The following is a 65,901-nucleotide window of genomic DNA, read 5'->3' as shown; positions in this document are numbered from 1 at the left end:
GCGTGTGTGTTCATGTGTTTGCTGTAGTACAGATGCATGATGTTTGTCGTTGCATGCTGCTCAACATGCCTGCTTTAATGCAGCGGGGAGGGGGGTTGTTTGACACAAGAATAAGCACTCATCCACTCCTAAATATATAATATGTAGGTATTGTGTCTGCATGCACTGAGATAAATCAGGATTCAGTGGTAGCATTCAAGCCTGAGTATCTTTTGGCAGAAAAAAGGCACCTTAAAATTATTTATGAACATTTCATCTGTCATTACATCCTTTAAAATGACTATTTGCAAAGTGTACATTTTAAGAAAGCCAACAGCTGCAGCAATAGCTGTATTTTCATGAGAGCAATCATTATGTCAGACTAAGTGTTATATTTTTTGAACAGTGGATATCATTTTGAGTGAAACACTTCATATATCTTTTAGTGTATGCCAGTTTGTGTCAGTGCAATAGATGGAAATAGCTCATAGTCAAATGTTGGCTGGCTTGTTTCAGTTCTGTTCTCTCTCCCTGCAGGAACCATGAACCACAAAAGACACAAACAGGTACAAGGCAGAACTCGAGGGAGATGAATTTCTATTTTCCTCAGCCCAGGAAAGATTCATGCATTACTGTGTAAAATGTACATGAAACTTGATGAAATTTGACACTGCAGAAGCATTCCAACACTCCTATTACCGACTTTACTGCCTAAAAATAATCCGCTCCTCAATGTGATCACAACTCCTGAATTTATGTCTCCTCTATTACCCCTGCCTGTCGCAACAAGGCAACACAGAAAATAAGAATTCAATCAATTAGTATAATATGCTAAAGATGTCTCAAGTGATAACAGCCAGAGGTCGCTAAAAGGTGCAGGTGGCATGTCGGCTTCCTCTGTTGTGGGTGGGGGGGGAATCCTGACTTCATTTTGGGTCTTTCGAGGGAGAAAAACAAAAGTCATTACCCACAGCACATGCATCCTTACGGGAAAACCTTACATAACATTACCTCTGCCTCCAGCTGTATGTGTGGTGTACACAGAATCAACAACAAAAATTTAAACAATACACCACAGGTAGAAATAGCTGTTTGGTCAGAGGGAGGGCCAAAACTACAAGCAATTCATCCAAATTCGAAGTTTATTAAATTATTCTGACAAGGATTATGCAACATGTCTGGATAACTTACATACTCTCTGTGGCACACTCTTGATGACTTTCCTACTTGTTTAATGTATTCCAAGCATGCTGGCTGTCCTAGTGACAGGCACAGGGTCAAATCAAAGGCAAATACGAGGGTGTGTGAGGGAAGAGAGAAACAGAGAGAGAGGGAGAGAGAGAGCAATAAACAAAGTGACTGTTGTGTTTATTCATCATGCATCAGAGGAAACTGATGGGGACCTGCCAGTCCCTTTAGCTCTGCTAGCTTTTCATTGGACCATCTGGCATTTACACCATGGAGTCAGCTAAGCCACTTAAAACCCCTTTTTCTACCCCCACAACCCTCTTTTTTCCCTTCCTTCTTCTTCTCTGCTTTTTTCACAATGACGTTCCTCCAGATCTGGCTGGACACAGCAGGGAAGGGAAGGGATGGACATAAGGATGAAAGGATGTTACATAAAGGAGGAGGAGAATGAAGGATAGATTATGTAAGAAAGGCGAGAAAAGAGAAGATAAGTGGGGAAAGTGAGAGAGATTACCATTCCCCAGTTCCTGCTTATTGAGGGGTAGCTGTGTGGGTGATTATAAATCCACGCTGTTCTCAGTAACACCAGGATTACACACCCAGCCAGACCTAATATGTGCCTAACATCTGCCTCTGATGACACAAACACATGCACGCACACAAACACGCAGGCATGCAGTCATGCATGCACGTACAATACTCACACGACCGTGGTTACAAATGCAGTGTCTCAAGCAATTTCGTCACATGTATTATTCACAAATGATTTAATCTTATGAGTATAATCAGACACAAATTATGCATACACTACTAAAATGGCAACAGGGAGATGGGAAAATTGAATGTGAAGGGGTCGGGTGCATGTGTGACAATATGAATTCACATCAGAAAGCTGCCCTCAGCCGTCAGCGTGAGTAGTTGAAGCTGTGCACCAGTCCCGCAAAATGGCTATGTGTGAGACAGGGAAGTTAACTGCTCTACCTCATACTTCATGTCCTCTATTGGATTTTCTTGTGAGACGAAAGTGTCATTGGATAATGCCATAGCTCAACTGGTATTGAACTTTATCACATTTACATGACATTAAAAGACAGTAACTGTCTCAAACTTTGGGACATTTCTTTGGATGGAATTTTTTTTTTTTCTCACGGCCACTTTCTGCAGACTACACAAAGAGCACAGAAAAAGCCGAATCCCATTACCCGGGATATGTTTATTTTAACCTCCATGAGTCTTGTCTTGAGCTCTGTTACGCTGATTTTACAGGGGCCTTCAGTGTTACGCTGTTGGACTTTATTACAACGCTCTCCAGTTTGTTCTGATCTTGTGAAGAACTGCTGTCTTAAACAGAGGTGAGACAGAATGATGGATCAAAATTCTGCTGAGAAATTTGGCTGAATGATGGGCCTCAGCGCTCAGCTTGTTATCTGCTTTAGCTCTGAGGAATTGGTACGCTGTCACCCTCAAGATTGCTGAGATCTGGTTTTGGTAAGGAGGAGGTCTGCTCTATATTGTGCTTTGATCATCAGGGGTTTTTATGCTCGCCAGCAGAATAAGCATCTAGATTTGCTGAAGTTGCTAAAACTGTGAGATTTTTACAAGGTCCTTGTTAAACTATGCCTGTGGTAGTAACCTTTACAGTTGATCTGATGACTCCAATGTAAGAACAATCATAACGCACAACAATGTGTGACAAACACTTCTAAAAGGCAACTGGAGAGCAAAAACCTTTGCCAAAAACAATTCTTTCTGTTAAACCGGAAGGCACTATTACACTAACATTTTAAATAAAAATTATTTCTTGACACCACAGACATACTGCTGGAATTAATAGCTTGACCTTCTAAGATTTTGCACCAAATTTTATGAGCTGTCAAACAAACCAGTTATACAATGGATGTGTTTCTCAATAATTATTCAAAACGCACTCAACACAACAAAACTGTATGATAGCACTTTCTAATCACGTGCCCTCTAAAAAGGGTTTATACATTTCTAACATTCTAACAAAACATCTTTTCTGAGTGATTTTCATTGATAATAGGTCACAGGCTTCTCATTTTCAAATCAGCCATCTGCCAAATTTAAAAATATGCAATCCGCAAATATAAATGTATTAAAAGGAATATTACAACAATTGATCAAATCTGCGGTTATAAATGGCAACAAGTTGTTAATAAACAGATTTTGGTCCAGATGTTTTGCAGCTCTTTTTCAGAAATGGTCAAATGGTCCATTGGAGTGGTCTTCCTTATGAATTAAAGAGCTAGCTAAAAATACAAAGCAAGTGTATGATGATTAAACACTGGCCAACCTGAAAGTTGTTTGTTTTAATGGCTTATAACTGAGGATTAGTAACAGATTCATGCCTTACAGTGGTCCACAGCCATCCATCCTAGCTTTGAGCTAAATGCTAATGTCAGTCATTACGATTCATCCCCTGAGGACCATGAATGTCTGTACAAAATGTTGTGCCAATCCATCATGTACATTTTGAGATATTTCACAGGATAAGTGAAAATGTTGATCTGCTGGTAGAGGAAAAGATTTCATGGCAATCCATCCAATAGCTGTGAAGACATTTCATTAAAAAACTTCCACTTTGTGGTGGCACTAGAGGAAAGAACAGGGGTCACCAAAGTCAATAGGATTCATCCTCTGAAGACCATTAATGTCTGTACAAAATTTCAGAATAAACCATCCAATGGTTGTTGAGATATTTCAGTCTGAATCTGGACCAAAGTGTTTGATCGATTGACCAACAAACCGACAATGCCACTTATAAAGCCTTGCCACTGTGGATTTATATTATATGTGACATCTTGAAAGACCTTAAAAAGTGCTGCAGAAAACACACACACTCCAATTTTCTTCATTCCATCTAATACACACAATGAATTATTCATAACAAAGATTGACCCACATGGTTATCAGACTTTCCTCACACATCCACAAACCTTTAATAAACATATTCTAATAATCACTGCATTTCAGTTTTATTATAATGAACTAAAGTATTATTACATGCTGTATCCATACTGAATGCTACTTAAGACTGCGACCTCTTTCTCCTCCAAACCTGTTTGTCATCTCAATAAGTGGTGCTGCAAAAAGATTTGATGTTTTTGTTTGCATCCATGACTGCAATACAAACATGGTTACACTTGTTACAATATTTCCAAAGACACTAGTGTCACAAGGATTGCTTTCCCTTGTTTTCTTTACACCCTACTCTGCAGACATTTGTTTTGGTGGCACCATCTGGTGATTTCAACAAAACTCTCTGCGGGACAATAACTCTGAGAAAGTTAGCCAACAAAGATGCATCAATATTAATAAAGCCATGTTGTCCTGTAGAGTACAGCAGAAAGAACATGGCCATATGGAGCAGCTACGTTACTGGTTCTTGTAGAAGACAGTGTTGATACCCAGTTGTTGTGGCCAGTTTGTCAGAACACCATCCATCCACTTCCCCATTCCTGCTTTTATTCCCACAGCAATATGCTTCACTGCCATAAGTGAGTGCTTAAGATTATTGAAGGTTCTTTCAGAGCAGGCAAACACAGTAATCACATTGGCTATAGATTCTAAAGTCTGTGAAGCATGTCCACCATAGTCAGTACAGCATTATCAGCTGGGCTTTGCAGTTTTCAATTAGCAGATTTACGTTTTGTGTTTTGTACTGTCAATGTCATTGGTATTCTTGATGAGTGATATTGTTATGCATTCAGTCAGTCCCTGTCCCTGCTATTGAGTTTTTTTTTCTATAGTCAACATGTGCATGTGTGTGTTTGTGTGTGTGCCAATCTGGCTGACCTCACAGCCAGAACTGTCTGTCTCCTGGTCATCACATCACGCCTGTGGAACACTGGGCTGCTCTAATTTGTTCCTGCTGCTGTGCTTGAGGGCATCCGCTGCAGCCATACGCCCAGCGGATTAAGAGTTAAAACAAGTGAATGGCGCTGGCCTCAATGTGTCACCACTGCCACTGACAGTATTGATGACATATACATCCACTGGATCTGATGGTGAGTTCGACTGCACTGTTGCCACCAGTTACCCACATTAAGGATGAATGGGATTAGACTGCCACCTCCACTTGCTCTGATTGCACTGTGCACAAAGTGAGTCATAGTCCGGAGTCCAAAAATGGCACCCTGGTGGAGGGATGCACACACTGCTGAAGGATATTGGTTAGTGTATTGTGTCTTCAATTGAAAGACCCCCATAATATTTCTACAGCTGTTTTTATATTTTTTTTTATTTAAAGGTTCATGCATTAACACACATACTTCAGACAAAGACACACAGCGAATAAGATGGTTTTTGTTATGTTTCATTATTGTACTTTCAAACTGTTCCCTCGCTCATCTGTGACAAATGCTCCACATAAGTCACAGTGCGTTGATTGGACTTCCCGTGCCGACCCACCGCTGTGTGTAGGCTACACCTAGAGCAACTCCAAGCGTTGATGTGAGATGAAAGAGAGATTCTGAGAAGTCACGCTGGGAATGGCCAGGGGGAAACGAGGGGATTTTCTTTGTTTGCACGCACACCTCGGCATGGTAGTGGGAGATGGAGAGAGAAAGTCGAAGACAGTAAGAGGAGAGAGAAATGGAGAAACACTTAAAGCCAAGCCGGAGGTAAAAATGCTATTTGAGAAGCCGTGTCTCTCCGTCCTCACTCTGGATTTCTCCCCATCTTGCTGTGTGCCTGACTGAAGGCTTCTCTGTGATATTTACCACAATGCAGACTCGCCACGCACAGCGCCAGTTACGTCGTAGTTCAGCGCATGTCAAGGGCATCACAAATGGTTAGGGTAGACGATTTGTTCACCCGTTTGCTCAGAGAATAGCGAATTCAATCAGAAGGACTCCTGAGGCGGTACAATGGTTTGACATTTTAGAACGGGATAGCCTTTTTTTCAACGTGGGCGCATGCAGGCGGATGATTTAGAGATGCCAACCAGCAAGCCAGGGGCTCTTGAGGATGAAGACTTAAAACATGAGTGGTCTGGACCTTCTTTTATGAAATATTTTGTAACCGACAAATAATTTACATTTTCTTCACCAGGGAGGAGGTGTGACACCGTCACGTGTCCGATCAGCTTTTGGTGGCCCATGGATGGGTGACTTTGTGCGAAGATAAATAAAGCCAAGAGTCCATGTAACTTTACATATGCCACACGTGATCACCACACAATATTAAGTAACTCATATCGCCTCTAAGTAGCAGGCTAGACGTGCGCTCTTGTGGAGCTCGGAGAGGCACCGAGGTGCGCTCCATGTTTCATTTAGGACACACCGGTACCGGCGGTACCTGCGGGACATAAAGCACAGCTGGGACTTGAGAGCAGCATTGGGCTGTGGGCCAGTGATGCCGGACACATTTACGCTGATAAAGAACCGGACAGAGCCACGGCTGGGGCAGCTAGAGCGCCCACTGGCCACGGAGGGGAGCGCCCGCCCCGCCTGGGTCATAGGAATCTTGGCCAGCGTGTTGATCTTCACCACGGTGGTGGATGTGCTGGGGAATCTGCTGGTGATCATCTCGGTGTTCAGGAACCGCAAGCTAAGGAACTCGGGTAAGATATTTCGTCCCTTGCAATGATGTAGCGTCATTTTATATAAATACAAAGGTCGGTAAACCTGGTGATTAGTGAGCACAACCACCACTAATAATAAGTTTACTAGGGTATGAATTGGCATAATAATGTGTGTGAAATCTATTCTGTAGTGAATTCTGGGCAGAGTAAATTTGCTGGTTTGTTTCACCCTGCACTTCTTTCTCTAAGCTGCTTGTGCGCATTTCATGTTTTCACCCATACCTTTGAGCGCACTTTGCCCCAAAATACCACGGTCATCAATAAACCCAAAAACTATTCCAAGGTAATTCATTGCATTAGCTTTAACATAAAAAAGTAGACATTTAAGTGAACTCACACCACATAAATCTCTAGTTTCAGCTAAATGTTTAGGATTAGGGTGTCAACCTTCTTCTGTAAGCTTTCTTACAACCGTAATGCAAAGGGTAGAGCGTCTAGTTGACATTATCCAGAGCACCATTAGGCTTCATATCTTGCTGAAGAGCATAAGATTCAAGGCCACTAATAGACACAGTGATGGCTGGTACAGTGATGTAACCTTTACATTACAAGTTCGGTGACAAGTGTGTTGAAGACTCACAGCTGGCCAATTGTCTTCAGAGCCTTATACAATATAACACAATCCTGACAGCTTAAGTGATACCTTGCACTGTTAGAAAGGCTTGCTCTCTTGCCTCACTCTCTCACTGTGCTCTTCACTGGTGAAGTTCATAGTCTCACTCATACTCGCTGTATAAGAGCTGGTAAAAAACGCGCCGGTGAGTCTTTTGAAAAGCTGACTATACCTGTGTTGATGAACCTGTTCTGATGTGAATGTGTGAAATTACCCAGGATGCCTCATGCAGCTACAGTGAAGCATAATGCCAAATCATAAAGCATGGAAGTACTTTCACTGAACCCTCGCTCTAGGTAAAAAATGTACTCTTGGGGTTGTAATTCAACTCTTTTCGGATGAAAATTAACCCCTTTCAAGAATTTTACTGAATCATGCAGTCTTTTTTATCGGTTTACCACCTAATTTGCCCCTCTTCAATATAATCGACTGACACTTTTTGTTTACTGAAAATTGATGAAATAAATTATTCCTGAAAAAAGTATCTTACCATAATTAAAAATTACTTAAGAACAAACGTGAAACTAAAAACATGTCAAGATGGATATCTTATGCAGTAGTCTGCCACACTGTGCTGACGGGCTATTTTGTGCTTTATCAGGCAACAATTAGGGCAGGAAATATGCATTTATTTGCATATTCAGCCACTATTTTTCAGCCAGTAGGATGCAACCAGGAATCTTTCTTCCTTATTAGTCAATGGGCAAAATACACTGAGGATTAACCAAAACAACTACTTTCTTTTAATTTAAAGACATTATGAACCTCTCCTATTTTTTTATTTTATTTGAGCATATTCTTTTTCAGTCAGATGGACACAATCATCACTGGAGCATTTGAATGCAACCCTTCTTCAGTCTTCAGAGAAAGACTCCCACATTCTGCAAATCTCTAGCATGGATTTTTTTTTTAAGATATGGTTTAGGTAAGGTTCAGCTTATTCATCGCCTTGAACCAAGGTTATGTGTTTATTGAAGCTGTACGAAGAGGAACTCAAAAAGTTAAGTAGTAAGAAACATTTGTAAACTAGGAGCAATATGTCAAGTGTGTTTTCATTTGTGTGTAACTAATTATTATCTTATTAAACTTTATGCACAGTGACTTAAGAGAGCTGCATTCACAGGATTTAATGTAATCAAACAGCCCACGTCTTGAGTGAGTAAGACTGATTATGGCTTATTAAAAAGAGAGTTGGTTGTAACCAGAGAGCATGCTTAACATCTTTATTTCTGCTGCATTTCATTTTTACTCCTGCATTACTTGGGTAGATCCTTTTAAATATAAGACATGTGCTGTCTTGATAGTACACTTATCAAAAATACTACAGTGAGTGCATACAGATAATAAAAATCATCCTATTGGATATGATCACGTTACCCTCTGGCGAAACATGTTTATCTGTCCACAGAGACTGATTCAAGTACCCCTTGTGCTTTTAAGAGGAAGTGCTTGTGCCTTGGATGTTAGAGGAAAGAGTGATCATGTTGATTATTTTCTGAACTAGTACCATGAGACCATCAAAGAGCTCAACGGTACACTTTGCATTCCAGGACACATAGTACCTGTCAATCACATCCACAAATTCAAGAACAATTACCTGCACTCGGACATCTGACATATCTTCAGTTTAATCACCTTCCTACAATTTGCCCCAAAGAGACCACCTAATAAACCAGATAAGACTATATAATAATAAAAAATACATCTTAATTAAAAATTGCCTGCTTAATTTCTATTCAAGGTAATCTTGGATGTTGTGGGTTATTCTTTCTTTATCTATTTCTAGGTTTCCCATACCCACCTCTCCAGAAAGAGTTATATATTTGTTTTATTTTTTGCCACTCACATGGTGCATTTCTGCCTTAAAGCTGATCTCTCTCAACTCAAACAGCCCACTCAGCAGTTCAGAAACCACGCTGAACCCACTGTCGTGAACTCGAAGAACTGCTAGTGTAGATTGAAACAACCCACTTACTGGTGTAGATGGGAAAACACCTGACTTAACAGTATATAAACAGTCACAGCAGGAGCAGAGGGTAGCATTACCCGCTGCAATTGTCATAGCTTTGCATAAGTCCCTGCTGTGGCGGACTGAACAAAGTAAACTGACCGCTGAGTGTTGGAACACAATATTTCATCAGATGTCATGTTGGTGATTGATGACTAACTGTGCTTTATTCTCACCTACCCACAATAGTAACATACTCATACTGTAGTAAATATTATAGTACAGACTATTATTATTTTTACACTGAATTGACATCCAGATATCTGTTATTCACACTCATCAAAACCCTGAAGCATGTTGGTCATGTAACCAAGCTTTAAGATTGTATAGGGATCGCACATTACCTTTCTGCCCTCTCACTTTTTTTTTTTGTCTTTTCAAGATGTTTAATTTAAAGGGCTTTTACTCTCATCATTTGCCATTGTATATTGGCAAGCTTGTGCCGCAGTCACACTATCACACACACGCATTCACGAGCCATTAGAGTCATTTGTCCCCTGAAATTTTTATTTTGAAAAGAAAAGCTTTGACTCATACACAAGCACTCGAACACACAAAATGTGTGTGCCTGCATGCAAAAGCACATAAAGCATATTCAGGAAGAGACAGCACAGTAGGTTTACTCATCTTATTGTGATATTATGCTGTATGAATGTGTGTGTAAGTATGTGAATAGTGCTTTGTACAGTTGTGTGGGCCAGAGGTTTTTGTCCCCTGAGATTTGTCTTTGAAGGGGCTTAGGTAGTGCAAACCTTCAAAGAGAGTTATACAGGATCACACATTACAGATACTCTCTTCACAGAGACTTTATCATATCTCTCCCTCTCATTCCTTCTCCAGCTACTTTCCTCTAAAGCTCTACAAAAATAATGCTTCAAATATTCCTTAGTTAAGACTGAGACAGAGATTCACATCCAGCCGCTCTCAGTCTACCTCTCTCCATGGTGCTGAAACACTGAACTCCTAAGGCCTCGCTCAATCTGCGTTCTTGTGTGTACTTGTGAAATGTCATCAGTCGCAGCCCAAGAACTGTTCCAATTCAGAGTCTGCATCTAGCCGAGTACAGTTCAAATGAGCGGAAGCAATTTTGCTCTGCCCGTTTTATCGAGGATGCTTTAGAAGCTGACTTGTGTTGTTACTAGGCATAGACAGAATGGTCACAATATGTGGTCGCTTAACCAAAATAATGCCTATTTGAACATTTGCTTCAATGTTTTTGGAGAAGTGATGACCCGCCATCAATGTGAGATGAGCCGGTTATCTCGGCAGCTAGCAGGCTGGCTCCCTAGATGACCGGCATGTTAACATCCATGGTCATCCATGGTGAGAACAGTCTTATCTCGAAAAGCTGTTTGGTAATTTACCGGTTATGTTCCTCTGATGTCACTGTAGTGTTTTGAACATATGATATAATTCCTTTTGGAAGATAAACTTTGTTGATGCCAAATTATTTTGTCCATCCAGCCATCCATTAGCTATACCCACTTATTGTTAGAGGGTCACAAAGGGGGCTGGAGTCGATCTCAGCTAACAGTGGGCCAGAGGCGGGGGAACACTCTGGACAAGTCGCCAGTCAATCACAGGGCTGACACATAGAGATGGACGATCATTCACATTCACACCTACGGGCAATTTAGAGTCCCCCCAAATGTTTGTGTTGGACAATAACGTTGTACAACAGTGCTGCCTCTGTGTACTTTTGGGTCTTTATATGTACGGATCTCACCACATTTCACAAAAAATGTATAAATATATAGAAATGAAAACAAATAGAGGCAGTGTGGTAGATATACATTAGAGTGAAGATAACTACAACTCACAGTCAATCTGGTTGAAAGCTCCAAAAAGGCTTTTTTGGTTTTTGTTTCCCCCTAAAGCCTGTTAGTGATGCTTTGACTTGAGGTATTTTGTCACAGAACTGTCACACAGTTGTGTTGAAGTGTAGCCTAATCACTAAAGCCCAGCTGAGCTGGAATGTCAGCAAGGACACTGCTGCTCCAACTGCATATTGAGCGCGCTGCGGTCTCCCGTTCTGGGGAGTTTGGACTCCCAAGTTGAACTTAGGAAGTTTGAATCCCCTAGGATGCGAGTCGGAACTTGGCGTACTCTGTATCGAGAAAGGCATCCAGTCTCTATGGTGCTGAAAAATTTAAACTTAGTCTCTCCCCTGACCTTTCTGTTCCTCCTTATGGTCCTCCACGACATCTACTGCTACTACTAATACTACCGCTGCTCTGTTTGAGCAAGTTAGCTGTTTTCACATTGATAAAACATGAAAAAGTGATTAAAATATTCATACAGCAGAGAGAGAGAGTGAGCAAGTATGCACATGTGTATGTCTGATATGGTATAATTACACCAACTCTTGAAAGCCCAGGCGCTCCCGATGATAATTTGGTTTGTGACAGCTGGTCCTGACAGCTGAAAAGGCTGATTTTGACAAATGGGTTTAGATTTACTGTAGGTGTAGGTGTTTGATGTGTTAGCCCTCAGTGAATGAGCTGAAGTCAATACATTATCCTCAAACGTTTGCAAATGTGTGTGCATGTGGGACAGAGAGAGAGAACTTGTGTTGAGTTGCTAATGGACAACTTCAGCTTTTTAGTTTATTGGACAGTTGCTAAGTCTACATTTCACATCTTTATATTTTAGGTATCTGGCTGACACATTAATCCAGAGTGTCTCCCAATGAATAAATATGGAGGATTTCTGTGTCTTGCTCAGAGATGTTTTGACAGGACATACGGCTGTTGGCAGACTATTGCAGGGAATCTCTCTGAACACTAACACCATCCCTCCGCCCTGTCTATACTGAACATTTTTAGGAGATGTACAATAACCGTTGATTTAAGCAATGGGCTATTAATGGCTATGACGTGCAGTGATTTTAAGAGAATTAAGACAGCTCTCTTTTTACGAAGAGAGAAAAAGTCTGTTACACATTCACAAGTGATTTGTTTGATAAATGTCAGCTAGCTGAGATATATTAAGCCATTGTATAATTTCCCCAATATATTAGGTAATATTGCACTTTTTCAAAACATATGATATTACCAACTACTGAAAATCTTTTTTCCAGTTCGCTTTTACAAGAAAATACAATGTAAATTACGGTCCTCTTACAATTGTTTAATCTTACTTTGCATAAGCGAGTGCAGAAATAAAAGATTACTTTCACACTGAGAATATATTTCGAAGTGACACAAGCAGTTAAAAGTGAGACTTCTTTCACATAATTTGTAATTGCATCCTGTTGCCATTTTATGAGATTTCTTCCTCCAAAATAAATTGAGAAACAACTTAGCAAGAGATGAACATGCAGAACTGGGAATCACAAGCTAGCTACATGAGTGAGTAATGCTGTTGTTAAAAGTGACTTCTCTTCCAGTTCATTGTTTATTTCCTCCTCCTTGAGCAATAATCCATTTGCTGTTTCCAAGATCATCCTTAGATTTTCTTCTTGGTGAGTCTTAGACTGCTACATACAAGAATGATACAAGAAGCAAACCAGAAAATCCTCAAAACCACATCAAATATGCTGGAGAAAAATCAAAACAGATAAAACAAGGTGTGAGGCACAGGGTATATACAGTATATAGTAGGAAGTTAATTTTATATTTATGTTGCTATTTTTGATATGAAGCACTGAGTAGCACTGAGTAACACTGTTTCAAAAGGTGCTGATTTACTTACTTGCTACACAAGTGTATAACTCTTGTTATCCCTGCATCACTTACATCTCAAGCGTGTAGCCCCACAGACTGCAGAAACAAAGATTTTAGCTAGGTAAAAATCCCCTAACCCTGATCCAGCTTCTCTTCTCAACTCTTTAGAGAATGGATTTTAATTTTCTGCTCATCACTTTTAAAACATAGTTATGCCCTTCATTTCCACTATAACCCAATAGGTATCCTCGGATCCTTGGCTCCTTCTGGTTTCTACTATAATTGATGCTCCCGACCAAGGTTTTTTGCCATGGGGGCACTCGGGTGTTTGATTTTAATTCATTAAAATGATTTTAAATCATTAAAATCAAAACAGGAGATCAGCCAGCTAAACAGGTTGTCAGATCGATCAAATTCTCTTTCATCCTGAGCAGCTTTCTCAACTTTCTGATGCACAGTTAAAAAATGAAGGTCCTCTGACCAGCTGAAGGCAGGCTCATACCATCCACCCAACAACCCTATTGGAACCTTTTTATGTGCGTAACAGAGGAGATGGAGAAAAGGGAGGCAGAGAGAGGGAGAGATCACAGAGCAGGCAAAATGGAAATAGAGGAGTGTTAAACTGTCGCTCAAAAAGAAACGGGGAAGAGATTAGACACAGGGGCTCTGTGGTTGGTTTGATTTGAATCAGTCCATTTACTTGATATTGAATCATTTGCAATCACGCATTATAATTGCATTTGGCATCCCATTGTGAAAAATAGTAGCCACTCGGTCTAGTTTCATCGTGTCGTTTCATGTAGAATCCATAGGGGAGCTGAGCTGCCGCTGATCTATAATGCATGGGAGGAGAGTGTCTGCGGGGCTTTGGGGGATTTCCTGTATGTGTTGAGGCTTTGCCATATAATTCTTTCATCATCTGGTTTTAACTGGGGGTTTTTTGTCTTACTCAATGAGTATTTAGGCAGAAGTGAAGGTTGGACATAACTGCTGGGGATGTTTTCAGCAGCTTTAAGTGCTCTGGGAGTCTACTTTTGCCTGAGCTGTGACCAGGCAACTGCCCTGTATCTTTTGGGTAAAGCATGACTTCTGTAATTCCCTTGAACACAGACAGCTGGATAAAGGAAACAGGAGGAGCGCAGACCAGCTAGATGGAGAGAGAGAGAGAGAGAGAGAGAGAGAGAGAGAGAGAGAGAGAGAGAGAGAGAGATGCAAAAGAAAGGAATGGTTTGGAAACAGCTCAAAAACAAAAAAATGACAAGTAAACAGGCTGTAAAATAGAGAAAGACAGCCCAACATTTAGATAAGAGAGGAAAAGGACTGAAATCCCTCGCTATGAAAAGTAGGAGAGTGATGCTGTTTTATAAAGGGAAGAGGCATGCCAGCTGAGACAACGTAAGAACTACTGTCATGTGTCATCACAATCACCCAGTTGTTATCAGTACTTTAGTGCTGAGATGGGGGATGACTCAATATCACAAGTTTGCACATATGCACGCACACACACAGCAACTGACAGAACAATTTTCTTTAATCTCAATAACCAAGAATATGATAGATTGACCCATTTAATCTGCAAAGCAAGTGATCTGTAATTTAATTCCTTTATTCCTTATCGAATCCCGTAATGCCTGCTGTATCTCCCCATATCCATAATACATGCATTGTGATAATTTGAAATGCATTATGTAACAGTTTCTCAAAACCCTCAAGGCAGCAGTGGGTGAAGAGGTGGAAGAAGCAAGGGATTTGCTGCGAGAGAAGGAGGAGAAAGAGAATGAAAGGAGGAGAGAGGTGAAATAGAGAAGACGTGAGAAATTAAGGATGAGAAAATGAGAATAGGATAAGAGAGGGAGGTGTCGAAGTGATGTGCACAACTGTATACATGCAAACGACACTTCAAACAAGACAGATAAACAGAATGTTTGTTTCACGCAGACGTAGCGAGAGACAGTGAAGCGGGATGGAAGCCACTTCCTAATCTACTCCTGGATGCAACCCTACAGAGATGTAGAATGTAAATGTACATAAAGGTTTAGAGACCAAATGTGAAAGTATGATATATTATAATGGGATTACAATGTTTTTTTGGTAGAAACTTTATAGGGGACTGAAAACCCACAAAGCACAATTGATTTCATATCATAAAGCCAAAGAAATCATAGCGAAATGCACAACTTTATTTTTAGAAAAAGTTTTAATTTCCAGCCAACTGTATCGGCACAAGATTGAGAGCTACACTTTGATGTGTTATACCCTGGTGCTGCTTAAATCATTCAAATGTTGTGTTGTGTCAGTCGTATTTATAACACTGAGTGCTTTGCATCAAAGAAAATTAAAAGATGAAAAGTGTTTAGTTTTCTTTCAACTAGGTTTCTATTTGGTAAACCCAGAAGTCATGTTAAATACAGTACAGCAGTTTAGATACATCTCATTAGGGATGGGCATATAATTAGTCATTTCCAAACAGAAACCATGGATTAAAGAGATACTTGTAAAGGGAACATCTGTTTCTGATTTGTTTGAAATAAACCTGAATTGAATACTTAATCAAATCTTATTGATTTCAACTCATGCATAGTCTAGTCCAGGGCTATTCAATTACAAATTCCACTGGGTCAGATTTTAAAACCAGGAAATGTAGATGGGCCAGACATTTTCAGCAGCCTCTTTAAAACCTTTTTTGTTTTTGTTTTTGGTAATGACAAATTGTAAATAAATGCAAATGAATGTAATACAAAATAGCAGGCGTTTGGAGATGGTGGTAAAATAAACAAACACTTGCCAGTCCAAGCAGGGTTAAACTGACGGTTTTCATTTTCAAATGTATGTTTCAGGGTTGACAGAGACATATATTCAGTCGAGCACTTCCCTACTTGTGACTGTCAATAGCCAGATGTTTTGAAAACTTACTAAGTGTGGTCGGAATTCACCGGAGAAAACGTTGATTTGTGAAAGATATGATTGGCGGTGTCACTACATCTATAAACATCCTGCCTGATTGGTACCGCGCATGTGCAACTCTCAACAGAGATGAGAAGGAAGCGAGATGGCTCACTCGTTAACTACTTCCACACACTATACACTGTATGTAGTTTACTTATTTTGTCATATATCAGATTTATGTACGCTGGGCCACTCGGAGGTTGCTTCTGGGCTGGATGTGGCCTGCGGGCCGCCAATTGAATAGGCCTGGTCTAGTCTTTCAAACTCTAGTTGCAGATGCTCAAGGCTCCAGAGTCAAAATGGAAATTTTTCATACATAAATTCATTTTTTCCTCACTTTCTTCTATTGAATGTTTTTAAACTTTTTCTTTATACTTTTGATATTTTTGCTGGTGAATGGATTCAGAAGCCTGAGCGAATGAGACAATGACAATTTTTATTCCAATGAGTCCATTAAAAGAAGTTAAACTATAATGAAACTGATTTGGAAAGCAGCATCAGATCACATACAGGCTAAAGTCAAATCAGCAGAAGGGGTATTTGTGAGTAAACACAGACCAAAAACAATCAAACAAAGTCACTTTTCTCTTCTGGGGGACTACATGTCCTTTGGTTTCTGTTCATCTGTTTCACAACTCTCGATCTGAGCATGTTTGCACCTCTGGTATACCTTGGCAGCGGACAGACAGTTTGAGTATTCAAATGCTGTGCAAACACAGAATGCCGAAAGAAATGAAAGCCCTTCAAAGGTTGCAGTTGGTGTAAGTCTGTAAGTTATCATGTGAAAAGACAAGCCAAACATTTTACATAATGAAAGACATTGTGCCTAAAAGACTGTTCTTTGGTGGTTTCATAATCAATAATATCAATAGTCATTTCTCCCTTTGTGCAGTGTGTCTTTAATCTATACTTTTATTTTCCTAAGCTAAGACAGCTTTCTGATTTAATCATCTGCTTTGCTTTACAGTTCAGTCAGTCAGTCAGTGTGCACTTCAAAGGTCAATCTCCTAGGACTAACCAGACTTAATGTCTTCCTACTGTACTCAGTAGAAAAGCCAGTAAGCCACAGCATCGCTGTGTGTGTCCAACATGTAAATGTACCAAATCACAGATATACATTTAAACATATAATAACATATTACTAAGAATTTGCGGTGCAGAAGGGTAACCTCTTTTCCCCAGCACGTTTGAGAGTTTGTGTTATAGGTAATACATGACAAGCCTCAAATTTAAATAAATTTGTACTTTGCACCAACTTCTGTCATAGATTTTCTAACTAGACGCTGAACTACTGCAAATACCCTCTGAGGCAGACTGAGGTGTATCTGCTGTTAAACCTCACAGCATGGTAGGCTTGGCAGCGTGTGCCGCCAGACTGAGCAGAACGGCATTTTTAATGTGAAGGAATAGAGGGAAAAACAGACGAGGGCCGGTGTTGTGCATCCTAAATGTGGGGGGGATGCAGAGGCTTTGGCTTGCCTGAGGCAAAGCGTCCACAAAGTGCATTTTGAATGTGAATTGTCCTGACCTGAGTTCTTCTTCACACTCAAACAAAAGCTTACCAACAGATGACTACTCCATTGAATACATACATCATTTGTAGCCTCATGATGCATGCAAATAGTTTCTCATATGTTTTTCACTATACAACATATTCAGTAAGATTTCATCTGGTTTGAGAGGCAGCTTGAGCTGGATTAACATTAATGCCAATTTAAACAGTTGGCATTAGTATCTCTATTTCCCTTGTAGCGTTTGAAGATCTGACCAATAACTTGCTTCACTGATTTAGCAAACAGGCAGATGTTTTCTAGTCCTATACAAGTCCCTAGAGGAAACTAATAGTCAGTTAAACTTACTGAAACTCCCTGCAGTCACATGTCTGTGAAAAAACAACAGTAGCCTTGCAATATTCACATAATGCTCACTAGGGGATGATTTCATTATCTTTTGAATAATGTCAATATTACTTTCCCAAATTAATGGTGCTTCCAGACAGCAGTGGTTATTGCAAATAGCTCTACCCATAAGGTGGTTCAAGGATACAAATGTGATTAAAATCCATATATATTTGTTTGCCAGTTTTAGGACTTGTAACAGGTCTATAAGCATAGCTGCCTTCTCACATCATTCCAATGCGAAGTGCAAGTTGGCCCATTTAAAATTTAATTAGCTGTAAGTTGAAGCACTTGTTGTTTAATCAGATACACATTTCACCCTATCCTACCTCAGCTGAGGAAGTCTGGTGATTCTTCCAACAAATATCCACCTCCCAACACTGAAAGTGAGTTGCAGCTCACAAGTCTGCTGTTCTGTTTGAAAACACTTCATTTACGACAACAAGAAGTCAGCTGCTGCCCGGCACACACATACTATACCTGGCGCCTCTGCATGTTGGGGAGAAGGGGCAGTGTAATCACACCTGATAGAAAAACAAATGTGAACTGACAGGCCTGAGCATTATTTCTGTGCTGTGGTGATTCTTGTGCACTCACACCTGAGGTCAGGCTAGAAAACCAGTGCCATCACTAATGTGAAATGCATTAATGATACAAATTGAAAATCACTGACAATGGATTGGAAAAAGTGACATAAAAAACAATCATGGTGCTTATAAAGAATTTGATGCTTGAAGAAGTTGGAACAGCAAGGAAAATAAATGTGGATACGATCAGTAGATTAATTCATCAGTGATTATACTTTCAATTACACCTGGTGGAAAACATTACACCTTTCAGGCCATGAGCGCATTCATCAGAGCTGGTATATTTACATTGTGATTCAGTGGAGTGTTTTAAAGAAAAATGTAAACCTTTAATCTTTTCCACCTTGTTTCCATATATTAGTTAAACTGGTGACATGTTTATAATGTCCTCAGTCACAGCCAGCCTGAGGCATAACTGAACTGCGATTGCTTATGGTGCCACAGCAACCATTGGTCCACACAGGACATGAAAAAGAAAAAAAGGCATTTTTGCCAGCCACATTCTTCAAAAAATATATTCAGCTTCATTATTCCGCGCTCTGATTTATTCTTCTTGTTGTTGTCTTGTTGCACCTATTACAAATATAAAGTCTCTTTGGGTTCCTCTTTTAATTGTAATTTAAAGCAGCTATATACAAAATTTTTATATTAACAGTGGATCACGTGACTATGTGTATGTGAAACAAGTTGCTGGTAGTGACAAACCCACAGAGAATTATCATGTGGTTCTGTAGATTTCCTTAGCTCCACTGAGCTTTTATAGCGTTTTTTTTTTTTTTCCCAGCTCATTGTTTTGGTTTTCTGGCCCGCAACTTTACTGTTTTTTTGGACATCCCAGCGGATCACTTAGCAGCTAAAGAGCCAGATAGTTCCCTCATGAGTTGGTGGAGACCAAAAATGAAGCTGAAAGGAGAATATTTGACTTACTTTTGTCAGGTGACAGAAACACAACTGCAAATGAATGCTAATGTTGCTCCGTAACTGCTGAATGTGTAAATAGGCAACTGTTTGCTACCAAGTCCACTATATTAACTTAAAAGGTGACAATATGTCAGTTTGTGTTCACAGCTTGTTTTTATGCCCACATGTGGCTAAAAATTATTGCAGGTTTAAAGTTCAAAGTATTTAGTACTATTATCTTTTTTTTTTGTAACTGTTCTTGCACTTTTTTGCATTTATCCATTATGAGGAAGAATTTAACCAGGTTAATTTTCTTTCTTTCTGGGATTTTTAATATAGTTGATTGTTCCTTGGGGAAAAAACCCTCAACTGAGCTTAACTGTCTTGTACACTGGTCTGTCAGTTTTAGAAGACCAAATTACTTATTGGGTTAGTTTTCATTTAAGTAGTTTTTACGTAGCTGGCTTTGACCATACCAATGTTCCTGAGACATACTGTGTATGTTCAGGTGTGCAGTTCAGTGGCTAGTTTACTTTAATTATCTAGTGACACACAGTATTCTGACATCAATGAATGGCAGCAGAACAAGAGGCCAGGTTCTGTCTGTTCCCCTTTAACTGGAGAGCACTTCAAATTTTATGTTGTCTGAATCAAAGTGGCTTTCAGAGCCAGAAGGATGGAGCTGATGGTGCTGCAGCCCACGGTTGGATAGCAGCTAGCATAGCTGGTGAGTAGCCTGCCGTGCCAGCAGCAACATCATCACCTTAATCCAAGTTGATGAGCACTGAACTGCTGGAAACCAACAGGCAAAGCTGACTGGCAGTATTTGCGCTGCAGTTGCCCACCGTTGCCAACCAAAGCTACAGTAAATCACTCTGCTGCTGTGAGTATCACCATGGCCTGTTATTTTTCATTGGACAATGTTGCTGACACCAGCACAGAGAGGAAAGTGCCAACATGTGTGATGACAGTAGGTTTGAAACTTTCCTCAAAGATAAACTGAAAGAATAAACCAGTGCAACAAAAGGCAAGCAGAAACCTTTGCGTTCAGCCGGTAGACATGATAGGGAGCATGTTTTCATGGCACAACAGCCATGAATTATTATTAACTGTATCTTTGGGGTTTTCTTTTGTTCAAGATTGAGTACAGCAAATGCATTTGCCATATTTTTTAAAATTGTTTCTTTGTTCTAACACATAAAAAAGGACCTATGATAATGCTTGATTGGCAGGCAACCTCTTGCAGTCATGAGAGTAATTACAGTCCTCTACTCTGGCAATAGGGCATGTAGTTCGACGTTGTTGTGATATTGTCAAAAAAGGTCTCACAGAGGACATCTGAGTGGATGGTTGGATCCGCAAAGCGAACCCAGTAGTTTTAGTTACCTAAATTTAACCAAACCTTATTCATATAAGGTGGCAGATCAGAAAACACTCACATGGACTGTTTTGGAAAGGGCATATTTGTCATTTTGGAAGACGATGGCAAGTGATCTGTTGACTGTATATGTATATATTTTTAACAGACTAAGTACTTTTTCCCCTCTCCCCATTAACATTAAATATGAAGCAGTCCTTGTATCACCAGCTGCTCATTTCACCTGCCTGGTGTGCCCCAAAGACCTGCTTTAATCTCCGGCTCCTTAATATTATCTCAGTGCAGTCCTCCATCGCTGAGGTACAAGCAGTGTGAAGAAGTTAGAGGGAGCTAGAGATAAACTTAAGCTTTTCTGTCTGTGCATGTCAGCGTTCATGACTTATGTGTTGGATGAACTTTCCAATACCAAGACCTTGAAACTTCTGATGTTTCTTTAGTGATTGCTCTGATCGATACCACACTTTAACTTCAATGCAGCCTCTTTACTGCTGGATTTCCCAGATGTTTTCTGGTTATCCTGAGATCCTGAGGACTATCTCGCTTACTCTCTTAAATAGTGTTCACATTCAGTTCAACAATATGCGCTTGCGAGCAGGAGCAGTTCCCATCAGATTTGCTATGAAGCACACTCAGAAACACTGAAGAGTTATTATTCCATCTCTACATCAGAGTTAATTTCATCTCATTTGTGACACACCAATCTGTCATTTTACTGAGCAAAGATTGTATGCTGTATACAGTAAATTGCAAATGATACTTTTACCTGAAGCTTAAAGTGAAAATCCTCTTGTTTTAGTCATGAGAAGTTGTGTAACAGCTCTGACGCTGATACCACAACTTACAAAAACCATGACGCTTTTAAGTGCATTATATGATATCCTGCTTGCAGCCTAATTGTCTTAGCTATTTAGCAAAAAAATTCTTTCTTTCTAAAATAGTTCTATGTATTACTCTAGTTATACTTTGCTCATCTGTCTACACTGCCACAATTGTTTGGTTTCAGATTTACACACATACTGTATGGTGCTTATGTTAGGCCCTTAGCCTGTCAATCCTGCATTGTGTTTGTCCGACGTACCCCCACCGAATCAGAGACAACCTTCTTGATTACAGCTTTTTATTGATATTACTGTAAAACTAGTTTTCCTGGGAATTTGTGAAATTCTATTATTCTACTTCTAGTATTGCATCAACAAAAAAATCTAAATAAAAAGAGAATTAAAACAAGATCAAGTTAAATGGTTTGTGTGCTCGAAACCTGTTCACCATCATGGAGCGTGGCCATGACAGAAAAACATTTTGCAAGACAGTTCCTGAGGGTTTGAGGTTTCTGTGTGCAAAATAAAACCACCAGCTGTAAATCCTTCACTCATCCCTTCACCTGAAAAGCTTTTTATCACATCACAACATGGTATTGTAATTCCAATAATGTTGTCCATATGCTCACTCTCTCTTGCAGGACGAGGCATGTGCCAGTGTAGGTACCAGATGCTTGGCCTGGCAGATCTACTCGGGGTCCTGCCCACATGACATATGCATATTGTCATGGGGGCAGGGGCCAAACAGATAATTTATTTGTATATCAAGATATGTATAAAACTGTGTACAAACATTTAAGTGTTTTGTTATGAATAGACACTCATTCGAGATTCACTTGTACTGAATTAAAACGAGTGTCTCTTTACCGTAGTGTTACACATACTGTATAGCTGAACAAAGTTAAAATTATTAAACTTGATAAATCAACATTAAACTTTTTGCCACTGCTACTGCTGTTGTTCTTAAAACGGAGTCCCTGTTTAATGAGTGATGATATATATATATATATATATATATATATATATATATATATATATATATATATATATATATATATATATATATATATATATATGTATATATCATATATGATACATTTGATATATATAGATATTTCAGTCAGTGCTTCAGTTGAGAAGGAACTCTGGAACTCTGCACATATCTTGTCTAAAACCTTCTTTCTTTCTGTCTGACTGAACATAATTTAAGTTGTTCTTTATCATTATGGATGTGATTTACTCAGCCGTTAGGGCTGGTTTGCACGTTTGCCTGAAACTGAGGTTATACTGCATGGCTGTTCCTTAATTGGTTCTCAGTTAATTGCCACAGCATGAGGGTTGTGTTTGTTTTTGCGGTCAGTGTGCTGTGTTAGTCTTCAACCCTTGCAAGTATAATAGTAAAGTGATGTGACAGTACATCAAATGGCTTTTTTTCTGGAATGGAAATTGCATATAAATGTAAAAGAACTTCAATAAAAGGAAAAGCAGCAACTTCCCAAAAGCAACTGCTACAATAAAAGCAAAATGCTTTTATTATTCTTGTAATGTGCGTTAAGATTTGGGGATTTTTTTAGTGTTTATGTAAGCTATTTAGAATTATTTATGCTCCTACTGAGGAAACTGTTTATTACTGATTTCATCATGTTGCATTAGATATCTTGGAGCTAGCTGCTTAACACTTTGGTGAGTTTCTTAAGGTTAATGTCATTTATAAATGAAGCGTCATATCGGGTGTTGCACATTGTTTACACTGTAAACAATTGGTGACAGTGCCCTCTAAAGAGAGGCGACGGAGGCAGAGAGAGAGACCTGAGGGAGGCAGCTACTTTGCTTCTTCTTTGCAAAGCTGGTTTCAAAGCAGCCGCCAACCAACCGCTGAATCATATTTACTGAAATACACACTTTTCTCCAATGACTTTTTTTGACTCTGTAACTCTCGTTAAAGAGTAACTTAACACCAGCTTAAAATACTTGCTGACCTCCAATAATCCTGCAATAATGTAGCGGTGATAGCATGATGCATGCATGATGTTGGGGGTGATCGGAGGTGCAACAGATTTGAAACTTTCAACCAGAAGAGGTCAGTGAAACTGCTATTCAGCTTGGTGTTAAGTCACTCTTTAAAGTTGGAGGTAAGCATGTGAACTGAGACAGTCCTCACCAGAAAAATGACAGCATTAGCCATTTATTCAAATGCTTGACATGACCAGGTCACATAATGAATAAAAAGATGAACCAGGCTTAACTTTTGCTGGACTGCAACATGACATTATCCAGCAAGGCGCTCCGGTGGCCTACATGAAAAAAAGTGAAAAGTGAAAGTGCACATTCCAGGTATTTCTACCATTTACCTGCTGATCAAAAAAATATTGCAGCCATGATAACTTTCCAGAGTTGTAAAATCCTGTCTCAGAGTATTATACAGTAAACCTCTGTGCAGTGTTTTGGCATCTGTAAGACTTTAAACTCATGGATTTGTTACTCAAACTGGACTTCCTGGATCATATTTAATTGTTTTACCAGTACCTGAAACAACATGCCCCCACCAAAACAGCCCCTTGCATTGTTTTAGGCAGAGGTAAAGGCGGGTATAGTGTGACATTGTTATAGCACTGCAAAATCGCTTAAGCAGGAGGTCAAGAGTTGTGGGTGTATAAAGTGTCTGATTTTGACACAGATGACCATGCTTTGCATCCTGTACCCTACCAACAAGTCGAATAAAAGTAACAAAAATGGAAACATAGAGGTGGCAGATCAGAAAACGCTATTTGGTCCAAATATAATTTAAGATGACCCTGACTATAAGACAAATTCCTGAGGGACGGGGTTGGATGAATACTTTTTGAAGGTAAGAAACATGAAGAAAAATAAGGCATTTAGAATAAAACAACAAAGGCAGATATAATAAATGCAACAAATCCATGAACATTTAATTATTTTTATAATTAAATGGTTTAGGGTGCTTAAAATGCAGTACACACGTTTAGCCTATTGGTCTTTGTAATTCAAGTTTACCATCTCAAAGAGAATCTGCAGCATAAACCTTTTTTTAAATTGATCTATTGCCCATCCAAATGAGCATGTCCCTGTTTGACGTATTTGAGCTGGTTGGAGTCGAGCACTAACTTCCAGGTAAATTAGGACAGTCAAATTGAATAGACTTGTCACATCTCTTACTGGATAAATTGTTGCACATTTCTAATTAAATGTTACCTCGGGGATGTTTATACCAATTAATTCTACCAGGATGACCCTCTGCACTTAAGACAGAATTTACTGGTGGTCAAATAAATGGTGTGTCAAGCCAAATATGTTAGAATAGGATACTTGGTAAGCCATGAATAAAGTGTTTGCAAATAGGAATTGTCTAGCCATGTATTTAGAGATTCAGAATACATTTTTACTTTCACCTCTCATTTGATTATGTGGCAAATATTGGGATCCTTAAAACTTGTTCACCTAAGAAAAAAGTCACAGCTCGAGATGGTAGTGATGCCAGCTCAAAATCAACATGCTGTGTGTTTGCTGATGTCACGTTACATGATATCTGGCTATTGAAGTTACACCTTTTTATCTGTGGCTGTCATCTAATGGTGCCAACTTCTAACGTTTCCTGATGCAGCTTTAATGATGCATTTTTTTGTCTGGAAATAACAAAAATCAGACGCTTAAACCAGATTTGGATGTACTGCAGGCTATATTTGTCCACGCTCTTGCAGAAACTGTAAGCCTATGAGAGTGGAAAGTTTAACTTACTGTACAGTATTTGCCTGAGGCAGTAAGACAACATATATATTCTGAAATCTGACTCAAACAGACTCAAACTTTGCTGGTATTTCTCTTCTTCTGTGAATTCCTTTTAATACGGAGAGTCAAGAGAGAGATGCAGTGGACCTTTAAAGTTCTTCACATAGTAGTAGCCTGACATGCTTCCAATCCTTTTCAGACTGGCAACATAGCCTGATAGTGTTTCATCTGTGAGAAACTCTGAAATAACCTCTGAAACTTCTGAAAATAAGGCTAGAAGAAGCAACTGTTGTGAAAGCAGGATTATTAGGGAGCTAGGACGGAGGGTTATTGGGTCATATCGTTCAAAAAATTTTGAAAAATTTGAAGAGCAGCTAAGTGGATAGAAAAAATAAAGAACAGACAGTGGTAGAAGTGGTATAAGGGTTTGCCTTCCTTTCCCTTGTGGGGTCAACTGGGCCAGACTGACTGCATGTATGACCAGGCAGTCGGCAGGGCAATGACTGAGGAAGCTGCTGGCCTGCTGCGCAAAGGGCTGTGATAGTATAGTGGTGATGACAAGATCGTTTATTGCCTTGCCCAAAAAACTATGAGAAAATGTATTACTCTTTTCTCCATCTCATTCTGTCATCAGCTTATTCTCCCTTCTCTTCTTCACCTGCTAACAATCCCATCCCATGCCGACCTTCAACCTCCTTCTATTTTTCGCCATCTTCCTAATTTTCTATTTCCTGTTGACAGCTTTGTTCATTCATCTCTACAGACTGAGTGAGCCGTTTCCTTCGTTTTGTCTTTGTGTCATGTTCCTCCATTTAAGAGATTGAAGAAATAACCAGAGGTGACAGCTTCATTATAAAATAACAGGGCTGTTAATTGTCCAGATCATGTCTTGTTGGAATTGTATTATTTACCCTTCTTAAATGAGATTGGCTCCCCCCACTTTTGACGTATATACTTTCCACATGAAAGTGCAGCTTTCATCAAGCCTGAACATTTTTCCCTCCACATCACTCCTTTCTGGATTCAGTGCCCATTCCTGCCATCATTCCCTTACCATCCATTTTTTGCCCTCGTTCCGCCACTGAAAACAAATTTAAATGCAAACAAGGCAAATCTGCCTTGCATGTCCTCCCACAGGAAAGACATTAAAAAAAGCAAATGAGAGGAAAATCAATGCAATCTCTTCCCCTCAGGAATTACTTACAGACATGAAGGGAAAATGCACAAAATCATTTTTGGTTCTAACATTGTTTATTACAGTAATCATTCACACATTCCTTTGACAAAGAAGATTAATTTTCAGTCAACATTTCCATATGCAATTATGTACACATGAATAACCTTGTGAAGGGCTGAACAGACTTCAGTCTTAAAGCATCCAATCCACCCATTAGGCATAAAAAGGGGGGGAAAAATACTGCAGTGCAAAAAAAGACCGTTAACTATGCATGTTTGTTCCCTTCCTCTTTGATTGGTACAGCCAAATAGGTTGCTACTGCAAATTAAACTCAACACTTCAGACTGTGTATATGCTTTCATCTGGAAATTCAGAAAATTTAAGGTCGCTCAACAGTTGGCTGTCCAAATTACACCCCATTCCCAGGGGCTTCTGGGTAAATGAAGTTGTAGTATCATTTACATTGCTCTAAACCCTGAAACAAGATTACCACATTTAAGCTTAAACTCTCATCTACAGCATGAATAATTATGAAATGCGATCATCATTGTCATAATCCGTGGCTTTAGTGAACAGATGGTTCAAAAATTCTCACAGGTGTGTCAGCATGCCTCTATGCGTGCTCCCCACATGTGAAACACTTGTTCGCCGCTTTGTCGAATGCGCGCTGGTCTTTATCAGGCTGATGGTAGAGATAATGTGGCGGGCCAGCTACTGCTCTCTCTCGCACACACAGACCCAGATTTCCTGGTTCCATGCCAGAGCAGTGCACGTGCAACGGCTGCTTATCCAGTCCTCCTGCATCAACAGCATTGCGTGGTCAGAGTCATAAACAGCTACAGTATCTATCACAGAAAGGATTTTTCTTTTCATTTTTTGACAATTACAACCATCTGCTTTGTTTTTTCAGATGTACTGATGCATGTCCATGAGTTGTATGTTTGAGTAAAAAAACAATTCACTCTTCTACCTCTTCCTTTAACAGTCAGTTTACACCATCACAGCTCATAATTTTCACTCAACAGATTTAACATCATGGAAACTGCTTTCCTGCTCATTGCCTCTCAAACAAAATAAACTACACTCACATTCATGAATAAGTATAACTGCACTACTGTATTTCTCTGTTAAACAATGATTCAACATAAACAATGGAAAAAACACAAAATGTGGCCAAACTACCTGAAATCTGATTTAGTGCACAATTATGCCTGAGCAAGAGCCTCGTGACAGCTGTACAGCTATACAGGAGTTTATGTAATGCTTGTTTTTTCTCATATAGTGTGATGCCATGGTAGTGCAGTTGAACTTCATTTTATAGGTCAGATATTTCACAGTTTAGACATGGCGGTGATTGTCTTTTCAAAAAGAAAACATGGCTATGACAGCTGTGTGATAGTTGTCCAGATATTTTAAAACTTGAGTACATGCAGCTGAACTGTCACAGTTCCAAATGTGCTGCACTATTTGCTGTGTTGGAGGTGACTCAGTTCAACATGTAAATTGAAAATCTAATTACCATAATTATCAGAAAACCTTTATTTGCAGTAATTTCTGATTATGCAGAGAACCATTTTAAGGAAAAATGTTTCCAGGTTTTGAGTTATGAAGACAGGAGAATAACTTCTGAATTAATTAAAGGTCAATTCTAGAAAATGTTTAACAAAAATATATTTTTTTCTGTGCCTGCCTTCGCACATTAACTTTGATTGCACAATGGCCGATTCTTTCTTGTAGACTCAAACACTTGAAGACCAAATGTCACTGTCTAATTTCAGCTTAATGCCATAATGACCATTATTAAAATGATCTCATTCTCCTGGCAGGCTGCTTGCTCATTACACAAAATCATTCAAAATAGGCCTAAGTGCAGTGGTGGAATATAAAAAATTAAATGTAACACTTTATGATCCAAAACTTGAGCAGTAATTCTTAATGAAGTCTATTATCCATGCACTTGCTCAAACTGATGTTGTTTCTAAAGCACATGAAGGCAAAAAAGCATGAAAGCAAGTCAAATTCATGCTGCAAGAACAAGAAGATAAGTCAGACAACTACAAAAAATTATATGTTTTATATTATCATTAACATAAAATTAAAATAAAGATTAAGTATATGAGCAGTGGAGTTAATCTCACAAACATGAACATTTCTTCTCGCATGAAATGAGTAGTGAGCATTTTGAAAGAACTATTAAAATAGTGTTTTCTTGTGCATATGGAAGGTTAAGTTTGAATTTCAACTTGCACTGAGTCTCAAAAATCTTCCCTGTAAAGACTGCTGTAGCCTCAGGTGAGATTATAGCACAGGCAGTCTGATCTTTTTTTGCTCTCTGTCTGTTTATTGTATACCTTTTTGTGCATGTGTGCACAGGTTTGTGTGTACCTCCACCTCCATGCTTTATATGTGTCTTTCTTCGTTGCCTAATTTATTTATTGAAGAGGGACACGCGTGCCCACACACACAAAGCAGTTAGTAATTAACAGTAATCTATCCAGACTGAAAAGATCATTTCTGCTTTATCACATTTGAGGAACTCTGTAATGAAAAGACTCATATTAAGGTTTTTTGAAAATATACAGAACGTCATCCACCTTTTCATTGTACAGAATGTCTTTTCTCCCTGCTTTCTCCCCTGCTACACTTGAAAGAATGAACACTATTGGATTATGAAGTCTTATCAGACTATAATTAAAGATGCCGTGGTGCTTTTTATATGACCACACGCATATGTAATTGTCCACATTGAGACATTTTTCTTATTAACATAACATTTTTTTTGGTTGTGACTGAGGCATATAGGCTGTGACTTTCCAAAAAAATTGTCTCTCTTGATGTCATCCACTGTAAGACAGGCAGGCAGACACCCACACAGACAGACGCACACACGCTGAGCTGTAACTGGTAGTTGCGTTAAGTGATTACTACACTGATACTGTAATTTCCTGATGAATATCAGTTTATATCAGTCTTTGTGTCATGTGTTCATTGTACCAAAACTAAAACTGATATTTCATGCAAATATTTACTCTTAATATTACTTATCATAATAATTACTTATTATTATGTGTAGTTAGATAATTTCCTAGCTGTATTTACAGTACATCTTATTCAGTGTTTTTGAAGCAGGAATATGTTTTTTGATCGTTTTCCACCATATGTTTTGTAGGATGGCAATGTTGCTCTGTTGGTTAGTTAGTTGTGCCAACACTTTGGTCCAGACTAAAATATCTCAACAACTAGGGGATGGATTGCCCTGAAATTTGGTACACACATTCATGTCCCCCACAGGATGAATTATAATAACTCTGGTGATCCCTTAACGTTTTATCTAGTGCCGTCATCTGGTATAGATTTCAATTTGTCCAATACTTGGTGGTTTGTGACCAAATACCTGCAAAACTATTGACATTCCCATCAGCTATACTATGTGTTTAGTGCTTATTAGTATATGTTAGCATGCTAACACACTAAACTATAATGGTGAACCTGGTAAACATTATACCTGCTTAGCATCAGCATGTTAGTATTGTCATTGTGAGCATGTTAGCATGCTAATGTTATGCAGAATTTAGATCAAAGCCCAGTCTTTAATAACTGATCAACTAATGTGTATGTTACATAGACATATGCATGTTTTATTAATTATTTTAACCCAACTTATAAATATTAAATGTAAAAAATATCCTATAACCTTAGGGGTGTTTGCTATACGTACTGATATGGTCAAGGAATGTAGAGCCATAGTTATTTTCTGTTGTGTCAATAAATTGAACTGAATGGCGTTGTCATAAGGAATATAAAATGACAAAAATGTATGTTGCTAAAACAGTAACTTGTTGTTGTTGTAACGTTTGTTGTTTTTATATTGTATGAGTTTATTAGTGACATTATCTTTTTCAGAAGAATACCTTATCAGTTGATGTGGGCCTGAGTTCAATCATGACCAGTCAAATCCCATATCTTCCTTTCTATCAGGAGCAGAGCATTCTCTGCCATAGCACTCTGACACTTCAATGACGGAGGAGAGAAGTTCAATCTCCACATAAAGAGGGAAAGGGAGAGGGATGAATTACTGTCTCAACTTTGTGCATCATAGTGCCTAGTGACAGTTCTAGGTTGACAGCCACCACACCAAAGCCACATGTGCACATACTGTAGTTATAAAAATAAATGTGTATAAGCTGCTTGGTACAGCTATAAATATAGCCTTGGTGCACTTTTGACATAGTTCGAGCTACTTAGACTTAGACTTGGCAAGTATCTTGTATCCCACTGAGAGATGTCTCGTGAAAAACAGGAGGCCTCCCTCCTTTACTATCCACACCACCTAGGTCTGGGGTCCCTATAGCACTTCAGGTCCTTCCTGATGAAAACAGGAAAGACCAGTAGTTGTTGTTTGTGCATTGAGGGTGCGAATGCTGCCTTGAAAATGACCTCTGCAGGCATCTATAGCTGACACACAAGGTGAGCTACAGATATGAGACCTAGAAGGTGCAACACACCTGTCAATGCTCAGCCCTATTATATCTGGAACTACCTTCACAATAGCATCTATGTTGTTTCTAACAAACAAGCCTGAAATATGGCAGAATCCTACACCTGCAAGTACAGCACCCACTGGCTCATCACAAACCCGAAAATGGTTCAGTCAGAGACACGTGTATCAAAAGATTATTTGTGGCAAATGGTTATACAGTTAGATTTGGCAGAAGGGACTGGCTCTTTGAGGGAGCTCTCAAAGAATCTGAATTCTGCTGGGAGAACTAATCCCCCTTAGCAAGCATCCATCAATCAGTTAATAATACCAAAAGCTTAGAACATAAGGTGGAGGTTAGGGTGGAGGAGGGAGCTGTGGCATTGATGTGTTAGGAGAGTGAGGAAGTGTCAGGTTATAATTGCTGTTTTGTACACCTGTATGAATATGCTTGCATGTTACTAGTCAGCTGGTAGCCTAGGTAGCCGATGAATGAGCCAACTGCGACTACAGTGCTCTGCTGAATCTAAAGCAATGCTTCATTTTGTGAACCAGAGAGCACTGTTTGGATTAGGCTGGGAATCAGCTAGATGAAAAACGACCTGCATGCCCCAGTGTCGCAAAAGCTCAAGAGCGCTGTCCACAAGCTTGTCCCTCTACTCTGTCAAAACACAGCCACGCTGCCATTCCTGATAAAACTTTGTCTAGGGTGAGGCAGCCGGCTGTGGGTCAGAGAATAGAAACCTTTGGTATGTAATCTCAGCCCTGCCCCCTGCCAACAATCTCGCCAAGCTGGACATGCTGAGATAGGCTCCTAGTATATTGAAAATTGTCAGGTCCAGGTCAGGTATTTGCCCAATTAATACTATACTCAGTATAAAACAATGCAATATAAACTGCATTTTCTGATTACTTTAACTTACATTAGGTTATTGTCAGAGAAAGAATAACTGAATCAAGGAATGTGCAGCAATCCAATTTTAGTTGCCATATTGAAGCATGTGCATGCAGTTAGCTACAAAGGGAGGGAAACTCTGACATTGTAACATAATGTCAGCCTTAAAGAGCATGTAAACCGGAATATGAATGCAGTTATTTTATATGCAAAACATGTGAGCACTTTAAATGCAATACCATCAAAAGTGGATAAATGCTACTCCTGACTTCTATCAGAATAAGCCACCAGCGAACAGGAATGTACTTATCCTGATTGGCTGTGCACATGCAGCCAAATTCATTGTGCTGAGATGAGAAGATGATGGGGCAAACCTACTAGAACAGTATAATTATAGTATGGCCAGCATAATATAACGTGTGACTCAACTCACAATCAGACAACAAGTTACTGTAACTATATTTAAGAGCACTATATCTCTGTATCTTCCTCTCCAGGTAATGTGTTTGTGGTGAGTCTGGCATTTGCTGACCTCGTAGTAGCCTTCTACCCCTACCCCTTGGTTCTCTATGCTCTCTTCCATGACGGATGGGCACTGGGAAACACACAATGCATGGTAAGACCAAATCAGTTACAGCATGTTTCATTTTACTACCAACACAACACCAGTAAACCCACCCCCAACACAGTCTGACATTTCACTTTCTTTCTTTCTTTTCAGGTCAGCGGTTTCCTTATGGGGCTAAGTGTCATCGGTTCCATTTTCAACATCACTGGGATTGCAGTGAACAGATACTGCTACATCTGTCACTCATTCTCCTACAGTCGGCTGTACAGCTATCGCAACACTCTGCTGTTTGTTGCCTTAATTTGGGTGCTCACAATAGTGGCCATTATCCCCAATTTCTTCGTTGGTTCCCTGCGCTACGACCCGCGTGTCTACTCCTGCACCTTTGCCCAGAATGTAAGCAGTTCCTACACAGTGGCAGTAGTGGTGATTCACTTCTTGGTTCCCATTGCAGTGGTTACCTTCTGTTATCTACGCATCTGGGTACTTGTGATTCAGGTCAGTCTTCTGCTTCTCTACATGGTTATTTATGTCTTTACAGGCACACAGAAGGTATTAATAGGGGAAGCTTTTTGAACAGAATAATAACACCAACCAAATAAACCTGTAAACATGCCATCAGCTGTAAATGACAGACACCCCTTGGGCCAAACAATAACAAGATCCATCAGCCAGGGTTCATCCAAATTCGACCTGTAATGTAGAAATATTTTCTACATTACAGGTCGAATTTGGATGAACCCTGGATGAACCCTGAATTTGGATGAACTTGTCAATCCAAGTTTTGAAATTTTGACCCTTAATTATTGATCCTTGGACGAGTCAGTGTGATATTTTAAATGCCAGAATACACTGACAAAAGACATCATCCCATCATTGAAATCCTTTTTGCCATATGACATTTGAGTTGAGCATTTTGATCATTAATTACCAGTAAGTGTAGCTTTAAAACAATCTCTGAACACTGCAAGGATTTGGCAAAGCCAGTGCCTGTGATTTCAGCTGAGGTATCGAGTTTGACAGGCAGATAGATGGACGAGCTCCCTGGAGTGGTTGTATGTGTAGATGTCACTGTACGTGTGAGTTTTTGTGTGTCTTTATGTGTGTAAGATAGAGAGGCAGAGAGAAAAAGTAGCCTTCTGGCATCATTTACAGTCCAATTCCTATCTTATGTGTTTTCATTATGTCCAGGTGCGACGTAAAGTGAAAACAGAGGAGAGCCCTCGCCTCAGACCAAGTGACTTGCGGAATTTCATCACCATGTTTGTGGTCTTTGTGCTATTTGCGATCTGCTGGGCTCCACTTAACCTGATTGGTTTGGCGGTGGCCATAGATCCTTCCCGTGTGGCTCCTCGTATCCCAGAGTGGCTTTTTGTGGTCAGCTACTTCATGGCCTACTTCAACAGCTGTCTGAATGCCATCATCTATGGCTTACTCAACAGGAATTTCAGGAATGAGTACAAACGCATTGTCACCTCCGTGTGGGTGACTCGGCTTTTTGTGACAGAGACTTCGCGAGCTGCCACGGATGGCAGGAGCATGAGAAGCAAGCAATCGCCGCCTCCGCCGCTCAACAACAACGAGTCAGTCAGAGATCGCACAAACAAAGAATGAACTCTGGATCCTTGAGCCTGTGAAATGGTAATTCCTGTTTTTATGTGACATTCAGATGGTTGTGCAGCTAAAGACTATCAAGTAACAGATGAAACTGTAATGCATGGCTTGGTTTTCTATTGGCTGACATCAATCAGAACAGGGTGCAGGTGAACATGTTTACATCTATGGATGTGTTCTTTTTTATCATTTTGGGTAAAGTTGTGAATAATTATGTAATTAATATATAGCAATTAGTTCTTGAAAGTTTATCGTTTGAAGGATTAACTCAACAACTTTGCTAAAGTGCTAAATAAGGAAGAGTTTCCTCTGTGATTCTCAAACATTAAGCATTAGCGGAGCAAAAATTTTAGAGATGTTGTTACGTCCTGGGAGAACGGAGCTATGCATTGCAGTTTCATTTGGTTCTTACTTAAAAACAATCTGAATGGTACATGAATATTTCAGAAAAAAATGTAATATCCTTTAATGTCTGCTGCTGTAGACTCTTAGACATATTTCACAAAACTGGCTAACCACTGGTAAACACCTCTCTTTAGTAACTTCAAAAGCCTCAAATAGTACAACTCGCCTCAAATGAATACTAGATTAGTAAAGGAGATCATGTCAGTCAGTCTATAATGTATAACATCAGTCTGATGGGGTTTGACATGGTGACAGTAATGTGGTCAGAACTGCACACTATACCTAAATGTGGCAGTAGCATATACTTCAAGCTGCCTGGTCTGACCCTCTTGCACTGCAAAGAAGAAACAAAAACTTAGTAATATACATAATAAATGAATTCAGGAAATTAAGTCACTGATGGATGACACAAAGCAAATCATGATTAAAACTGGCACTAAACCAAACCAAGACGTGCCAGTTAACATTGCTGTTTTAGTTTTTGAAAGTCCCAAAACAAATGGTGCATGTGATGTAACAGGTGGAGGGCACCAACGTGTCTACTATTGCTGCTGTATCCATTGTTCTGCATATCACCTCAACTGCTGCGGTTTGACCATTATGTAACTTTATTGCAATACCAATTTACAAGATCACTACTATGTCACTGTAGGCTGCATGTAAAGGAACCTCTGATCTTGTCTTTTAAATTAAAAAAATATTTTCCTACAATGAGCAAACACAATGTGAGAAAAAATAACCAGCCTATTTGCTGGAAGGCTAAACGTTGATTTGATATTGCACCAATGAATTTATTCTTCAAAACTCTGTAGTCTCTCTCTCTCCCCCCCCCATTAATTTTGCATTAATTTTACATTCAACAGTTTAATGTAAAAAATCATAATATCATAGTCAATTGAATAATGTTGTCTCGTGGTTCAAACATGTAAATATAGCATATGTAGCTTTTATGGTTACATTTTCAAAAAACACAATATATAAAATACAATCTATAAACAATATATGAAAATATATTTCAACAATAACAGTTTGTAACCAAAACTATACAACTGTGGAGACAGGGCTACCCAGACAAGGAGGCAAAATCAATTTCATCATCACAATTTGAATTAGAGAACGGCAGTGGTGGAAAGTACATTTTGAGGTACTTGTACTTTACTTGAGTATTTAAATGTTCTGCTACTAATTCACAAGCTACTCAGCAGTATATAAAGTAGTTAAAATTACATTACCAGCTGCAACATTCACGTTATGTATATGCATCAGTAATCCAATAATATAATATACAATATTCTGAAATGGGCCATTCTGCATAATGAGTACTTTTACTTTTGGTACTTTAAGTATATTTTGATGTGTATACTTTTGTATTTTTACTTAAGTAAAAGATCTGAGTACTTCTTTTACAACTGGAGAACAATTACAGTGCAGAACAGTATGACAGTCAGACTTCACACGGGCAGAGCCCCACTCCATACACTGATGTCAACATATTTACAAAATCGCAACGTAATAAGTTGTTCAATTTCACCAAATAGCCAAGTGCAACGGCATAAATGATTCTTTATGCACACTAACACTTTGCTATGCAATTCAAAACATAGTGGTTGGTCACGATCCAAGACATCCAACATCAGTTGCATCTCAACATCATATCCAGTTAAAACTGATTTACTGTAATGATAAAGGACAAAAGGACTACCATACACAACAAGTGCAGGATGTTCTCCTGCTTTCTATGTCAGAAAACCTCCAGCCTCTAGAAAAAGGAAATGGATAAATACATTTACTGAATGTGCAGCAAGCAATATAGAATGAGCACAGGTTCCTCTGCCTCCTACATCATATGCAGTGTGTGGTAGTCTTATGCAGTGGCGATTCTTATTCTTCATTTTTAAAATACTTATGCAAAATTTTAGCTTTTCATTTCATAGTTACTTTATTTTCTAATAAAAAAAAGTGTTAGGAGTTGTACTGTCACTTTGTGTCATGTTTAATTTGACAGAAGAGTGACATTCATTGCCTCTTAACTGAAAAGTGCTTCAAAAGATGTAGATTGTTGAGAAGGTACAGCTCATATCTGTATTCCCATCTCAGGGTGCCTACCAAACATTTTGTTGTGTTACACAGTTGTCTGAAACATTTGCAGTTTATTAGCTGCCATATAAGGGAGTCTGAAGACATTTCAAAGGGATATTTTGTAAATTAGTGTCAGTGTGTGGTTTTTAAATGTGGTATATTGTTATTGGAGATGTATTCAAACTGTGTTTTTTTATATATCTGAAGCTCAATAACCCCACGCAATTAACAGTTTATTATCGGATAATGCTTAATCTCTCTTTCCATTCCATTTCCATCTTTCCATTAACTCTACTACAGTTGCAAAGTCTAAAACTAACCTCTTGTTTACATGGCATGTACATTGTATCATTACAAATACATTTGTTTTTCAGTGTGGAAATTGCACAAATCAAATATATAAGAATGGCAAAACAAGTTCCTCATAATAATTGGTCATAATAATGGTTTGGGTTTTTTTTTTCTGATTTAAATTCATATTGTGGCACATTTGTGTTCGTATACAGGGTTAAAATGTGCAAAGCCATAGATCAAAAATGGTAACAAATGCAAAGCTCAAAGTCGCACTATAAATATTTATAGGACAGGTCAGATGCAAGAGCATTGCAAGCAGAGGAGGGAAATTTGGAAGCAAACAATGATATTTGTGGTGCAGAGTGCAGGGTAGAAACCTGGGTATATTGTTGAAGAGATCAGATTTAGATAAATATAGGGAGTGACTATGCTGTCCTGACAACAGAGGTGAGAAGGTTATTCCACCATTGGGGAAGCAGGAGTGCTGTCCAGGTCGCTGCAGGGAAGGAAGAGCTGAACAGCAACAAAAACTAAAAAAGAGTGATGTTTACTATGGGCCAGAGAAAACTAAAGCTCAAACATCTGGAGAGCATTTTAGATGCACTGAGAGGAAAGCAGAGACTTCTATTTAAACCAAAGAAATGGGCACAGTGGAAGGGGGTTAGGTATACATATACTTTGTCAAGGTATTGCTAGGGGAATAAATCACCTTGGGTCCTTTTTTTTCATTCAAAAGTACTGCCTTACAGTTAATACAATAGTGTCAAATTTTAAATATTATGGCAAGTGGCATATTTTCTATTAAAAACTAATCCATTCAGCAAACCTAGTTTGCCTCCATACTGCTTCTTTTTTATGTATTCAGGACAGTCGTCTATAGAAAGTTTCTCTGCAGCGTTGTGCAGACGTTCACATGCAGGCCTCAGACAGGAGACTCAATTGCCGAAACAGAAGAACAAATATTGTCCTTTTCTCCTTTGTGTTTTCTTTCTATATACCCCACAGCAAAATTATGTAACTGTGTTCATTTATGTTCCTTATGCTCACTGCCTGTACCCTTACTTTGCGCCTTTTTCTCCATGCAACCAAATATGACACCTCGCTTGCCAGCTTGAAATGCTGTTTACTGTCACATGCAGCACAACCTCACAGCTTTAGTTTTTAAAACTAACCACTCTGGTGTAATTTCTCACTGGGCTTTAACACTGTCCAGTATGGTAATTATTTGGTTCTCCAAATCCTACAATGAATCTTGTTTTCAAAATTGGAAAGCTGGCAGTATTAAAATGCTTTTCCACAAAACACTATCTATTGTTTCACTGACAGAAAAATAAAAAATGATTTTATTTTCTAGCACATAAATACATGCCTGACTATGCAGTGAGCTTCCCATTTTCAAAAAGGAAATTCACCCTGGTGTTTGATTGCCATGCTGGTGTGTGTTTACACCAGGTGAGATGCTGCAGCAGTGTTAAGTTAGCTTCTCACAACAGAAGCTACAGGTGTACTGGTGCTATGTGTGATTATAGAGGTGAAACAACATTTTAAGTTCTGAGTCAAAAAACTGTGAACCTGTTTATTTTAAGTGTGAATTGAACAAGCAACTTATATATTAATGTTGTAAATACAATCCTGCCTTCAAAATAAACACACAAGAAAGTAAGCAGTGAAGGATATCACAATGTTTTTCATTGGAAGAGGAAAGCTAAGGTTTCTATGTGTTACAAATCCTTTTGAGTGCTGTACTCAATGTGGCAACACATTCAAATTTCTGCATTATGCTGTTGGAATCCCTCTCGCACCCTCCCCAACGTCCGTTTACAATATTCATGCAGGGTCGACATTTCCCTAAAAGAGACATCCCCTGATATTTCTTAGTTTCTGACTTTTTGTTTCTACCATGTGATCTCTGTTTTGGACAAAACGTAGCATGAATGAAGCAGCCACTTTGCATTTGAAAAGGTTTGTATTCAATAGCTACTATAAACACAGTTGCTTCATTTGGCTTATTTTAACGTATGCAGATTGTAATTACTGTAATTAGATCACAAGATATTCCCAAATCATAGAAACTTGATGAAGTCAGAATTTAATACAATTTTAAGTGAATTAGGGCGGCATTAAGACACTACGATGAAACAAGGTCACATACAGTAATATGCTAATTTAGACTGTTGCTCATCAAGGCTATAGTATGATTTGAAATACAACAGAGCTTCTTGATCAGTGTTTCTGTCTGCTATGCAGAAACCTGGCAACCTAAGCAGGTATAAGAGATCATTTAAATATTCTCCTCTGCACACCTGCCAACTGGCACAACTCAGACTAGAAAACTCTTGCCTCATATAGTTTAGGCTGAGGGATGTAGGCACATGATTTCCATGTGGCAACTCTGAAGCCTCACTGTTCCCTTTATTTTCATCTGGTCATACTCACTATACAGTGTGCAGTTAATAGATTATGTAACAACATGACAGCATCAGTTCACAGCTAAAGACAGAAAAGGAATGCAACACTGATCAGATTATGCGCAAGCTTCCTTCACTGAGGTGAAAATGAAAAGCCTTGGGAACATAATTGAATGCACTTACAGTGTACTGTCATAGGAAATGCGTTAACAATGTTAGTGAGTTTCAGGCAGTCGATTTCTTGTGTCTTGATAAATGTCGTCTATTCCAGAAACTGTGTGAATGTGCATGCTTGTCTGTTGTTATGTATGACTGATGATCATTGACAAGAATTAACTAACAGGTGCAGGCAGCGATGCCCAGAGGATGATCTGAGTAACATGAACCAAAGGGAAATCTGTGGAATGTAATGGAATTTGAAATTTTAACACTCAAACAGCTTGGTTGTGATACCGAGTCTCATCAAAATGAACTGTGTGTAAAAAGATATGCATTATGTGTACAGTTCTACTGAAACACGATGTTATGGAAAATAAAATGGATATATCATACTTGGTGATATTTGCTCATTAATGCATTTGTGAAATCACCAAACTCTAATAGATTAACCTCTGTTGCTCTCTTTTCCAACATTGTGTTTCATATTTCATACCTTAGTTAGTTAAAAGGTTTCTTAAAAGCCCTAATTCGCTAAGACCAACACATTTCTCATTATAGACTCTTTTTAAGAGTGTTTTGAACGTTTCCTTAAATTAGAATTAGGCTGAATTGGAGCTAGAGAGCTTTTGCAAGCTAGTGGTGCATGCTTTAAAAGTCCCTTATGCCATCAGAACCTGCCTTGCACTTGCAGAGCATTTCCAACTCTTCTTGGGTAGGAGAGATGAATAGACAGTTTGAAGGGAAAGCATATTGCTGCCCTTAGTTGCGGACAAGGTGAGGATGTGAATGGGGTACACAGCTTGTGGAGTTAAAGGGTATAAATTGGGTCACATTAGTCATGCTTGCTGAACCTGTGGAAAGATACATCTTTAATTCAGAATTTTGTACTCTTGTTTATGCATAAAACGTTAAACATTACTTTTTAATTAAGGTCTCAGGTCTCTTTTAATGGTAAAAAAAAAATGTCCAATTATCAGCCCATGATAGTGTTTTTAGCAGTTATGTACGTGCCTACAACACAAATTATTCAACTTAGCTTTTTGGTTTATTTAGTTGTACAATAAACATCATATCTTGTTCTTCCATCACTCCACAGAGTGTGTGTGAGAGGCAAGAACTGCCAGACAGAATAAGGCACTGGGAAAAGTAAATGCAGGTTAGATTTTAGCAGACAGCAGGACATGGACAAGTGGCTGGAGGTGATCCTGCAGGGAGGCAAAGATTATGATTAAGTAAGGGGGATGTGGTTAAGAGAAATTACTGCTTGCTCATGATGAATAATTGCAGGGGTTGATATCCAGACGATGGTCTTGACTCATCCCCATGTGCACACCACACCGCTGTAATGAGATTGTTAGAGGAAAAGGCAATCAGTCACTTCAAGAGAATAAATTCAACAAGTTACAAGGCTTTTTTTTGTGTGATAACAAATGTCACAATTTATTTCAAATTCTAAGTAGGGGTTTTGCAAGTGTACGTTCCACTCTAACCCTTAGCTATTATTATACAAAATGCCGCCACAGATGAGCAGGTCAGCTGATATCAAAGTGATTAATGCGGCTTCCAAGTGTAATAATTTTGTTCCACTATTCATTATTGCCATCCTACTTGTAAATATCAAACTGTAATTACACTTCACCTAAAAAAGCTGCCTTCTCCAGCTGCAATGGCCACTGCATGGAAGTGAATATCACAAGTTCAAAAGTTCAACAGTTTACACTCATATTTCTAGTCGATGCCTCTGTCTCCCAATAGCCAGGCAATTTTCTTATCAAGTCTTAACTGACTGGTTAGTGCTTGCCTTTAATAATTCAGATTGACATTTAATGTATAAAAGGGGACTCTAATTGTACCTAATGTACGGATTAACTAAAATAATCCATAAATTAGATTAATTTTTTTAATCCATTAATTTCAGCCAGAAACAAATATGATACAATTTTATTTTTCTTCAAAGCAGAGATTAGAGGGCACTCTGCTGTGAAATTGTATTATAGTCACAGATATTATGAGGTAGTTACTGATCTTTATTTAGAAAGTCTGAATTATTTTTAATTGAAGAAGCTTTCTAAGGAATTCATTTGTCTCAGAGACACCAGTTATACATACAGTAAGATGGAGAGAAAATTCTAAAATTTGAAAACATGTGCTCTAACCCACGTGCCCTTTTCACACATGGACCGCTTCACATTTAAAGGTTCAGTATGTAGGATTTAGTGGCATCTAATGGTGAAACTGCAGTTTGCAACCATTTCAATACCGCTCGCCTCACCCTCCCGTTACAAGTGTATAGGAGAAACTACGGTTGCAGCGAAACTCGCGAAAAACACAAAAGGCCCTATCAAGCCAGTGTTTGGTTTGTTCGTTCTGGACTACTGTAGAAACATGGCAGTGCAACATGGCGGCCTCCGTGGAAGGGGACCTGCTCCCCCTGTAGATAAAAACAGCTTTTTCTAAGGTAACGAAAACACAATTCTTATTTTCAGGCAATTTTACACTAATGAAAACATACTTGCCCTTAATATCCAGTTTTCCCCTTTTATTACTTTAAAGTGGCAATCTCAAAGATTTTCATTTAAATAAATGTCTGTTAAGTCACTATCTATTGCCAAATGAGTTAACACAATGGTGAGTGAGCCTATGGTGCACTGATGAAATTATATGAAAGTCCTTGCATTTGCAGTATTACGAACTGGGTTCGTAAGTTGACTTTTATTATGTAGTAGTCACATGAAATGCAATGTGTTTGTTAGTTAGCTTGACACTGACTGCTAGCGTTCATCAAAAATGCGTCTACAAAACAAGACAACGGTCATTTTCTACATTTTTTGACAGCGGATCAATTTGAAATATTGCATGGAGTAAAGGAACAAGAAGGAGCAGCCACAGATGGAGAGCTTCAGGCGACAGGCTGCACACCTCCAACTTCTCAGTGAGGTAACCAACTCCTGTCACTGAGCCCTGCTGTTCGCAGACTCATAAGTGTGCAGCACAAAATCAGATCATGGTTGCCCACAGAATGATGGAAAAGGCCAATTATTTGACTTTCTTGAGAGCAGTGGGTTGCAACAATGTTTAGCTGCACAGCAAGGCTTTATTAGGTCTGAGCTTTAAACAATGAAAAGTGAACTGCAAAGTTCAAATGCAGTTTAAGAGGTATGACCATCTCTTCACACCAGCAAAACATGACTATAATAATTGTAAACTCATTTCTTTTCGAGGAATGACTTTGTCTTTGAGAAAGCTGCCTTTCAGACAATCCTCTTCTGTTGACTTAATAAGTCTTAACAACCGGAGATAAAATATTTTCCAAGACTTGATTCACAAGGCCAACAGAAAAACATGTCCCAAACTATTGACTCTGAACTGGCTTATCCATATTACAACTTTTGTCCCGCTGCCAACAAGCTCCTCTTTTGCTGCTCAAGAGCAGCAATCATGGCCGCATCACAGTTCCACTTCAAACACTCTCAATTACTGTACTTTGCAGCTGGTAGAAGTACACTGACTAGCTGCTACAGGAGTCAGCTGTGTGCTCTTTGCTGAGGACCAAAAGGAGCCTGAAGGCTGGAGATAGCTGCTGAGACCTCTAGTGTGATGCCCTATGGTTGTCATGACAACAGACACTGACACAACGGTGAAGATTAGGTATTCCAGTTTTCATTTCTTTTCATGTCTCTTTTATCGCAGCATAATACTCAAAGTCAGTGGTCTCAGCTGCCATCCAGTACCATCCTTAAAACAATGTTACTGCTGGACTACTGTCTCTGTGAATTGATCTGAAATCTAGGTTGATTAAATTTTCACATTTTGGATTATCTGGTAATAAAGCCACATTTGCCTTGTTAATCACTGAAATATCTTTTTGATTTTATCATTACCTGCACTTCAATCACAGCAGACTTAATTACAGAGATGCTTAAAAAATGATAAAATGAAATTTATTGACATAGTGCACAATAGGAAGGCAGAAGAAAGAGAAGAAGATCTTCAGCCACCATGAAAAGGTGGCTGAAGATCTGGACAGCTGAGATGTGGAGCAGGACTTCTGATGAGCTCACTGGAAGGACCAACTGGAGAGACTGATTGTGATGAAGACTGGAGGTAAATGGGGTGGGGGAGGGTTGCATCAATCTGACACTGAAATGACAGCTGACAGCAGCAGAGAAAGGAACCGTTTTTAAGCTTTGATGGCAATGAGATGATTGGCTCACAGAGGTTGTGGCAAAATCTGATTGGTTTAACTGTACACACGCTAAGCTTAATTTATAGGTGTGTGCTTTCACATTGTCAGTCATACATTGAATAGTTTTAGATTTAACTGGTTTGATTAGTACTATGTCAGTTAATACTCTACCTCATTGACAAAGTGATAACTCATATCTATTAGGGACTCAAAATGAGAGGATCAATTTACAGAGAAGGCAGTTCATCTTCTAGCTGTTGAGACTGTTCTTTTTATTATTGTTCCCATACTAATGTGTCAATCTAAATACAATTTATATCAAGTTTAGATCAGAATACAGTAACTTGTATCCACCATTAAATGCTCATTCTTTTCATGTGCTTATGTTATAGCATGTATGGTGTCAGAGTGGTTTTTGCTGTTGGTGTCTGCATGTTTTCCCTGTGTCTGTGTGGGTTTCCACCAGGTGTACTCTCACAGTCCACTGACATGCAGGTCAGGTGAAATGGGAGCTCTAAATTGTAGGTGTGATTGTGTGTGTGAATGTGTTTGTTTGTGATAGACTGAAAACCATGCACACAATGGTTGAGAGGTGGGGCACACCCTTGCCCAGTCGTGATAGGCTTCATCCTTGTGTGGCCCTGAACAGGAAAAGGACAAGTGGTTTAGAAAATTGATTAATGGGTGTTGTGTATGAATACAAATTCAATTATTGTCCACATTTTATTTCAAAGGACAAATTACTGTCCAAATCACAACCATAAATATGCACTTCTACCTTTCACACAATACATAGAGTAAAATCATTGTTTAAATTTTCATAATGCACTACACGATCATAGTTAAAACTATAAATTAAACAAGTGACTCACTCCACCAAATTTTGTTCCCAAAATTAATTTCTTCTCACATACTGCTTTGTTTCTAAGATTACCAGCATCAGTGCTTCTACTTTACACTTTCTATCCACTGTAAGATGAAAATGTGTCTCTTCAAGAATCAATTCACAGCCCCTCTCCCCTTGAATCACCTCCTCGCCACCTCTCCACCCCGTTTTGATTTCCATATTCTAACATTTTTGTACTGTACATGATTCATTCTAAGGTCTCAGGAATATTTTGTTACATCAATCATCATCTAGCACTATGGCTCTGATGCAAGCACATTTTACTATTGTATTTGGATGTGAATTAATTTAATAGGTAAAAAGCCAAGATTGACTTGGTGTGTGGCTGTAAATACACACTTAATAGGGGTGCTTGAACAAAATTTGAGTGAACTGTACACACACAAACTCACTAACAGTGTAGCTTGATATTGTAGCATGATCAACCCTGATCCTGATGAACATTTTGGATCTTTAATTTGGATTGATTAATGAAAAGAATTCGACTTCTCTGAAACCAGGCCTGTGCAGAGCACTAATAAGCCTTCTCCAGCAACCTCCTCTGTCCCATGGCCTTTGCTGGACTCAGGTTACTAATGGAAGGTTGAATGACAATTTCTCAATTTACGGCGGCCTGCAAAAACTCACAAAGCATGAATAACCTACGCCAGTCTAGTATTCATCAAGTGAAAACCAGGACTTGTCAATCTAAGACTATAGGAATAAAGATCCTTGCTTGCCACTGTCTCACAATGCCAAGAATATTTTCAACTGATCTCTTGTTGTCTTAACCTTAATATTAATCAACTGAGCATGCCTAAGGTTAGTAGATGTTACACATTCACCTTTTATGATGTGCTGAATAGCTAATGAAACAGGAAATGTGAATATATATCTACACAACAATTAATTTATCATGGCTGAATGACAGAGAATGTGACAATGCCTGACTGAATCCCGAGGCCCAGCAGGCCTCATGTGTCCTGCAGAGGAACCAAAGGCAAAATTGGAAAAATGCAGATTTCCAACAATTTTGAAAGAAAGAAGCCTGCTAAAAGAAGGCTGTGTCATCTCTGAGATCCAACATGACAAGGTTAGAAAAGAAGAAAACCTGGGCCTTAAGCACCAGTCACGTGGTACAGAGAAAGAGAAATAGAGATAGAGAGATGGAGCAAAAGAGATTCAAAGGCTTAACTCTTAAAGAAAGAAACTCTATTAGCAAACTTAAATTGCTGATACCAGATTAAAGAAGTTGCTACATCCAGTTGCAGAACCAGAGTCCTAATGAGGACCACAACGAACTTTAAACTCAGTCAACATCTGGCAGATGCTCACACCACATTGCCATCACAACCGAACTTCATCAGCCCGCTTATCGAGGACGAGATCCGACTCAGGCCATAGTCGCCTTGTGGCACTGACAGCGTGGCCTGAAACATGGAACTCAAGGGAGTTTCATCCTGAACCAATTGCCACCGAGTGCCACAGAGAAATGGCACAGCTTCTCCTCTTCCCTCCAGGCCAGCGCTTGCCCTGCTCAGCCAAAACTTAGGTGAAACAACAGATACTTTTCTGTGACATTGGGGTTTGATGCTTCAGCTTAATAGGAACAATTAGAAAAAGATGAAAATTAGGATCTTCCATCAAAATAGGTTTGATAGCTAAATTACTTCAGGTGATTAATAATTCCTTATAATAATCTCCCTTGACTAACTTCTCAGTTGCTGAATGGTGCCATAGTTTATTTAATTGGTAATTATTAAAGTTGTCCACATAGTGGTTTCCTGTGTTTACACAAGTTAACACCGCTAACCAAAACAATCATTCACTGAATGCTTTGTGTGAAATGGTCATTCATTCACTTATTAATTATTCATAGCTGTGTTCATATCATTCACTCACGGTGGCATTTATTTATGTGTTTGTGTGTCTAGTAGTATAGTTGTTTGTGTAGTCTAGTAGTTATTGTCCTGTGTGTGTAGTTAGTAGTTAAATAAATATTTATAAAATGTTGGTTGTTGTGTGTTTGTGTGTATGTAATATTCTGGACACTGGCAACTTCAACTCGAGACTAAATTGATTATTAATTAAATTGATTATTAATTTATTAATTCATTAATGAATTCCTCCTTGTAAAAGGAGTGTTACCCCGTCTTAAAATTAACTTACTGAGTTAAACACTGTTATTTAATATGAACACTGATTTTATTCTGATAGCTGGAAGTGAGTATAAACCTGCTCCTTCATCTTACTCAATTGTTGCATAGACTTTAGTGGCTATATGTAACTGTATTACCATAATTCATAAAGATAAAATGTCAAATCCCCAACCGCAGCCTATATTAGCAAGCTACAGTATGTTATAACAAGTATGCCAGTATAAGTGAGTGATAATGTCTTCCCCAATATGTTAAATGCATATTAATGTATCTATCTGAGAAGTTATTAGGATGAAGTATGGATAGGTGTTTTGTTACCAGAGAACTCAATAAAGAGTTTGTGTGTTCTTTTAGGCCCAAATGATCAACTTGATCTTAAATAGAAAAAGGCAGCGAACACGTAATTGGTTGAGCAGACTTTAATTTAGACCCTGCCCTTTTGCCCTCTCTGCCCTTTTCAGATTGAACACCAAGATGAGGTTTCTACAACAGTAAGTCTGAAGGGCATTTAGTGTTTCCACGAGGCTCTTCAAATCTGATGCACATGACTTAGCTCTTTTCAGCAGCTTATGCTGGTCACATTGAAGTACATCATTTTGTCTGAGGATTTTTTAATTCATCATTATGTCAAAATGTCAATAAAGAGTCATCTTACTTCCACTACTACTTTTTGTGGTCTTTTGTACCTGAGATCCTCTCGAAATAACTTTTACCTTGTCTGAAACAAACTGGTTCTGAATCTTTTTTTGCCATCACTCTCTCCATCTTTCCCTTTCTCTCTTTCCCAGTATATTCTCACAAAAGACATAAAGAGAATAATTTATGTGTGAGCTCTGACCCAGCAGTCTGGCATAATTTAGCTAGTAAGTGATAACATTACTGCTGCAGCAGTGGTTAGTTTAATGGTCAATAAATTAACTGGCTGCAGAGGATCCACTATACAGTATACAAAAGCAGTGAGAGCCATAGAATGTAAAGAATATATATCATATAAACTGAAGATAATAATAAAAAAACATTAATAATGTGCAAAAATGTATGTTGATGTAAAATGTGTTTTTCCTAGACTTCCTAATTTCTGTTTCAGTGTGCCTCAAAATGATCTTTTTTGTAACCTGACAATCACATATGATTGTATCAAATACTAATATGTATTATCACATTTGATTATGAGTACTTCAATTAAAGTATCTCGTATTCTAATTGATCCCTTGTTTAATGTATATGAATTATATTTATTGGTTAGCACACAGCAGATAATTCATGCAATTAATTAGTGCCAGTGGGATGTATATAGATCCATGAGACAATCTTGATGTCTGCACAGCCAGCATTTGAAAATACTTTCTCTTCATACTGTTTGTATGATGACAGATTAACTGTGAGACTCTTGATGCATTTCAATTTCAAAACATGACTGACGTTCCCACAGTGTTCACATTTTATGAAACAGTTTGCAAATGGCATCAGTCTCAATTGCATTTCATGGTGCTTTACAGATAAATGTAGTTTGGTTAATAGGCAATTTCCTGAATGCATTTGAGTTGATGTTCACATGCTGAACACTCACTGTGCTGATTGGCAGGCAGTCCCAGCTCTCCTGATCCAAATCTGCTCAGTAGAGGCAGTCAGAAGGTGTCTCAGTTGCCTGACTGGAAGGATTAAAGACAACATCAAACAGTAATCTGAGATCTGTTCATTACAGTTGCTCTGATAAAATGGAAATATGGATGTGAGTTATGCAAGATGAACAGAGGGAGAGAGTGTCTGAAACTGTCAATGCAGTTTAATGGCACAGACACAATGAAAGTCGTTGAATTGCATTAAATCACCTGAATCATAAACTGTTCAGATCATCAAGTAAATAAACAACTTTATTAAACAATTATATTTCCTCCTCACAGTGTAGTTAAATTATCGATTATATGACAATCAAAACAATTTAATTCCACAGTTTTTATAGTCAGTTCAGCGCACATAGTGAAAAAATCCATTCTGGTCATGACTAAAGCTGTCAATTACTCACTGCTCATTACACTCTCTGCAATACTTTCCACAAATCATTAGCTTCATTACTTAGAATAAGTTTCATGTTACCTCACCTTATCTCTTAATATGGGGGTTACAACCCCCCATACACCCACACCTCCTAGTAATTTACACCTATGTCATTTACTTCATATTGTAAATATCGATATCAATTTGACCTTCATATTGTAAATGCATTATACACTGCAGCTAAAGGACACTGATTTGTTCAGATAACAGCAGTTGTATGAGTTACATGTCAGTCTGGCTTAACAGTGGTGATAGCACTTAATTACATTTCTCACTTTTTTTCTTGCTCTAGCTCAACCTTCTGCCTCTCTCCCTCTCTTGCCATTTAATTAAAGTTGTCCTTGACTGTGTGACTTAACATAAATCATTAAGAGTACTGCAAATTACATGCACAAATAAATGATTTTAGGTGTGTCACATCTGACTTTCCTGAAATTTGTCATTTTGAACATCAAATGTTTTCTTGGTTTACCATTTTATTTGAAAATTCACATGTTAACATGAAATGCTAACTACATTACGGTGTATAATATGTACCACTACAGGTATAATTTCATTGTCTTGACATGATTATACTGAAAGGATATGCCTTGTCTTTTACACTGAAATTAATTGATGATAGACAGGATTTAGTAATACAGAAGCAAAATTCCACTTCCATCCACCTCCTTCAGGTGGTTCATCAGCAGTCAGTTCAAATCCACTGAATGTATCGGTGTAATGCTGAATTTCAATGACTTCTCAGTCATCCGTATTGTACTCTACTCATGTTTTCAGACTCTCTAATGGTTGACCTTTGTTGAGTCCCCTTCCACTGGTTCATGGCCATTTTCACAGTATTTGCTGATGGTTGATGAGCACTTAGATTACAGGTCCACCGTAAATGGGCTTGTTGGACAAAGGTGAACCTAGTTTCTTGTTGATTATGTGGACAATGCCATTTCCTTGATGGTGGGTCGATTGCTAAGTGTTGCATCGGACAACGGGCTTGTCTCTGTACTTGTTTCGTTAGATCTTAGTGCTGCATTTGACACCATTGACCATCACATCCTATTACAGAGACTGGAACATTTAATTGGCATGAAAGGAACCGCACTAAACTGGTTTAAATCTTATCTATCACATCAATCTCAGTTTGTACATGTTAACTGTGAGTCCAACTTTAGTCCATATTATTAGGAAACACTCCATAAACTTTATTAATATTAATATTACCACTAGCATTACATTATTATTATTTAAAAATTATAAAATAATATCTCTCTCTCTCTCCCTCTAAACCCAACCCCGGATGGCCACCCACCCTGAGTCTGGTTCTGCCAGAGATTTCTGCTTCTTAAAGGAAGTTTTTCCTTGCCACTGTCGCCAAGTGCTTCCTTATGGTGGGATTTGTTGGGTCTCTGTAAATTATATTATAAAGTGTACGGTCTACACCTGTTCTATGGGAAAAGTGCAATGAGATAACGTCTGTTATGAATTGGCGCTATATAAATAAAATTTAATTGAATTGATCTCTAATATATATGTATTAATACCATGTGCTGATTGGTTGGATTGGGTCCTGAATAATCTAAGCCATGCTTTCTGATTGCTATATGGGGGACTGTAATTTCACTGAGGAGCTGGTGGCCATGTGATGGCGTTCCAGCTCAGTAATCACATTGACTTGAGTTTTCTCACTGCTTTTCTCTGGCAGAAAAGAGGTGGGTGCAGCTATAAGCAGTTGGCAAGTTAATAAATGAGGTGGGCCTCATTGGCATTTCTGTCAGAAAAGACTTAGGACAAGTTTGGTTGACTGGTTCAAAGAGAAGAGGGGGCATTGCTTAACTGGTTAGCCAGAGAACTGTTTTCTGATTCAGAAAAGAGGTCAGGCCAGCTGATTAGACACTCATGTAGGTATGTAGTAATGTAGTGCCTGGGCAGAGTCTGGACCTGGCCGTACTAAATCACAAGTGAACACCAGCCAATTACCAAAACAGATATACACATAACAGTGGACAATCAGTCTGATGAGAACACACTCTGCAGCCCAATGACCAAATGGATAAAAATGAAAATACAGAAAATCCTGGTTCACTTCCCTCAAGTCATTCAGTTTTCTCTCTTGAAGGTCTTTACAAAGCTGTGCACATGTAGATAGATACACTGATGTTGGATTAGAATCGCATATCCCACCTTTAATTGCTGTGCAAGAAATTTGTGTTCATAAGTGTCCTCATATAACTTGTAGATGTCTGGAAGCACTGTCAGCATTGTGTCCTCAGTTGGCTTTTCCTTATATGGCCATGTTTACACCGTAAACAGTCTGTGGTTTATTGTCTGGGGTTCTCCTGAATAGACTCATTCCCCTATGTTTCACTTCGCCTCACTAGGATTACTTCTCTCTGTAGAAGTGTGTTGTATCATCTTAGTCACTGGGGACAGATCATATGTTGTGCTTTGTACTCTTGCCATGATAATGCATTAAAGGATGCTTCTGCTAGACTTCACAAGCTCTTACTCTATTTAACAACTGGAAAGTACATCTAAGAGGTTCTCCAGTCAGGCTGCCATAACACGTGTGCATTAATTGGTCACACTTTATTTTATGGTACACTAACAAGACGTAATAAGCCGCACTTTGTATCAAATTAGACTGAAAATAGAAGTAATATGTTCTTTATTAGACAGTAGATGTAAAGTTGTATAACATTAATAGTGTTAAACAACATCCAGTTTATAATCCATTCATAAGAAAATATTTGGAGCATTATGGACAGTGCTGATGAAGGTTTAACTCATCTGGTAGGGCTATAGGGATACGTCAGATAAAAAAGGTTGGGAACTGTCTTTGCATGACTCTATTGGTGGCTTGTAATGGTTATGTAACAATTCAAGTAGTAATTTCTAAATGTGTGTGATGTCATGAAATCTCCTCTTAGTTTTACAGACAATTATTTTATTTTAAAAAAAGTGTTTGGGGGGTTCATGGGTGCCATGTGACCTGCAGCTCTGAAAACACACACAATACCCTATTTCAGGAGGCTTGTTTACCTTAACTTTACTTGGCATTTTTGTGTCCATCAAGTTAAGTAGTGCATAGCTCTACCCTACTGAGCTCTGAATTTGTACTAGGAATGTACCATAAGTTACATTAAAATGTAGTATTATTTTTTTAAGATGATAATGGGAGCATATTTACTCAACTGGGCGAAGGTAACCTGTGCGTGGGCTCCACATGTGCTCAAAGATTCAGTGTTGCCATGTGTAACAGCCTGAGCACAACACAGGCTCCATCCAGCAGTGGAGCCTTTTCCACGTGTTTTAACAAAAACCTTAACACCATTGATAAAATAAGGCTAGACTTAATTTCCAATATAGTGGCAAATACTAAGAGATGTTACATAACAGGAGACCCAGGCTTTTCCATCAATTCATTTGCTTATAATAGGGTTGTTAGAAAAAAACAAGCTAAAACCTCTAAAAATTAAATAAAATGGGAGGATAATTTGAGCTGCATGGACCCTTTCAGCAGGCGTGCTTCTTCTGTAGCAAAAGTAACTTTTGTTATTTCCTCTGTGTCTGGAAAATTATATCACCTTTGATCATGTTGTTCATGCATGTGTGTGTTAGTGTGTGTGCCTGTGTGTGCCTGTGCCTGTGTATGTGTAGCAAAGATGTATGCTCTTCATGTATTCTGCTCCCCTTAGTGCAATTAAACTCATCAGGCATTAAACATGCATCAACAGACATCAGACAACAGACGTTGTTGCTTTTAGCAAGTAACTGACTATCAGTTAAAGGTATTTGATAAATTATTTAGGCTTTTTTTAGCCTGGCTGGTTCTGTTTTTTTTTTTTTTTAATGAAGTAATATAATTCAGCTACCTTGATCTTGGGTTTATGTTCATATCTATGATACTAATTGATTTAATTGATTGCAGCTTGGAATTGAAGAAACACTTAAATCTTTAATTCCAGCACATTGCCATACTGTATATATAAACTGTATTGTATGTAATATAATTCTACATACCTCAAGAATTCTATTTACAACAATTACTTTACATACTGTAGATTAAGGTTCATTGCATATATCTAACTTGATATCTATCCTACCTCAGCAGTATAACAAAGTTGACAATACACTTTTGATCATCATAGCCAGAGATGGTGACTCTCTGGACAGTCCAGGACTACAAACAGAAACAGCAGCACTTCCATCAGACATTCAAAAGTGTTGAAGCAATATCCAAAGTAAGTATAAAAATGGTAATACATTCATTTATGTCAAAGAAGGATGTGATCGTGTAGGAAAGAAAAATACCTCCAGCCAGAAATAGCAGGGGGTCCATAAGGAGTGGATTCAGTGTGGAGTTGGGGAAGAGTGTGTCAAATAGGCATTAAAAGCACCAAGACCAGTATTTGCACCAGGGGACAGAGAAAAACTGTATATGAGAAAAAGAGAAAAAAACATTTTAATTGATACCAGTGCCCTCCTGTTCAAACAAACAGAAGTTTCATTTCAGACCATTCATCATCAAGGAATGAAAAAAGTGAGCAGTTTGATCTTTCTTCAGTAGCAGAGTAGACAGAACATGGAAAATATTCAAAGCTTTGATTACTTCTGTGCTTCTACACTTTGCAGGAAAAGTGAGAGTTGTCCCATTTTCTAAAATAAAGGCAAACACATAAAATCAGCACACAGATTCATTAAATCTTAAATACAAGCTCTAAATTTGACCAAATACTTTAGCAGATTGTTGTCTGGATAATGTATTGTACTGTGTGTACTGGTTGCACTAAGACAGGGGACAGACTTAATGGTGGTCATGACTATGATATAATACCTAATAGACATTGCAATTGATGGTGCTTATAGTACAGTCAGACTGAAAAACAACTTGCCCAGGGTTCTTTAGGAATTTCTCAATTAGTTTTCCTTATCATCCAACAAAAGTTTGCTTCCTAAGTGCAACTTAGAATAAGACTGATGCTCCACTTTTTCATTTGAATAGTTGTTCAGAAGCAGTTTGAGGCTATACAAAAGTCCCTTTTCACAACTTCTCCAAATTCCATCCACCACCCTGATTAAACATTGGCACTGGACAAAAATCTTGAGGTGTAGAATCGTCCAATATGGATGTAATTCCAAGGGATACTGGGCTGCTGTGTCATGACTGATGCTATTCCACCCTCTTCGCTTTCATCCTCTGCCTCCAGCTACAGTAGGTATGGATAATTACATGCATACTATACGATGGCTCTGAGAACTCAACATGATGCAATTTAAGAAAACACATGCAAATAGACAAAACAACTGAAGAAAATAGCTTCATAAATTTGACAACACATCTGCAGCATTTAGAAGAAAACACTACAAAGTGAGAAAACACAAGCAAATACAAGAAGATTTTCTGTATTTGCAGTGCATTTCTGTATTTGCTTGTGTTTTCACACTTTTCTGTGTTTTTTTTTTTCTAAATCCTGCACGTGTGCCGTTCCCCACCTGTCCAGGAGCCATCAAAATATAGCTTTCCTACCTCATCTACCATCTGAACATTCACCTGATCACCACAGCTGTTCCCCATTTGACCCCCAGTTGTGTCACGGCTCCATCACATCTCTATCATGATTCAAATGACCACTGGAAGCATTTCCAAAGCAGAACATCCCTTTTCAGTAGCCACATTTCCACTACTTGGGGTGTTTTGCTGACTTTTTTTGTGTTTAACAAGTATATTAAATATAATAATAATATAATATATTGAATACACATTTGCAGCTCATTTACATGTGGTAACAGACACTTTGTGACTGTACTCAGTTTACTTACTGTACTATCCCATATTAGCAGCAGGAATACTGTCTGTCTCCTCACTCTTTCTCTCTTTTTCTCCTTCTCTCCCTAGCACGCGTCCAGAGTTGATCATGCCAACCACACCTGGCTAGAATACGTTCTTTAGTATGCCAGTGCCCACCAGCTCCCACACCAGTTTCATCTCCTTGCAGCCACCTCAGCTACATAGGTTTTCAGCGCAGCCATGGGGAACATAACCTGGGGCTATTGTTCATATTCCAAGAGTCCTAGACCTGCTCTTTGCCCAGCAGGCATTGCACCGACCCCTAACCTTTACCTTCCAGATGCCAAGCCCACATGTAACAAGTTGGTGAGCTGCAACGGCACGTGCCAAGCTGAGCTCTGAGTGTTATGCTGGCCACTACTACCAGCCCTGAAACATATAAAGCACAAAAATAAATCTCTAAAACTTAACATTACTTTCTCCCAGTTTTCTACCGCTCGTGAACTAGGTCAGTGTTGACCTCATTCAGATCAGCAACTGACACAGTTTGGATAACATGGCTGTAACATAATCAGACTGAACTGAATTGTTGGTTGGTGATAACACTACCACCATTATTTGCTATGCTATTGACCTACAGTACAAAATGAATTTACTAGTAGTTATTTGTTGGTTAGATAGGTGCCTGCATCATTTAAGCAGGTCAACAAGTCTGTTAAAATTATTTGTATAATGAAAGCTCCCAGAACTGAATGTTAATGTAGTCATTCACCTTTTTGCTTATAAATTAGACAAAATATTAAAGTAATGCATCTCCAGGCTAAAAAGTAAGTCACCGTGTCCCAATTCCATATACATACTTACTGATTCTACGCAGGTTTTAAGTATGTAGTATGGATTTGGGACACAGCAAATGTATTTCAGGGCCTGGCCATAGGCTGAGTTAAAAATCGCATACTAACGTACTCCCTCCTACATACTCAATCAGTATGTGCATACTGCCTACTAAATGAATGATTAATTATGCCATTACCAGCAGAGTGTTCACAGTGAAGTATACTCATCACATGACTGATGGCCGGTCTCATCCAGCCAGCGGCTCCCTCACATCTCCGAAAATGTCGTAGCAAATTTCCAAACAGCTTTATTTGGATAAACTGACCACATACTGTGAATCTAAATGGTTACTTTCTTGTTTGAAAAAATATTAAAACTTAATAAAGTGACATATTAACAGCGTTTAGCCTGGCTCAAAATCTCCGACATTGCGCAGTCTGAAGAAATGCAATGCATTGTGGGGCAGTTGAGTATGTCCATTAAGCTCATGTCCTATACTCAGAAATTCTTGCTAATCTAGCATACATTTGGGCATTTCTCACGTACACAAAATCCCCATACTATGTAGCTGGAACGCACTACATACTCAATTTGATGTCATACTTAGTGTGTTTGCTGGCTCACTGACATGGCTGATTGACACGCTTATATGGAACAGAGCCTTCGTTAACGGTATTAATTGCACCTATGCATGTCTCAAATGTCTGCTGTGAAAAAGGCCAATTGGGGAAATCCGCCTCAGGTTAGTAAATTGCTTATCTGAAATGGCAAGTAATTTTACAGCCTTGGAGGAAATGTAATCTTGATGATATTCAGTACAGTCGGTGGTTTGAAACAATATGTAATCTCACCCAGTATACATAGCAATTACAGTTCATTGGTAGTACAAGTCTACAGAGCTGTATAATTGTCATTATTTGCTTGACAAATGTTTAGACATAAGCCTGAATATGTTGTAACTTTTGAATACCTTATACTTGTTAAGAGTCTTGACTTTTCATAGTTAACTTATCCTTCATTTTGGTAGAAAGCACTTAAGACAGGAGGTACATGTCAATATACATTTGATCAAATAAAGGGTAGGCTACATAAAATGTGTGTATGTAGTGTTTGTGTCAGTGAAGACTGCTGGGGAGTGTTTATCCTATATACTGTATAAGGGTGAATATGTGTGTGTCGGTATAGAAGGGGGTCCTCCTGGGGCTTATTTATACAGTTTTTTTTTTTGGGAAGTAATTCAAATCTCATAAGCACCAGAACTTCCCCAGGTCATACTTTATCAACAGCTCCACCACCTCTAGCTAATATTAACACGTGGCCCATGTGAGATTTGACAAAGTCATATTTCCCTCAGGCCAACTAAGTTCAATCATCAAGAAAGGCCACACACACATCACGCAGTTTTCGATGGAGCTATTTACAAAACCTTTCTTATCTAATGTAGAAAGACCCTAATGAAACCTGGAGATGCAAGCATTGTATAACTGATATAATAGAAGAATAAGAATTCAACCTAGTGGTATTAAAATTCCCGTTAATCCTTGCTACAGAAAAACACAATTTGCCTCCAAAATTGTCTTTTCAGTGTAAATTCACTCAGTGCACCAATGTCAAACAACATATTGACTGCATCTATATCAACATGTTAGAGTGGAGTCTAACAAAAAATATTGCTTGCTGCTTCATCTGTCAAAGTATCAGTGAGTAATTTGGTTTGGATTAGAGTGAACTCTGTTGATTTATGAAAAACATAATTTTAAAACCTTGTCTTAAAATGATACATCCTAAAAGCATCAACCAAAACAGATTATTTAACATAGAAAGTAATTTATTTCGTTGTAGTAAACAAGGAAAATGCTTTTAATATCACTGCAAATAATAGTACAGATTTAACAAATGTAAAGAAAAGGGACAAAACATGAAATCCTCTTTTTACCCACAAATGGTATCCCCAAGGCTATTATCATATTTTTCCATAGTTTAAAACATACATTATATTTTGATCACTGAGATAGACAAGATATACCCAGCCTCTCAGCAAATGCATGCTGGAATAAGCTCGAGCACCCTGTGACCCTGAACAGGATGAGCAGGTACTGAAAATGGATAGATAAATAGATAGTATATATTTTGGCCAAATTGTTGTCCTCACTGGACACTGGATCTGCACACACATAAACAAATGAAACATGACCTGTTTTACACTAACCATACAACCTTTCACAACACTAAGGCATAGACTTGTACTGTCAACATGGTTAATTTTTTCCTGGAAGACTACATAGCCTGCAGCCTCCCTACAGTATATCCTTTCATGTAACATCAAACATGAGGCAGAATGCATTGTCTGAGGTGGTTTAAAAATCTATAGACATACAAGCAAAAAAGCTAAAACATATTTCATGAAATCAATCAATCAATCACTTGCATATTTGCAGTACCAGTACCATATACCACATATTCGTAGTGTTTTTACTGTTTCATTTTTTATCTTTTATTGTTTATTTTTTTGGCCTTTCATTTCTATATAAATCAATTTGCATGTTGATTTTGGAAACATTTTCTACCATTATTCAACCAAAGGTAAAAACATCAACAGATCGTTTATGGAGATTTGATTCTACTCAGAGATTAGAGGTGAAGGATAAGTAGAAAGGACAGTGTTATTCATTTAGGTGTGAATCTCCGGGTGCCTGGCTGCTTTACATAGCAAAATCCATTCCTGAGCTGGAGTGGAAATATATAAAGAAAAGATTAATAGGAGTTCTAAGTGTCTTCTAATATCCCCAGTAGAGACTTATATTGTGTTTTTGCTTTTTAAATCACTGAAGCCTCACTCCTTGCCCTTAAGGACAAACAGCAATTTTCCAGGTGCTTTCAGCCTGGTAACTAGTTTGTGTTTGCAAATTAATTTAATTCAGCTGTAAAAACAGCTTTGATCTGTGAAATGTCCTTGTGTAGTGGTTTTATCCTATAGTAATGCACCACTATGCACATATTCTTAAAAAAGAGAAAGTAATTGGTGTTCTATTAGAAATTATTAATTTATAGCACGTTGTGTCTAAGGACATAAGTAGCCCCAACAATGTTGAGAACACTATATGCAAGGTACATTTACAGGCATATAAAGGTTTTTTCAATTATTCTGACTGATTAGATGTCTTCTCAGGTTGACATTGGGCAGTCAACAAACTGCATATACATAAAAAAATAAATAAAGATGCGAGTTGTCTTGCTCTAACAGCTACAACAAAACAAACGGGGGAGTCAGGGAGCCATCAATCAAGCGTAGCCTGTATACACCCTCAACCCTGGTTCAGCCCAGATAAAAGTGCAAACACCTGTCTGTGAACCATGGTTTTGAGTTTAACTTAAGGAACAGTGAATGTCATTTTGAGTTCTCATACCATAACTGGAATAACCGTTGTTTTTCTCAAAGCTGAAACATGTTATGCTAAAGCTACTTTAGACAAGGCACCAACTTTTAAACATGGAAATGTGTTAAAACATCATTTAAAACACAATAAGGAGGAATGTAAATCATCACATTATGTACCTTATTCAGGATAAATAATAATACTTTAATGTGCACTATGTTTATTAGGTCCACAAATTCTCAGTAGTGTTTCTCCTTGCAGTGGATAGAAAATGTCTTAGAACCTCAAATTGCCTCAGAAACTCATGCATAGCTGTCACGTACTGGCAGCAGGCTTCATACCTTAATCCCAGATTAAGTTTTGAAGCAAGGTTACTCAGTGATTAATCTTAGAAGCTGTACATCATTTGGTATGTATTCATCAGTATGTAACTGTGACTTTCAGTTCCCCAACTGCGCAACGTGTCCCATGAAATGAAAGGATGGATTGCATTAGACAAAAAATCAGACTCATTAATGATACATCATTATGCATCCACTCCAATGTCTCACTTCTCCTTTTTATCTTACTTTGCTCTCTTGTCAAGATTGTTATTCTTGAAACAACCATCACAATGAATAATTTCTTCTTACACTTGCAAAAGCAGAATATTGGTGGAATTTGTGAGACACAACTACCTTTAGACCACCAGTTTCTGAGATCCAGACTCCCACTAACATTGCACTGGATGAAAAAAACTGTTCTACCAAATAACCTTCCAAACCTAAACTGCTCACATGACTAGACTTATACGGGCCATATAGGTCAAAGAAAGTGTTCATTCACAATGGCTGTCACTGGTCAAGGTCATCAAGGGTCTCCATTTATTCTGAGGGTTTTTCTCTTACATTATTGGTGATGCAGTTTCTGACTGAACAACCAGTCTCTTGTCTAATGGAAATAGCCTGCTGTTACTGCTGCTGAAAATGTAAAATGCATTACTTCCTCTGTCTCTGGAGGATATTTCTCAGAAGATATACATACGCAAAATCTGGTCTATTATAATCCAACATTGCAGTTAGGTTTCGATTTTGTTGTGTACAAGTGGAAAATGTGTTGGGAGGTTGCTTAATATATGAGAATTAATCATCTTGGGACTATGACTATTCAAAGCTAATTGCATCACAATCTGGCTATTTGTTTGGAGAATATGGACCAAAGTTGATAAGGGTACATTTTGCCCAGACAGTAACAGTAAATGAAACATCAGGGGTTCACCAAAAATGTGCTGAATCATGTGGGAACGATAGCAGGTTTTATGGTGCGGCCAATCCCTGCCCCACACTCATTATCCTCATAAGCAGCCAGGTATAATAACACCCACTTTCCTCTTTTTATTATACATTTAATTTTATTGTTTTTTTTTTACTTATTTAAAACTATCTCTACTTTATTAAATAGGCAATACATTCACGATTAAGACAGAAAGTGTTTAAGAAATTGTATATAATATCATGCAGTATTGCATTTTTTCCTATACCCCTCTATCATGGTGGCATTGTAGTAAACCTACAGTGTTGTTTGTCTGATGTGCCTTTAAGGGGCCCCTGGCCTCCCTCTCACTTTGCTGTTTTGGTGGACTTGGTAATTTAGTTGTATTTAATTAATGTTTTAGATACTGAGTGAAAAGCTTCCGCAAAAACGCTTAATTTTATAATTAATTTTAGAATAAATTTAGGATCCAGGACAGTTGGTTCCACTGTACTAGGCTACTGCAAAAACGGTCCCAACAAGGACATTGTACTACTGGAATATTATAGGAACTTTATAAAGGCTTTGAAATGATAGGCTACTCTGTGAAATAGAGCTCAGGATTTTTCAAGATATCGTGCTCAAGACCAGTTTGACCAAACATACTGTATATGACTGCCCAACCACTTAGGGTCTGTCCCAACAGAAGCAAAAATACAGTATATAAAAATATGACGATTTACAACCAGTTCATGGATTACAACAGTCCATAAGGAAAAAGAAATGGGCACACATAGGCCTATACATAACTTAATTTTCAAGTTAAGGTGGTGAGCTGGCAACATTAAAGGGTGGAGATCACACTCAGAATGAGAGCTTCTGCTCATACTGCCTATAATGTACAGATGTACAGTATGTTTATGGCTTACACATCCTACTTCCATCTGTTCCTCGTGCATTTTAATGTGCCCTAGATATAATGTGTAAAATATAAAGAACGTCTATTATAGCATGATTTAGAATTAGCTCTGGAGCTGTCCATGATTGACATTTACTGTAACAGCCATGGGGGGAAATTGCATGACATAATCATGCATTTGTGTATGACAAATGCGTGTCTTGTGTAGTTTTACTTCCTGCTTGTGATTAGTTCGCTTATCCTTCCACCTGTGTCTCGTTGTCTCCCCTGCCTGAGTGTATTTAGTCTGTGTTCTTCCTTTGTTCTGTGTCAGATCATCATTGAACCTGGTGTCAAGTGGTCTAGCCTGTGTGTGGCATGTTTTCTTGGTCTTGTGGATTTTGTCTGTCGTCTACCTTTTGGACTCTATTGCCTGTTCAGACTGCTCTCCTGGTTGGTTCATCTCTGCCTGCCTTAATTCTTGTGTAAGCAACTGTGAACTTTATTGACTCAACTATCTGCACCAGCTCTGCCTCATAGTCTGCATTTGGGTCCAGTTCCCAGTTTTTCTTGTATGACACTATATGTAACACACATCTTGTAATGGTGTCACTGTCAAACTGGTGTATAGAAAATACATTTTTCCTTCTGTTCATTTAAAAGCAAACTATTGCCTTGGAACATGACTTTCTTTTTAGAGTTAAAAAAAATTATTTCAGTGTTGACCCTCTTTTGTGTAAGATACAGTAATGCTAATTAAAAACCAGAGTCAATTACTTGTTGACCTAAATTTTAACAAAATGCATAGGGTTTTTGCCCATCCATGCTCTGGTGCAGAAAATGACTTCAATAATAGTGTCCAGATTAGCTATGGGTATTCATGGTCTCCAGAGGATGAATCTTAATGCTTTTGGTTGACACATGACTCTCTTGTGACACCATCTGCGCAAATGTCAAAATAGGCATACAATTTGAATGAATGCATTTTGGAAACTCAGTAATCAAATAGTCAAGTTTGTTCCCATGACATTAATCTTAAACCAGATTTACAGGAAGTTTACTGTGGGCATACAGTTGGCTCAAACATTGAATCCTTATGTATTTGGTGAACCCCTGAACTTTCCTCTATGGCTACTTTCAGCCCAAAAGTGGATGATATTAGACAGATACAGTAGTCAAATTACAGCCAAATATTTCTTCATAGAATAGTATTCCCTGAAATCACAGGTATTTAAAACTGTAATTAGGTGTAGCAGAGTAACCTCTTATTCTTCATCCCTGGCTACATCAGAGAGCTTTAAGACCATTAAGTCCAATGCTCCACTACAGATAACAATGGCTGAATAACTGCAGACAATGATTTTATTTCAAAATTTAAGATTCAAACTTTGAGTAATGAAGAAAATTTCCAAAAGTTAAGAAACTAGAAATTAATGCATTCTGTACAGACATGTAAAGTACACTTTATACATGCATGTATTGCCACTACAATAGCTATAACATAATAAATGATGATCCTGCAGCAGCTGTGGGTAGTTCTGATTTGCCCATCAACATTCAGGTGTTTCTTAGCCATAACTGATCAGGCTGTGACTGAAGGGAAAAATGGAGAGAATAGATAAGAGGGCTACGGAAAGGCGCACACATGAAAGGGGGAGAACGTGTAACTTAATTAAGTGACAAGTCTTGAAAATGTCATTCTGTCTGTTTGGGGGAAGAAAAGTCTATAATTAAGAACCCTGATTGAATTCTGGCCATCTCCTAAAGACAGCACATGGCATTTAAAACATTTGCCAGTTTAACTGTGGAATCTAATTAGAATGAATGACTTGTAAATCAAATCCAACTTAGTCTGCCATGCTGCATTCACAATAATGGTAATGGAGGAAGGGAAGATTGGGCGGGTGAAGTGGGAGAGAGAAGGGTCTTTGAACAAGTAAAAGAGATGCGTGTGTTGGACCATGTCAAAGCTCTTGGTTTATGTGTCTGTCTGGCTCTCTTGCATTTCATTCACCAAACTTTGGTATAATATTCTGTCACTGTTACCTCACCTCTTTCAATCAGGCAGTTATGCAATTCAGTACAAAATTTTACCTAACAGCAAAAATCTCCGTTCTTCAGACAAAATTGTACCAAATAACTCTTAGATATTTGAAAATGTGAAAATATTTTGTGACATCAGAGATGGAAAAGACATGTAAGCAACTTGAGGAGAAATGCAGAAGTAGGAATTAGGATGAAATGTTTTTGTTCCTATTTCATCTGAAAAACAAAAAACAGACTGAAAACATGTGAGGGAGACTGTATCCACATACAAGTGATGGAAAAAGCAAGGCATTACAGTATATCTCACCTTTGATCTAAGGGAGGGTCACTATCACTCACTGTGACACTGAACATCAACTAAAGTCTGCTAATGCACAAAGGCTCAATGTTGGTGCATAAAACAGGGAAAACTGGCCTCTCTCCCAACTGCTTACCATTCTGCTGCTAATAAGATAGTAGAGAACCATGCACTCGATGAGGATATTATCATTTTTACAACTCAAGACAGAGTACAGCTTCTCCCCACTCGGTTCACTCTTTCTTTTTGTTTTCCTAAAATGTCAACTCCTCATTGTTTGAACTCTGCAACTGAATCTATGTTGCATAAGCTGAATGATTGCTATGTGTTTGAATTACTTTAGTGAGACATGATAGAAGCGTTGAGCTGTTATTTTAAACTACATTAGATAAGCATCTTTATCAGTCAGAAAATGCAAGATGTGAAACTAACTGTGATGTTACAGCCTTACATCTTATAATAGACCAGATGTTTTCTTTGTAAGAAGAGCAGAGTGTGGGCAATACTGTTGATCCTAGCTTGGAGGAGGTGTTCCTCACCATCAACCTATATTTGATGCTGTCTCTCAGCTTGTTATGAGTGCTGACTAATTGTTTATATTTTGCACTCTCAGTAATGTCCATAAATTGGTAGTTAAGGCTTTGTAGATGTCAGGGATGCCTAGGAAAAAGGCTAAAACACTTGCAAGGTACTGCTGTGTCTGCAGTAACTGGTGGCCACCCCTGAATGAATCTGAAAAGTCTTACATGGAGACACAACCTCCTCAAGTGTCAAGAGTTTGTGTCTTCTAGTATTTATGCTCCAAAAAAGACATAAATAAAAGCAATAAATAAGTGTGTGTGTGTGTGTGTGTGTGTGTGTGTGTGTTTTCACATGGAAGTGACGAAAAATAGAGGCATTTCTGTGGAAAGCAGAGGCAGACAAGGTAAGGGTATAATCCAATCTTGAGTACATGAGAAGTGAAGTACACTGAGCTGAAAGGGTTTTCTGTTCAAGAACTAACTTGAGCAGCAACACTAACACTACAGAGCTGAGAGAAGCAGATCAACAATCATCCCAGCTACACAGTTCATTAAGACTTATTCTGTTGCATGCAGTTAGCCCAGTCCTTCATTGAGGGGGACAGCTAGATCTTGTCCTTGTGAAATAGCAGCACTGAGTGCATTTGGGACTGCAGTGCAACAGCAAGCTCTGTCACAATAAGACTTGTCACATGATGCTTCCAGGGACTATAAAACCAAAACACAACTGCACATTACAGAGTATCAGCAGAGGCTGGAAGTTGATAATGGAAAGGAAGCTTCAGTGGATCCACATGAGGTTACAGGGTCAATTGTGTTGGACTGAATGCAGTTGGATATAAATATATTTAGTAATTAACCCCTTCTCAAAGAAATTATGTTTATTGTATATGCAGCTAATTTGCTCTGCCAAGAATGTTTCGGTAACACTTAAGGTACACAAGATTTAGAGTAGTTACTAGGGAACCAATGAAGAACAAATGGGGAACTAACTTAGTTAATGGTCAGTTCTTGAGTAACTCCTGATCAAATGTCAGAGTAGCTAATCAGTAGTTAGTCATTAAGGAACGACTCATGAAGAACGTGGTCAGTATGATTGATTCACAGATATTCATGAACTAATCATTACCTTATGATTCATTAATATAGGATCTCCCAGTCTGTTCTCATCATCAGTAATTCATCATTATCTACTATATATATATATATATATATATATATATATATATATATATATATATATATATATATATATATATATATATATATATATATATATTCCTTCATTCTCACTCGTTTCTTAATTAACTAATCATTAACTACTGATTAGTTACTCTATGACATTTGGAGTTAGGAGTTACTCAAGTTACTCGAGGAGTTACCTCAATCTTTCCCTAATATTAACGAAGTGTATGAATGAAGCGGATATTGTATTGAAAAAGCAGATACTGTAGGAAAACAAATTAAATATGCTGTCACAAAGAGTTTTGCTGTCGCTTTTCTGGTGAGGAAAGTCTAAGGTAATTGCATTGCTTTCCTTTTATCATTTGTTGAAGGTTTCGTGTATGCCGCAAACATCCCTTTCTTAGACCATCTGTTATTGATAAGAGGGCAGATTATTAGGGAAGCAACCTTGAAACATTCTTTCATATATTTTTAATCAAGGCAATAACAGAGGTCTGCTGACATTGGTTTAAATCACTCTCTTAGGTTTTTTTATAAATGTATTCTTTCTTTTTTTACATGTTAGTACACTCTCCTACTGTCCATATGCTGCATTGGCATAGAGGCTACAGTTCAAATGGAGCAGCCATCTAACCAGCTGGGAGTCAGGATGCACATACCATGACCATGAGATTTCTCAGTATGTGGATACTGGAATTGCTGTTGCTGCTGTGCTTTACAAACTAACTAACTGGCTGTTTGCCTGAGCAAGAACAGTGGTAGTTGCATAAGCAGGCTACAGGCTGTGGGTAGAGGAGTCAGACACAGATCCTGCTTTGTAATACTGAGATGTCTAATGTGTAATCGTCTTTGACGTCCCATTTGCTGTTTCTGGCATCTTTGTAAAGATGAAGAGAGCACTCCTATTTAACTTAGGGTTTTATGTTATATTGTGTAGGTGTGCATTCAGAAGGTTACGTAATTGTCAACACATGCGATACGTTCTGTTGTGTTCGTGTTTATTGGTGTGCACCATTCCAAATATCATAAA

General features: G+C 38.4%; 1 protein-coding gene across 1 annotated transcript; it reads left to right on the top strand.

The window, feature by feature from the left end:
- Nucleotides 1–5,528: 5,528 nt before the first annotated feature.
- mtnr1bb (melatonin receptor 1Bb) lies at nt 5,529–39,800 on the top strand. Its single transcript, XM_044223432.1, has 4 exons — nt 5,529–6,751; nt 32,379–32,497; nt 32,603–32,947; nt 33,641–39,800. Exons 1-4 carry the CDS (start codon nt 6,544–6,546, stop codon nt 34,061–34,063), a joined length of 1,095 nt encoding a protein of 364 aa, XP_044079367.1. The 5' UTR covers nt 5,529–6,543; the 3' UTR covers nt 34,064–39,800.
- Nucleotides 39,801–65,901: the final 26,101 nt, after the last annotated feature.

This window comes from Siniperca chuatsi, linkage group LG14 (assembly GCF_020085105.1).
Source record: "Siniperca chuatsi isolate FFG_IHB_CAS linkage group LG14, ASM2008510v1, whole genome shotgun sequence".
Classification (NCBI taxonomy): domain Eukaryota; kingdom Metazoa; phylum Chordata; class Actinopteri; order Centrarchiformes; family Sinipercidae; genus Siniperca; species Siniperca chuatsi.
This window is presented reverse-complemented; position numbering and strand designations above follow the sequence as displayed.

Bases quoted from the DNA above. Each gene is read 5' to 3' on its own strand.
- mtnr1bb (XM_044223432.1), top strand. From the start codon at position 6,544: ATGCCGGACACATTTACGCTGATAAAGAACCGGACAGAGCCACGGCTG. The intron at 32,498-32,602 runs GTAAGACCAAAT...CTTTCTTTTCAG, and splicing joins TGGGAAACACACAATGCATG to GTCAGCGGTTTCCTTATGGG. The intron at 32,948-33,640 runs GTCAGTCTTCTG...CATTATGTCCAG, and splicing joins TCTGGGTACTTGTGATTCAG to GTGCGACGTAAAGTGAAAAC.